The sequence below is a fragment of the Eptesicus fuscus genome, chromosome 1 (genome assembly GCF_027574615.1).
Source record: "Eptesicus fuscus isolate TK198812 chromosome 1, DD_ASM_mEF_20220401, whole genome shotgun sequence".
Classification (NCBI taxonomy): domain Eukaryota; kingdom Metazoa; phylum Chordata; class Mammalia; order Chiroptera; family Vespertilionidae; genus Eptesicus; species Eptesicus fuscus.
The window spans coordinates 97,874,574-97,946,662 of NC_072473.1; the positions used below are offsets into that span (position 1 = coordinate 97,874,574).

Here is a 72,089-nt window from a genome sequence, read left to right on the forward strand (position 1 = left end):
TAATTGCATCATTTCTCATAGCCTTTAAATTTCTAATTTTATTGACCAGGTAACCTATGTGCCAGACACTGATGCTAGATCTTCTTATATTATTCCTCTTAAAAATTATGTTATTATTATCTGTTTTAAAGACCACACAACTAGTAAGCAGTGAGGCCAGGTTTTAATGCCACCTCTTTCTCACTCCAAAATCCCTATTCTTTCCATATTTCCATCTTCAGACTGAGACATCATATCATTTCATTAAAGGTCATAATGTACTCATTAGCTACATGTTTTCTTCTCTTAATAAAAAAAATAACATCTTGATATTTGTAATAGAGAGGAAATTAAATTTGCTTTATTATGAAGCTGATACTGTAGAGGTTAATGGCATTCATCTTTGTATCAGACAACATGATCCAAATTGTGTCTCTACAAATTACTAGTTGTATGACCAAGAGTAAGTCCTTTAATCACTTAAAATCTATTTCCTAATTTGTTCAATAGGTAAAGTAGTTATTTCAGAGAGATCTTTGTGAGGATTAAATGTGATTATGTAGGTAAAGTTCTTGAAAAAATTTGATATATAATAAGTATTGAATTATAATATAGTTATTAATAAATAATGATAACATCATATCCCTAATACTCACTTGCCTGGGTCTTTTGATGGACAAAAAAGATTAACTACATTTTTTCCCTAAATCTCTGACACCAAACACTTACAGGAACCCATTTTGATTCCAGGTATAAAAATACTAGACATTACTGTGCATTCTCTGGAATGGTAAAAACTAAGGAATTTTGTAGATTGGAAGGGTCTTACTCAGTAAGTATTAATATAGTTTAACAGCAATGACCACATATAGACTTAGCTATACTCCTAGAAGATGAAGTAATTTTTCTTGCAAAATGAAATTAGTAATCGCAAAATAAATCTGTATTTTTATGTATCCACAAGATGAAAATGAATATAGTTTTATAACCCAGTTAATTATGTACTTCAGTATTACATTTGCAATGATAAATTTAAAACCACTGAAGGAAGTTTCATCAAATACATAATTGCATTATAGATAAAGAAAGCTCTATAATTAAAGTATAGTATTCTTAGTAATATTCATAGATTTAAAACAAAGTCTGTGTTTAATGTTACTTGCTCCTCAAAATAAGCCAGTCAGGGAAAGATAAGTATCACATGATCTCACTCATATGTGGAATCTAATGAACAAAATAAACTGATGAACAAAATAGATCAGAGACATAGAACCATGAAATAGACTGATGAATTTCAGAGGGAAGTTGGGGATAGGGGTTTTTGAGTGAGAGATTAACTGGGGATCTTATATGCATATATGCATAGCCCATGGACACAGACAATAATGTGGTGAAAGTTTAGAAGGAGTGGGTGCAGGAAGGAGGGGATCAATGGGGAAAAATACACAAAAAACAAAACATAGAGAATATCTGTAATACTTTCAACAATAAAGATAAATTTTATAAAGGTTAGTTGCTTGCTATTATAATTGATTTATACAGAAACTAGATATTTTGACCACTAGATAGAGCTTTGATATAATGTAGTAAATAAGATCCACTAAATCTACAGAAAACGTAATACTGTCTTCTATAAATGCATTGCCTTATCTCTAGACATCTGTTTCCAGGCCTAAGTAGGTTCTGAAAAGACATTTGATTTTCTCCTCTGTCAGGAAAGCATAAGTTATAAGTTCCCCTACCTCAAAGCATGATACTTAGTGTTTTGTCCATAGCTCATTGAGGAAATTAGATGAGAATCAATTGGTTATTCTCTGAGACCTCTAACACCAAAGAACTAACTTCCTGCTGGTTGAGATGAAACTGTTTTTATTAAAGCACAATCTTTAAAAAACTCAATTGGAACATTACTTGTCTTGACTTTAAGCATCTTCAGCAGCTTCCTGGAATAGTAGCACATGTATTTGAAAAGGCATAAATTACATTATGTGTTTATTGGTCACCTATGTAGAAAGTAGTGAAAAAGACCTAAATATCTCCTCTCATAGAAGAATTGACAAGCTATCTTGACTAAGGACCTCTAGGTCTGAAATTACTTCAGCACTGGGGCTGGAGAATCTCAGAAAGTACTCACACTTAGCATAATCATTCTCCCTGGCTAGGGAAATTTCCACATTTCCATTGGTCAAAATATAAAGATTTAAAAATATGGGGAAAACTTTATTTCCTACATTTTCAATACATTTATGATAAAGTGCAGATGTATAGTTCTTCCTCCAAAGTTATATTCCAACATTCACAAGAGCTATGATTGAATAATCGAAGTACCTGAAAATGATGGCAAGACAACAAATATAAGATTTATCACAAATATATTATAACATAAAGAAAAATCCTATATAATAAAAGGTTAATATGCAAAGTGACCGAATGGCAGAACAACTGGTCGCTATGACGTGCTCTGACCACCAGGAGGCAGACACTCAACACAGGAGCTGTCCCCTGGTGGTCAGTGCGCTCCCACAGGCTCATAGCTGGCGAGCAAAGCAGCGGTAGCAGGAGCCTCTCCCACCTCCATGCAGTGCTAAGGATGTCCGACTGATGGCTTAGGGCCCCTCCCCATGGAGAGTGAGTCTAAGCCATCAGTTGGACATCCCATGAGGGCTCCCGGACTGCAAGAGGGCACAGGCTGGACTGAGGGGACCCTGCCCCCGAGTGCACGACTTTCGTACACCAGGTCTTTAGTGTATATATAAAATTAATTGGGATGTCTTTGGGTAGTTAGAGCTATAGGTTTGTTTATTTTTCACTTTTTATTTTTCTGTCTTTAAAATATGAATTTATAATTTGAAATTGGGACAAACACACTTAAAAAAAGAAATGGGACAGAGGACATTTATACATGCAAAAATTAGCTACATTATTAGGCCAGTAGTAGTCCTTGCATTAAGGACAAATTGTATTGTTAAGCATTCCAAAATAAAACAATATAACATTTTTGTCCTTGGAGGTACTGTAATTTTAAAATAGGAAGAAAAGAGTTAGTGTCTCTTGGCTGGTGAGCTCCCTCATTGATTTTCATCTGGAAGCTAACAGATAAGTTCTTGTCCACTCTATTACTATTAGTACTTATATAGTTGGACACAGACTGAACACTTTCATGGGGCATAGAAAAAACATGTGTCTAATCCTATGGACAAACATGTATGTGCATGCATAAATCAAAGTACACACACACATGCACATGACATGCTAATGGCTCTGTCACTTGGGCCACCACACAGAAGCTAATGGCATGCTGATTCAAAGAACTAAGGCTAGCATTATTTCTGAGTTAAGATAGCAGTATGAGCATAAGCATAATCACAAAATTCCCTACTCCTAAAATGTTATTGATCAATTAAATAAATATACACATGCAAAAAACAATTTTCATCAGCAATATAAACAGAGAAGGTATTCCACACCAGAAAGTTCTGTTTGAGACCCATGGGGTATATTGAAGGAACCCAGAGAAGGGGCCCATTTTGACAGAAAATGGTGTTTACAGGAAATTAGTGGTAGTAGACCCATTCGAGAACTGACACAGGTACTCTAACTGAGTTATGGCTGACATTGTACATGATTGAATGTAAAGGCAGACCGAAGAACTGTTAGGAAATGTAACAACTGGGTTTCTCCTCATCTTGGGAGATGACTATCTTTGTGATTCCATCCTGATATAAGGCAGCACCTAGATATTTTCTGAAAGAAATGGACCAAATGGAGAACAAGACTTATTTGTGAAGGAATTAAGGAGGCTCTTGTCCTATATATCCTGACATGATTGGTGGCTCAGAGCAGAAGCTTTTAGATGACAATGTTTCTGATACAAGTTGTTAACTATCTGAACTAGTATCAACTGATTTTGTTTATTTTTATTTCATGAAGTCATAGATGCAAGCTGGAAGAGAGAAGGTGGTATACTCAGAGTAGGGACCATGGACATTTGGTTCACTTATTTATGTAACTTACTTATACTTCCATGTCCTACTCAAGCATGGTTATACAAATTCCACTTCTATTTGATGATGGAGTGATGCTGTGTATGCCAAACTTTACAACTTAGTGGATCATACAACATGCATTTCATGATGTGTGGCTCAATCTGCATGGTAAATTGGTGTCCTATAATCAAGTGTCTGGTCTCTATTTAAGCCCAGAAGTGAACCAAGAGCAGTCTCTCAAAAGAAGGGTAGTTACCTAAGGATGATGGTAGGACCTTCCTCCAAAATCCCAAAGTCCTGAAAGGTGATTAATCTATAGGAGCCTGCCAAAGGGATGACAAGCTTCATCCCTATCTACACTGACACTTTAAGCACCATTAGATCTGATGGATCATATGGCCCAAGTAACAGAGCAGCTTTCACAACAGCCTTCATGTGCTTTAGAGTCTTCTCTTGTTCTAGGTCCCATTCAAAACAGATTTTTTGGTCACTTAACAATAGGACAGAGTAATACACTGAGGAAGATATGTTTTCTCCAAACCCAAGGATGCCCATTATGTTTTGTGTTCCTTTTTTGTTTTTATGAGGTGCCAGATGCAACAATTTGTCCTTCATCGTAGAAGGGATTCTCCATATTCATCACATCACTGGATCCCTGAAAATTTACTGTGGTAGAAGCCCCTTAATTACAGTTGGACTTAGGTAACTCTCTGACACCCATATATCTTACCAATAAGTCTAGAGTACTTGCTTTTTCCTGCTCACTAGGTACAATAAGCATAATATCATCAATGTAATGGACCAGTGTGACATCTGGGGAAAAAAAAAAAGATTTCACGATCTCTGGGAATTAGGAAGTGACATCACAAAGATGGCAGAGTAGAAGACTCTAGACTCCATCATCCACCTACAAAGATAAACAATTAGATAGTATTCCATAGACAAAAATATATCTGGGAGAGACCAGAAGTCAACTTAAGAGGCTTCAGCAACAAAGTAGAACAGAAAACCTGAGAATAACTGCACAATAAAGGGTAGGAAGAGAAGCTTCCTTTTGCCTACATCTTTCTCCCCTATAAGCTGGCACTGTTCAGAATCAAGAGGGAACTCCCAGGCTCAACGGAGTTCCCTGAGTGACCAGCTTTCCTAGCCTTTCATGGTATTGCTCACAGAACTCACTTCAGTTTCACCTCACCCAGAGGCTAGCAAAGCTGAGCATTTTGAGAATAGGAACAAGGAAGAAGGGCCGGGTAACCAGCATTAGCCATGCATCATAAGTGTGGTTCCCAGTGCCCTGCTCTGTAGACAACTCCAGCAGATTTTGCTAGTAAAGACCTCAATAGTCCTTGTGGATGCTGCAGACTCCCTCAGGTTTCATCACTCATGACCCCATCACAGACCCCAGAAGGTTGTTCTGCAGAAGACTCCAGTACCTTTTGCTGAAGAAATAAAAGGCCAGCACAGTGCTACAGAACAACTACATATTTCACCTCTGAAATTTTCAACCTACCAGTTTTTGCATTTGCAGACACTAACCTGAGCCCCTCCACCCCCATGCTGCCTTTTTCCCCTCTCATTGGAGCCCAGGTTCCACACTAGCAGCTAGCTCTAGCCTCTGAAGCTGTGTGCATGCAAAATGTCAGCCTCAATCCTTGCAGATGAGCCCCACCACAGTACATGCTTTCATGACTAGCTCTTGTAGTTATGCATGCACCTGCATGCTGCCAGCCTGATTCCTGTCACTGGCCTCCACCACCATGCACATGCCTGGGGTGAGACTCTACAGCCTTTTGGGCGCATGCAGAGAGCCAAGGCCACATAGTTGCTTGTGGGCCTAGATCTTTCCCTATCTCCTCTCACTGGCTTGCCTCAATGGGTTCACTTAAAGCTAGCAAGCTGCAGCTATGCACTTGTACAGTGTAATCCCATATCCAGTCACCATCCTCCATTACCATGTGTGTGCCTTGAGAGCCTCTGACAGGGCCACTGAAGCTGCTAGTGTGCTTATAGTTGAACCCAGCCCTCACACTTCCAAAATGATGCCCCTATCATCTGAGAAGAGTTGACTATTACTGACTAACGTTAACCCAGCTAAATGGTGCTCACAAAAAGTATGAAAATCCCTTTACTCATCTTGCTTCACTCTAAGTTCTCACATTCAGGTACACTCAAAGTCCTGCTTCAGTATTCATAAGAGAAAAAAACATATTTCTAGAAATAACCAGTTCTCTGTAATACTGACTTTCATAATATCTTTGATTTGGGGGAGAGGGGTGTTGTGTGTGTGTGTGTATTTTGTTTTTTTACAGACAACTTTAGTTTTTATTTCATGATCATAAACTTAACTCTGCAATCCAGCTAGATTGGGAAGGGCTAAGGAAATTATGGAACCCAATGAACTGTGATGAGAGCACAAAGATTATACTAGTAGAACATTCCAAGCAGATGGGGGTGTAGGGTGCTCTCCTGAGCTACAGAAGGAATTGTCTGGTGGTTAAGGTAAACCACAAGTCAAATTTATTAGAGTTGTCCATAGTCAGCAATGGTGATCTTCTTGCTGGTCTTGCCATTCCTGGACCCAAAGCGCTCCATGGCTGTCACAATATCCATGCCTTCTTTCACCTCGCTGAAGACCACATACTTGCCATCAAACCACTCAGTTTTCGCAGTGCAAATGAAGAATGGAACCGTTTGTGTTAGGTCCAGCATTTGCCATGGAAAAGATGCCAGGACCTGTATGTTTCAGGATGAAATTCTCATCCTCAAATTTCTCCCCATAGATGGACCTGCCATCTGTGCCATTATGGTGTGTGAAGTCACCACCCTGGCACATCAATCCCAGAATAATTATATGAAAACAGGAACTTCTATAACCAAATTCTTTCTCCCCAGCATTCAGAGCATGAAAGTTTTCTGCTGTCTTTGGAACTTTGTCTGCAAACAGCTCGAAGAAGACACGGCCCAAGAGCTCACAGTTGAGGAAGATGTGAACGAATACAGTGGGATTCATTGTGGCTGGTCACGGGCAGGGCGATTCCTGGGCAGTGGCATCTGCATAGCTGGGAGTGTTTGTTTTAAGCCATTTTCTTACTTTCTAAAAACCATCAAAAATTATCTGGCAGAGATGCCCCTGCATTTACTAAACAGGGATAATGCTGTCAGACTCAGTGGCCTCAGACCTCTGACTTCTTCTGTTTTGCCATCAGGCCATCATACTTTTGATCTCCCTCCTCCCCAGGACTGGCAGAGTATAACTCACATTAGAATCCATTTGCTCTTGCATGCTCTTTTCCTTTTCTCCTTTACTGGATAAGATGCTACTCTTCCCATAATTTTTAAAATATATACCTGATACTTTATTTTCTTTTTCCCTAGAACCCTAAAAACATCTGCTTTGGCTCAAAATCACAACGGACTGGTTAGCACAGTATTCTAAAACAAACAGGCTTCAGTAGGTAAATATTCAATAGATAAACAGAATCTATTTTCCATGTTAATCCTGTTAAAATCCAACAAGAGAGCATTTTGCACAAGCATGCCAATCAATTAAAAAGGCAAATATCAGAGAACTACAAAATGTCAGAGCTGGAAAGGGCACTTGGAGGTCATCTAAAACAACCTCCATGTTTTTCCATATGTAAAACCAAGGTCCAATGAGGGTAGGTTGCCAAAAGATTCATTTAGTTAAAAACAGAGTTGCATGCAAACCAGGAAGTGTAATGTCTGTAACTTAGTTTGAAATTTATCCAAAAATAAGATGGATAGAGGGATAGATATGATAAATCAAGTGCAGTAAAATGTTAATGATAGGATCTAGTTGGCAAGTTCATGACTGTTCACTGTAAATACTTTCAACTCTTCTGTGTATGTTTGAGTACTTTCAACATAAAATGTTAGGCATTTGAGCATTGCAACTACCTTATGAATCTGGTAAGTCAACGATATTGAGGATAGATGCCTCACAGTAGGTTTGGTGGATGCATGAGTGAATGCTGGTGTCCACAGTCAACATAGATAAACTAATGTGGACTCCTACTAAAAGAATACACTTACACTTCTTTAAGATGCATTGCAGGATCCAAATAGATAAAATAGTTTTGATTTAGTCAGGATTCTTGCAATTACAAGTGAAAAATAAATTCACCCCAGATTTGCTTAAGCAAATTAAAGGACTGTATTGGTTTCCATAAATGAAGTTTCCAGGGGTGAACTTGGTTTGATCCTGGTTATCTGCACCCAGACTCTCCATCTCCTGGCTCTGCTCTCTTTCACATTGGTTCCATTCTTATTCAGGCTTGCTCTTCCCAGTTGCACGGCTCTCTATACCTCCTGTTTATATCCCCACAAGTCCAAACCCAGAAGAAATGAGAGCACGACTGTCTCAACGATAAAAGAAAAAGTATGTAGAGTGCATTTCATTTGTTCAGTCTGAATTGTGTGTCCATCCTTAAACCAAAAACCATTTGCAAAGAGACTGCAATATTCTAATTTGATGTCAAACCATTAAAATAAAAAGTCACACCACAGGTTTGCTATCTGAATATCTCTTAGATTGCTGAGGAAATTGTCTTAAGGTCCAAGATGGTAGCAAGGAGTAGAGGTCCTAGATGTGACCTATCTTCCAGTAAATTCCATAGCATATTTCTTTTTTTTTTTTTTAATATTTTTTATTGAGGTATTATATGTGTACATATCTTACCATTACCCCCCCACCCCACACCCACACATGCCCTCCCCCCCCAGAGTTTTGCGTCCATTGTTTATGCTTATATGCATGCATACAAGTCCTTCATTTGATTTCATAACTCCCCCACCTCTCCCTAACTTTCCCCCTGTAATTTGAAAGTCTGTTTGATGCTTTACTGTCTCTGTATCTATCTTTTTGTTCGTCACTTTATACTGATCTTTACTATCCCTAAATGAGTGGGATCATGTGGTATTTTTCTTTCATTGACTGGCTTATTTCACTTAGCATAATGTTCTCCAATTCCATCCAGGTTGCTGCAAATGATGAGAATTCCTTCTTTTTTATGGCAGCATAGTATTCCATTGTGTAGATGTACCACAGTTTTCTGATCCAGTCATCTGCTGACGGGCACCTAGGCTGTTTCCAAATCTTAGCTATGGTGAATTGTGCTGCTATGAACATAGGGGTGCATATATCCTTTCTGATTGGTGTTTCTAGTTTCTTCGGATATATTCCCAGGAGTGGGATTACTGGGTCAAATGGGAGTTCCATTTTCAGTTTTTTGAGGAAGCTCCATACTGTTCTCCACAGTGGCTGCACCAGTCTGCATTCCCACCAGCAGTGCACGAGGGTTCCTTTTTCTCCGCATCCTCGCCAACACTTGTCGTTTGTTGATTTGTTGATGATAGCCATTCTGACAGGTGTGAGATGGTACCGCATTGTTGTTTTGATTTGCATCTCTCGGATAATTAGTGACGTTGAGCATGTTTTCATGTGTCTCTTGGCCTTCCTTCTGTCTTCTTTTGAAAAGCTTCTATTTAGGTCTGTTGCCCATTTCTTTATTGGATCATTTATCTTCCTTTTATTAAGTTGTATAAGCTGCATGTAGATGTTGGAGATCAAACCTTTATCAGTGATGCCATTTGCAAATATGTTCTCCCATGCAGTAGGCCTTCTTGTTGTTTTGTTAATGGTTTCTTTTGCTGTGAAAAAGCTTTTTATTTTGATGTAGTCCCATTTGTTAATTTTCTCTTTAGCTTCCATTGCCCTAGGGGCAGTGTCAGTGAAGAATTTCTTTTGGCATATGTCTGAGATTTTGCTACCTGTGGATTCCTCTAGTATTTTTATGGTTTCCCGTCTTATGTTTAAGTCCTGTATCCATTTTGAGTTTATTTTTGTGTATGGCGTAAGTTGGTGATCAAGCTTCATTTTTTTGCATGTATCTGTCCAATTTTCCCAACACCATTTATTGAAGAGACTGTCTTGACTCCATTGTATGTTCATGCCTCCTTTGTCAAATATTAATTGAGCATAGTGGTTTGGGTCAATATCTGGATTCTCTATTCTGTTCCACTGATCTATATGTCTGTTCTTGTGCCAGTACCAGGCTGTTTTGAGAACAGTGGCTTTGTAATACAGCTTGAAATCTGGTATTGAGATCCCTCCTACTTTATTCTTCTTTCGCAGGATTGCTGTGGCTATTCGGGGTCTTTTTTTATTCCAGATGAATTTTTGGAGAGTTCTTTCAAGGTCGGTGAAATATGCCATTGGTATTTTAATGGGGAGTGCATTGAATCTATAGATTGCTTTGGGTAGTATGGACATTTTAATGATGTTGATTCTACCAATCCATGAACATGGTATGTTCTTCCATCTGTTTACGTCTTCCTCTATCTCTTTTTTCAGTGTCCTGTAGTTTTCCGTGTATAGGTCTTTTACCTCCTTAGTTAAGTTTATTCCTAGGTATCTTAATTTTTTTGGTGCAATGGTAAATGGAATTGCCTTTTTAGTCTCTCTGTCTGTAAGTTCACTATTGGTGTATAGAAAGGCCATAGATTTCTTGGCGTTAATTTTGTATCCTGCTACATTGCCAAATTCATTTATTAAGTCTATTAGTTTTTTGACGGAGTCTTTCGGATTTTTTATGTACAATATCATGTCGTCTGCAAATAAAGACAGCTTTACTTGTTCTTTTCCAATTTGGATGCCTTTTATTTCTTCTTCTTGTCTAATTGCAATGGCTAATACTTCCAGTACTATGTCAAACAGGAGTGGTGAGAGTGGGCATCCCTGTCTTGTTCCTGTTCTTAGGGGAAATGTTTTTAGTTTTTGTCCATTGAGTATGATGTTTGCTGTGGGTTTATCATATATAGCTTTTATTATGTTGAGGTATGAGCCTTCTATTCCCACCTTGTTGAGAGTTTTTATCAAGAAAGGGTGTTGGATTTTGTCAAATGCTTTTTCTGCATCAATTGATATGACTATGTGATTTTTATCTCTCAATTTGTTTATGTGATGTATCACGTTTATTGATTTGCGGATATTATACCATCCTTGCATTCCTGGGATAAATCCTACTTGGTCATGGTGTATGATCTTTCTGATGTACTGCTGGAGCCGATTTGCTAGAATTTTGTTGAGGATTTTGGCATCTATGTTCATGAGGGATATTGGCCTGTAATTCTCTTTCATTGTGTTGTCTTTATCTGGTTTTGGTATTAGGGTGATGCTGGCTTCATAGAAGGAGCTTGGAAGTGTTCCTTCCTCTTGAATTTTTTGAAATAGTCTGAGGAGGATAGGTTTTAGTTCTTCCTTGAATGTTTGGTAAAACTCTCCTGTGAAGCCATCAGGCCCCGGGCTTTTGTTTGCCGGAAGCTTCTTGATGACTGCTTCAATTTCATCCATAGTTATTGGCCTATTGAGCTCTTTAGATTCTTCTTGATTGATTTTAGGAAGGTTATATTTTTCTAGGAATATGTCCATTTCCTCCAGGTTGTCCAGTTTGTTGGAATAGAGTTGTTCGTAGTATTTTGTAACAATCCTTTGTATCTCAGCGGGGTCTGTTTTTATTTCACCTCTTTCATTTCTGATTTTGTTTATTTGGGTCCTCTCTCTTTGCTTCTTGGTGAGCCTGGCTAGAGGTCCATCAATCTTGTTTATCCTTTCAAAGAACCAGCTCTTGGTTTTGTTGATCTTTCGTATTGTTTCTTTGGTCTCTATGTCATTTATCTCCGCTCTGATCTTTGTTATTTCCTTCCTTCTGGTTACAGTGGGCTTTTCTTGCTGCTCTTTTTCTAGCTCTTTGAGTTGTAGGGTTAAGTAATTTATTACCATTGATTCTTGTTTTTTGCAATAGGCTTGTAGAGCTATGAACTTCCCTCTCAAGACTGCTTTCGCTGTATCCCAAAGATTTTGGATTGTTGTGTTTTCATTGTCATTTGTTGCCATGATGTTTTTTATTTCTTCCTTGATCTCTCTGGTGACCCAGTCATGGTTTAATAGCATGCTGTTTAGTCTCCAAGTGTTTGATTTCTTTGGATTGTATTTATTGTAGTTGATTTCCAGTTTAATGCCACTGTGATCTGAGAAGACGCTTGATACAATTTCTATCTTCTTGAATTTGAAGAGACTTTGCCTGTGACCCAGCATATGGTCTATCTTTGAAAATGACCCATGTGCACTTGAGAAGAATGTATATTCTGTGGCTTTGGGGTGAAATGTTCTAAAGATGTCAATTAATTCCATCTGGTCTAGTGATTCATTTAGGATTGCTGTTTCTTTGCTGATTTTTTGTTTAGAGGATTTGTCCAGTGGTGATAGTGGGGTATTAAAGTCTCCTACTATGATTGTATTGCTATTAATCTCTCCCTTGAAATCTTCCAGGAGTTTTTTTATGTATTTGGGTGCTCCTATATTGGGAGCATATATGTTTACCAGAATTATTTCTTCTTGTTGGATTTCTCCCTTTAGTATTATGAAGTGGCCTTCTTTATCTCTTGTTATGGCATTTACTTTGAGGTCTATTTTGTCAGATATAAGTATTGCTACCCCAGCTTTTTTTTCATTTCCATTTGCCTGAAAGATATTTTTCCATCCCTTCACTTTCAATCTGTGTGAGTCTCTTGTTCTGAGGTGGGTCTCTTGTAGACAGCATATATATGGGTCGTGTTTTTTAATCCATTCAGCTACTCGATATCTTTTGATTGGAGCATTTAGTCCATTTACATTTAAAGATATTACTGAAAGGTATTTGTTTGTGGTCATATCTATTTTTGTGTCTATATTCCTTCTTACCTGTTTATTTCTTCTTTTTACAGTATTCCCTTTAGCAATTCTTGCATTGCTGGTTTGGTGGTAATAAACTCCTTAAGCCTTTTTTTATCTGCAAAGCTCCTGATTTCCCCTTCAATTTTGATTGATAGTCTTGCTGGATATAGTATTCTTGGATTCAGTCCTTTGCTTTGCAACACTTTGTATACCTCCGTCCATTCACTTCTAGCTTGTTGTGTTTCTGTTGAGTAATCATTTGACAATCTGATGGGTGTTCCTTTGTAGGTAACTCTCTGTCTCTCTCTTGCCGCCTTTAAGATTCTCTCTTTATCATTTATATTTGCCATTGAAATTATGACATGTCTTGGTGTGTGTCTTTTGGGGTTGATCCTGCTTGGGACTCTCTGTACTTGCGTAACTTTTATCTTTCCCATATCCGGGAAGTTTTCTGTCATTATTTCTTCAAATAGATTTTCTAATCCCTGCTGCTCTTCTTGTCCTTCTGGCAGCCCTATTATACGCATGTTACTTCGTTTCATGTTGTCCCGAAGCTCCCTTAGGCTTTCCTCCTGCTTTTTAATTTTTTTCTCCAATTGCTGTTGAGATTGAGCTTGTTTCTGTACCTGATCTTCTAACTCACTAATTCGGTCCTCTGCTTCTTGTAGTCTACTGTTGAAACTTTCCATGGTGTTTTTGATTGTAGCTATATCACTTTTCATTTCTTCCTGATTCTTGCATAAGTTGTTGATTTTCTCATCCATCCGATGTATAAATTCCACGACCATTACTCTAAACTCCTTTTCGGTCATGTTGCAAGCTTCAGTTTCACTGATTTCCTTTCTTGGCGACTCCACATTTTCTTTCCTCTGTGAGTTATTTCGTTTCCCCATTCTGGCTATCACCAGAAAGCTCAAGCTTCCGTTTGCGTGGACCTGGGCCGTGTGCTGTGGGGACTTCACTCCACCCGAGTTTCACTGAAGTGCTCTGACACTAGGACGTGTGGCTGCCTTTGGTTGGTGGGAACCAGACTTGCCCAGGGTCAGTGTCCCCAGTGTTCCGTGTGGTCTCGTGTGCACACTTAGATTCAGGGACCCTGTCTGCACCACACTGTTGGTATGTGCCGAAAATGAGATCCTTAGCAAGTGCCAGGAGTCAGAGTTTCCCTTTGTCTGCACCAGGACTAGAGTGTCAGAGTCTCTGTTGCCTTGTGCGGTTTCTCGTTGAGACTCAGGGTCCCTATGTGTGCATGCACCAACAATTGGGGTCGCTGGCTCTTAGTGTGAATGCGCTGTGAGTCAGGGATCCCAGGCAGCTGTGTCCGGCGTGCCAAATTCCCTGAAGTGGAGCTGTGACCTGTGTGTGCTCTCTCTACTGAGCCAAACCGGCTAGGGCGCACACTCTTGATTTCCTGAAGGTGAGCTGGCTCCGTGCACTCTCCCGGAGTCCCGGAAGGGGGGCGGAGTCTGTCCTGCGCGCCAAATTCCCCCAAGGGAAAGCCCCTCTGTGCAAGCACTAAGATTCCCTGAAGGGAGAGCTGTGACCCGCAAGCCAAATTCCCCCAAATTCTCCGAAGGGGTGCCCTCTGTGCGCACTGACAGATTTCCCCAACAGGGAGCTGATTCTCTCCTGTGCGCTCTCGCGCGCGCCAAATTCCCTGAGGGGGAGCGAGTCCCTGTGCACAGCTCTGCGGCTTGGGAGAGAGGCGGATCTATCAGTTAAAATGGCGCTGTCTGCGTGCCTGCGGGGAGGGGGTAGGCTCTTTGACTCACGGAATTCTGCCGGGACGTCTGGATTCTTGTTGTTTGTTGGTCTGAAGCTGTGATAGCAGTTCTCTGTCCCCAGTGGCTGCAGGGTCCTGGTTTGTGTCAGAAGCCAGGATCCGAGTCTCAGGCAGCTCTGTTTCTCAAGATGGCGTGGTCTCCGCGTCCGCAACAGCCGCGGAGATGTCTCCATAGCATATTTCTGATCTCAGGAATCTCTCTCAAAGGGAGTCACAAATGCAGATGGTGAAAGTGGCCCATTTCAAGAAAGATGCACACAGCTGGATCTGGGACTATAAGTGTCCTTGGAGAACAATCTAACACTTGATGAAAAAAAAAAAAAGGAGCTTGAGCTCTTGTACACATGGATTCCAGGCACCTAGAAGTAATGATAATTTTGGGGTGTTAAATAGGGTCCTTGAAATCAAAGACCCTCTTGGAGCCATATTCAAAGAAATCTTAACTATTTTTGCAAGTCAGATTGGAAAGAAATTCACTGACAGTTCTTACTTCTAGATAATTGAAGTTAATTTCCAAATAAATTTAGGAGTAGGTGTGAACTATTTCATCAAATAATATTACATTAACTGGGCTACTTATTCAGATGTGATGATTATATAATCAAATGCACTATTCAAACAAGACCATTTTTATCTTTATAATCATGAATTAAATTAGGCAGAAATGTATGAATGCTGTAAATTACTAGAGTTCTCTACCTAGTCCCCTTCCCAGAGTAGAACTGCTGGACCCAGTAATGCTATTCAACAGGGTCAGGCTGCCAGGAGCAGTGCTGAGGTTGCCCACAGCTGTCATGTGTGGAGCCCGAGTGCAGCGACCAAACAGCCTCCAGAGAGGCTCCCAGAATACCACCAGAGGACTATGTTTCTTATGGTCATGAGAAGGAAGGCCAGAAACCAAACTCAGAACAAGTGTATGGAGACAAAGTTTTAGATAGTCCACAAATTTAGAGCAAGAGACAGTAAGTCATGAATGGCAAAAGAAGGTGCCCTTTACAAATCCTACAGATAAGGCTGCTGGCAGTAGATTGAGTACATTGGTTAAAGCAGCGAGGGTGAGGGAAAATGCTGACCAGTTCCCAACTATGTCTGGCAACATGCTCACAAATCTCATTTGATCCATATAAAAATTCCCTTCCATATCCAGCCTGATCTTAGCAGTTCTTTCTAATTGTGGAGTAGGTTGATACATAGAAAATGACTTGAAAAAATATTTAATGTGCAAAATTGGGATTTTGAAGGTGTCTTGATCCACATATTTGCATCTGATTTATGCCTGTGTGCAAACATTTTAATATGCTCTTTTCTACATTTTTCTCTGTCTTCAGAAAGGCCAGGCCCATCTTTCATTCCAACATGACCAACAGGTTGACAGACATGGTACATGCACAAATTGTAAAAAAAAAAAAAAAAAAAAAAGTGCTTTCATTCATTCAAGAACTATTTATAGAGCATTTGCTCTATGCCAAGCCTCATGATAAGCAGTAGGAATGCAATGGTGAGTAAAAGTAAACATAGCGATGGGAAGCATCTGGAGGTGGTGCTGACATATTAGCAGGGGCCAGAGCATCTAGAGGTCTGTCAGTTACAATGAAGAGTTTAGTCTTCATTCTAAGAGCATCTAATAGCAATCAAAGGCTTTAGAAAAATCTGAAATTGGGAAGGGAGTATGATGACATCATCAGATTTGTGTTTTCTAAAGATCAGTGTGGCTGCTGTGTACAGGATAGACTAAAGGAGATAAGGGGGGAGCAGGAAGATCAGCTAGGGAGGAGGTCACCATGGTAGTCCAGGGAAGATAAGATGGCTTAAACAAAGTAGTGATTGTGGAACATGAAATATGATTTTAGAGGTAACATTTGCAGTTTATTTGCAAATAAATTAGACATCAGGGGTCTTGGTGAGGAAGAATGAGGCATTAAGGATAGCATCCATGGAGTAACGTACAATTTGACTTAAAAAGCAAATTTACTCTCTTTGTAGGGACTCCTATAGCATACAAACAGAGCAGCCCAATATCAGTATCCTTCACATCTTAAAGACTAGTCACATATATGTGTTCACTTTACAGATCCATCAGCTTCAAGGAAAAAGCTCTTGCATTTAGCAAAGACAGAAGGACATTCTGTGCTGATCAAAGACAAATAATGAATGTGATATTAAATAAGGTGTAGTACTTTTTTCACTGGATGTCATGTTTAAAGATTCTAGTTGTAAATGTAGGAAGCCCTAGGTTCTCATTCATTAACTCTCATGGATTAATTATCCATAGCTAAGTCTCAATTTTTGTTAAACCTATTTCAGAAGCAACAAAGCAGTCTGTAAAAAACAGGCAGGATATTGAAACCCATGGAACATATTCCAAGAGAGAAGTATTTCATCTTAATTATCCGGGGATGGGGAAATCAGCATGATGTGGAGGAAAAGAGCAGCAATGTCAGAGTCAGGCAAAGCTAAGCTAGAATCTTGGTTCTCCATCCAGTGGGTATGTGACCTTGGAGCACATAATTCTGCAAGTATTTCCTTTTGTTTAAAATTCATTTAGAATGGGACTACATCAAAATAAAAAGCTTCTGTACAACAAAAGAAACCATCAACAAAACAACAAGAAAGCCCACTGCAGAGGGGAGAACATATTTGCCAATGTTATCACCGATAAGGGTTTAATCGCCAACATTTACAGGGAACTCATACAACTTAACAAAAGGAAGATAAACAACCCAATCAAAAAATGGGCAACGGACTAAATAGATACTTTTTGAAAGAGGGCATAAGGAAGGCCAAGAGACATATGAAAACATGCTCAAAGTCACTAATCATCCAAGAGATGCAAATCAAAATGACAATGCGGTACCATCTCACACCTGTCAGAATGGCTAACTTCAACAAATCAACAAATTACAAGTGCTGACGAGGATGCAGAGAAAAAGCAACCCTAGTGCACTGCTGGTGGGAATGCAGACTGGTGCAGCCACTGTGGAGAACAATATGGACTTTCCTCAAAAAACTAAAAATGGAACTCCCATTTGACCCTGTGATCCCACTTCTAGGAATATATCCCAAGAAACTAGAAACACCAATCAGAAAGTATATATGCACCCCTATGTTCATAGCATCACAATTCAGCATAGCTAAGATTTGGAAACAGGCTAAGTGCCCATCTGCAGATGAGTGGGTTAAAAAACTGTGATACATCTACACAATGGAATACCTCGCTGCTGTAAAAAAGAAGGAATTCTTACCATTTGCAACAGCATAGATGGAACTGGAGAACATTATGTTAAGTGAAATAAGCCAATCAAAGAAAGATAAATATCACATGATCTCACTCATTTGTGGAATATAATGAACAACATAAACTGATGAACAAAAACAGATCCAGAGACAGAGAAGCATTGATCAGACCATCAAACCTCAGAGGAAAGGTAGGGGAGGGTGGGGGTAAGCGGGAGATATCAAAGGACTTGTATGCATGCATATAAGCCTAACCAATGGACACAGACAACAGAGGTTGAGGGCATGAGTGGGGGGTGGGGGGCAAGGGGGGGATAAGGACACATATGTAATACTTTAATCAATAAAGAAAAAATATATAATTCATTTAGAAATACTTGAAATACAAATTGTTATAAGGACGCAATCAGATAATCAAACATAGTTTTCTTATACATCCATAATGAGTACAACAGTACCTACTGTTCAGGATCATTGTTGGATTGAAAGTAAAGACAGTAGTAATAAAATATTAAAATATATGGCACATAGAAGACAATACATCGGAGCTATTAAGACAGAGGGAATCCCTTGGGATTGTTCTACATAAACAAAGTAAAAATATTATTGATTGAAAAAATTCTCATTATTCAAATAAAGCTGAAATAAAACTAGTTCTTACCCCTTTGATAAAATTCTACTTTTTTCAAAACAATATTATGTGCAGTTTTTACAATAATATATTTTTAAAATAAAAGTTTTATTTATGATGTGATCATTTTTTAAAATAACTATTTTCAATACTTTGTATTATCTTTTTTTTAAATATGTTTCATTGACTTTTATATAGAGAGGAAGGGAGAAGGAGAGACAGATAGAAACATCTATGATAAAGATAGATCAATTGACTGCCTTCTGCATGCCTCCTACTGGGGATTTAGCCCACAACCTGGGCATGTGTCCTGATAGGGAATGGAACCCGGGACCTCTTGGTCCATGGGACGATGCTCAATCCACTGAGCCACAACAGCTGGTCTACTTTGTATTATCTTAATGGCATGATATAAAATTCTCAAATTTACCTGATTTCAAATGGTACCTTATCAGAGCTGTCTTCGCAGATTATCCTATCTATATAAACCAGTGCCTCTTCCTCCATCCAATGCACAGATAATAACTTCATCACCATGCCTCTCCTCACCACCTCTATCCTTTATTGTTCTCTATAGCAACTATCGCCAACACCTGGCATACTGGGTAATTACTTGTGGACTTGTGTGCTATCCCCATCAGAATGAAAAGTTCAAGGAGCATAGGACTGTTCTGTTGTTTTGTTAACTGACTTATCCTTGGCACCTACAACTGCATCTGGCATAGTGTGGGCACCAATAAATATGCAGTTTTAAAATGAATAATAATATTTGTGCATACTTACCAAATAAAAATGCTACTTTTCATGTGAATTAATATGACAACAAAGCTTTCATAGAATCTATTTGCATTTTACATTTAACTTTTTTCTTCAGCTCCCATTTCCTATAACAAGGCCAGAGAAGGCTTTAACTCTATTTTACAATCAAGTAAATTGAAGCTTAGACAAGTTATGTGTGCCATCTTTTATCACACAACTATTGAGTGATTTCCTCATCAAAGCCTGATTCTAAAAGAAGAAACTACAATTACAGTGTCAAAAATGCAGAAGTCACTTGGAATATGCAAAATAACAATGTTCGGTTTGTATCTGTCATAAGTGAATTGCTTGCTTTCTAGTTGAATTTCAAGTTTCTTATAGTAATGAAAGTATGCAAATAATGACTTTTTCCTCACCCTGCATTACAAAGGTTAAGGGCAAAGAATGAACACCTGCTGTGTGATACTGATTTTCACCAATAAAGCAAAAAGATCTGGAGCTCCACTTATAAATACCTGCATAATAATAATAATGCATGATAAATGAAAAAAGCCTGGCTTCCATCTGACAGAGAGTAGCAGCAGCATACTATGTTTGATTAATGTCTGTATTTTCCCTTTCACCACAGAAAACGTATTTTGCTAAAGCAATGATTTAAGTGTTGGTGGTCAAGTCTCATTAACCCCACCCTAGAAAAACTGGGGAGTAGGCAGACCTTGGTTTTTGTGTGCTGGCCACCTTCCCATGTTATACCTTCATCACTGTGATCACTCCCAGGCAATAAGAAGCTGCTTAAAACAAGAAGCTGCTTAGATCAAGCTGCTTAGATCCCTTGCATCTCCTCATGGCCTCCTCCCTTGCCAAATACCCAGTGTGGACCCATCCCTCCATGGAAAAAATAAAAATAAGTTGAAAAGCTGGTTTATGCTAAATTGTTAAGATCATAATAATTCCAGAATAATTTTGGATTCAGATCTTAGTGTAAAATCAGGCCCCGCCACTTATTCGCTGTCTGGCCTTGGGCAAGTTACATAATTTCATTTTGCTTCATTTTTCTCATTATGGAATGGAAATATTAATAGTACTTTTCTCATTATGGAATGGAAATATTAATAGTACTTGACAGGATTGAGTGAAGACTCGTGTGTGTGTGTGTGTGTGTGTGTTTCCGAGTGCCTAGAACTTAGTGTTAAGTATTTGCTATTAAAGACATAGGTCATAAAATCTAGTAAAAGAGGGGACTGATCTGATTTTGATTTATGTGACCTGGGCATGTTACATCATTTCTCTGAATAGGATTCCTTATTAAAATGGATATACTCCCTACTTTATAATGCCAGATTAAGGATTTACAATATTGTATGTAAAGCATGTAGAATATTATCTGATGAAGAGATGTTTCATATAGCATTAAATATTATTCTTTGCAACTTAAAAGGGGATTGTGAGGTGTAATAATGCTATTCTAAAGTAATCATTGGGACAATGGTCTTGAGCAGTGGTTCCATTGGAGACCTTCAAGGTATCCTACCTAATAAAACAGTAATATGCAAATTGACCGTACCTTCGCTATACCCATAAGCCACGCCCACCAGCCATGCCCACCAGCCACACCCACCAGCCAATCAGGAGCAAATATACACATTAAACCAGCAAAGATGGCGGGGGAGGGGGCAGCGCCCACTGCCGGTGGAATCCAAGCCATGATGGAAGACTGGGGCAGGCGGTTAGTGCCGGCAGCCGGCTGACAAGGTCCTGGATAGGGGCTTCGAATCAGCCACTGCCAGCTGCGGCTGACTCGAAGCCCCCATCAGGGATCACGGACCAGGGCAGGCAGCGTGGGTTAGCACCGGCAGCCGCCTGCCCAGGTCCGCCATCATGGATCACAGACCAGGGCAGGCAGCGTGATCACGGATCACGGACCAGGGCAGGCAGCGTGGGTTAGCACCGGCAGCCGCCTGCCCAGGTCCGCCATCATGGATCACAGACCAGGGCAGGCAGCGTGATCACGGATCATGGACCAGGGCAGGCAGCGTGGGTTAGCACCGGCAGCTGCCTGCCCAGGTCCGCCATCCTGGATCACGGACCTGGGAAGGCAGCATGGGTTAGCGCCGACAGCTGCCTGACCAGGTCCCCGATAGGGACTTGGAGTCTAGCATAACAAAAATAATATTCAGCAAAAGCATGACACAAGGTTTCATAAGATCTCCCCCAGGTCACCACTGTTCTCTTATACATTTTAATTATCCCAGACTTTGCCTGATGGGATTTGATTTGAATTATGCCTGATAGAGATTACATGGCATGAATTGTAGGGTCATTCTTTTTGTGGTTGCCTGACTGAGAAAGGCCTTGGAATGAGAGAAGGCACTTTTATTTTCCTTTTTCATTCTATAGAGACTGAGGAATTACAGTTATATGAAGAAGTTAGTGATAGAATGCAAGTCTCATGCTGTAGTTTTTCTGTAAGTTTTATCATGTGGACTATCAAAAACTTGGTGGGATCCTTTTCAAGAGGTGTTACAAAAATTATGTTGGAATTAACATTCAAGAATGAAAGGAGAGAAGTGAGTGATGGGTAAAGGAAAGAACTTTGTCCTAGAAACCAAATAGAAGACACATAAACCTTCAGATTCTTACTCATTGTGCTTTGGAGGTATTAAAAGATAATTTTTTAAAAAGGTAAAATCATGACTCATAATCTGTATAGATAAAAGGCTAAGTGACCAACATTTGTCCATCCGTCTGACCAACCAGTACATATGACACACACTGGAAATTTAAAAATAAACTTTGACTCGCACACGTGCCATACATATAAAGCTCTCGCTGGCGCTACTTTGAATGTTGCACTTGGTGGGAAAGTTCTTTTCAGAGGGGATTTTTGTGCCACCATGCTATACGATTGGCCATAGTACAAATAAGTTTAAAGTACTGTAGTGTTTGGGGATGTTTCAGATAGTTGTCTCTTAAAACAAATATGAGATCAGAGGATTCTGCTTATAGTGAATGGTTAGTAAAACTTGGAGATGGCAAACTTGATAGCAGTTTTCATTTAGGAATAGATATTATTGAAATTCCCCATGAAATGATTTTTAATGGATCTATTATTAAAGCCAACTTTGGAAATAGTATATCTATAGATAATATTAAAAATATATCTAAACGTGCAATTCTTTGTTCAAAACATGAGCACATTCAAAAATTAAATGAATAAATCTTGGATATACTTGATGGAGATTTTCACACCTATTTGAGTGATGATTCCATTGACTCAACAGATGATGCTAAAAAGGAAAATTTTCCTATTGAATTTCTTAATAGTATTACTCCTTCTGGAATGCCGTGTCATAAATTAAAATTGAAACTGGATGCAATCATCATGCTATTGAGAAATCTTAATATTAAATGGGGTCTTTGTAATGGTACCAGATTTATTATCAAAAGATTGCGACCTAACATTATCAAAGCTGAAATATTAACAGGATCTGCAGAGGGAGAGATTGTTCTGATTCCAATAATTGATTTGTCCCCATCTGACACTGGCCACCCATTTAAATTGATTCGATGACAGTTTCCCGTGATGCCAGCATTTGTGATGACTATTAATAAATCATAAGGACAAACTCTAGACAGAGTAGGAATATTCCTACCTGAACCTGTTTTTGGACATGGTCAGTTAATGTTGCTTTCTCTCTCTCTCTCTCTCTTTTTTTTAAGTATTTTTTAAAAATATATTTTATTGATTTGTTATAGAGAGGAAGGGAGAAGGATAGAGAGTTAGAAACGTCGATGAGAGAGAAACATCAATTCAGCTGCCTCCTGCACACTCCCTACTGGGAATGTGCCTGCAACCAAAGTACATGCCCTTGACCAGAATCGAACCTGGGACCCTTCAGTCCACAGGGCGACGCTTTATCCACTGAGCCAAACCAGTTATGGCTGTTGCTTTCTCTTGAGTTCAAAGAGCATGTTACGTTAAAGTTAAAGTTGTAAATACTTTATCTCAAGGGAAATTAGTCAAGCACTCTGAAAGTGTTTTTACTCTTAATGTGGTATACAGGGAGATATTAGAATAAGTTTAATCACTTTATCAGTCATTATTTGCATCAATGTTGTTCTTATATTATGAGTTTGTTATTGTTGTTATATCATTTTGTTATTGTTTAGTTATTAATAAAATTATGTATTATTTTCCTATACATTGTACTCATTTCCTTTTATCTCTCACACTTTTATTATAGAGAAAGAGCAAATAGCAATATTAAAATATTTCATCTAATTAATTCCCTTTCAATGTGCACGAATTTTGTGCACCGGGCTACTAGTATTAAAATATTTCATCTAATTAATTCCCTTTCAATGTGCATGAATTTCGTGCACCGGGCTACTAGTCTTTTAAATAAGACCAGCATTAATGTTAGAAAGTTTTGTTTTTGATGCTATTTGCAGCAGATCATATTTTCCAAGGATGATTACAGCAGTGCCTCCTATTCCACATGCTCTTTTTACTAAGTGACCTGGACCTCTTGAATGTCTCTTCCCCTTGAATTGGGGTTTTGTGATGGCCTTGATCACTGGAGAAGCTATCTGACTCCTAAAGTTAAGTCATAAAAATGCCATGCACTCTGCCTAATTTCTAGAGACACTCCTTCTGGGGAACTCCAGCCACCATGTAGAGTGGAACTGCCCTTAAGCCAAAATGCTGTGAGGAGGCTCTAACTAGCCCATGTGGAGCTGCCCTAAAATTCTGTGATGAACCCTAAACCAGAATGGCTCACTTAAGTCCTTCCTAAATTCTGTTTCTGGAAGCTCAGAAACAGTGAAAAATAGGAGAACCGTTGTTATGTTAAACCGGTGTGCTATGCAGTTTTAGGTAACAGATTCACAATTCTGTGTTTCAATTGTGTTTTACTATGTGAAAATATTGCTTATGATATCTTATTAATGTATCTCATTTGACAAATGTATTGCATAAAAGCAGATTATCTCTTTTATGGCTGAGGGGATGGAAGATCTGAGAAATTGAGTGACTTTCCAGAGGTGACACAGCCAAGTGCAGTGGCAGAGCAGGCAGGCAAACAGTGATTCTCCAATTTCAAGCCCCAAAGTTGGTCTGTTCATATCACCCACCTCAGAGTAAAGGACTTTGAGAAGAACAGCATGAAAATTGCTCTTGATACAGCTTTTCCTTGAGTTCCAAAAACCTTTTATAAATGAGATCATGTAAGCAGATGTGATTTACTTCAAGTTTTGCCTGGTGTTGGGCTGATAGATATCCATAGTTGGTACCATAAGGATGAGTTAGTATTGTTTTAACCACTTGAAATGAAAAACTGAAGCATGTTCAGTATTTACATTTCATTTTACTAGATCTTGGTCATTCATTTTATTGTCCAATTTCACATTGTAGTTTTATGATTTCTCATTTCCATGAATATTAATCAGAATTACAAATGTACTCAATGATTTAAAGGCACATTTTAAAAGTATTTGGTGGGAAATTTAATTAGGGTGATATGTCCTGAAAAACAATCTTTCTATAAAAGTGAAAAAGTTACTGCCATGTCAGTGTTTCTCTGAATATACACAGTGAGCAAAAATAGCCAATTAAAGAGCATGATAACTGCTCTCCTTGAAATTCCTACAGGTAATTTAAAATGTCATGCTTTTATTTCTCCCTGCATATTTTCAACAAATAAAATGCTTGTTTTTCCCTCCTGATAATCCTGACCACTGTTTGTTTCTGAGTGGTCATGGAGACTGAAGGTTGTCTACAGAGTGCTATAAAGTGAGCACCAAGAGTCATCTCTTCTGTACATTGTTACATGCCACAACCCTTCTCTTGGTTACATCCTGTAGAGCTTCAGGGTGAGCATGGATGGAGTATGGAACCAAGGACTTTGTAATATTTCTCCTCCTAAAAGTTCCCCAATTCAGAGTTCTATTAATTTGGTACTCTGGATTTCTTTCCCTTCAGTGATTGCTGAAAAAGAAACATTTTGAAGATAATCTCAGTTGAGATTTTAGTTTTATGGCTATTTTTAGAAATCATTGACATGTCACTTCCTGAAATTCAGAATGGCATTACCAGCCTAGGATTAGAGAATACCAGTGCCAATAGAGCCCCTTGAGTTCACTTAGTCTAGACTCTTTGACAAATAGGCCAACTGAGACTCCAAGAGAGGTAGGACCTTGTCCGCAGTCACATCATAAACTGAGGGCTGGCTTCCCCTATGTCCAGAGACTTCTTCTGCTAGATCTCCTTTGCTCATTGAGTCTCCTTTATCAGCTTTTGCCACTGGGAAAGGTTTACCCTGCATTCTTACCTGAACATATCAACATGACAAGGAACAAATATATAATTTTGTGTTTCTTTTCTATGCAGCCCATGGTCCCTCAAAACCTTTACTAGCCATAAAGCTGTAAGCAAACAGCGATAAGACTTTGTAGAATTCACAGATGGAACCCCAAGGTGACTGAACTCAAAGATGTCCTAGTCCTATCTTATGCAAACACTTATCTTTTCTGAAAACTCTTTCACCACATATGGGCAAGACTGTAGGTACTAGAAAAAGCTATTTTCTCCTAAGACTGGATACATAAGAATGTCCCTAGGCTCTGTCCCAGCCCAGATAACCACAAACCCAAGCACATTCCTTTCCTACTTGCCTCTCAGGTTGTTTTCAGTTGAAGAAGAGGAAGGAAACTTCTATTAAGGTACTACCGCTCCTTCTGGGTTAACATTTCTTTTGATCTTTCTTTTTGGTTCCTGACCCATCTCTTTTTGTTTCTGAATATCTAGTGGGAGAATTTTCTTGGCTCAACATGCACTGTTGTGAGTCAGGCCAGACCCAGTCAGGATTGAATGAGAGCCTCAGGATCCCATTTCCTACAAAAGGAAGTTGGGACATTTCTAAAGGAAAAAAAAAAAGTAATGTTTTAATTAAAACTCTTAGCTTACTTTTAAAAAAATTAACAAAAATAGAAATTAGCCATTTTTCTCACTAGTGAGCCTAGCCTTTGGTATGATCTATATGAGAAAAATAAACATTTGGAATAATAAGATTAACTGGGTTATTCAAGAAATAAAACTTTGATCTGAGGGGAAAAATGAGTTTTTGTGGAGGCTCAATTTGGCCATATTCCCCTCTGTATAAACCAAATGTAATAAATAGTGCCTCATTTCTTCAATGTATTTCAGAGCCATAGCTCAAGCCAAATGGAATTAACTCAATTCAGCAGTGGTATTAATGTGGCTCCAAGTGATGTGTCACATTTCCCACCATGAACTCCAGCACTGAGATAAACTGTCACAGCTGCAGGGATAAGCAATGGTCCCAGGCCGGTCATCATGTATAGACATGACTACAATGTGTGTAAAAAGTGCCCTTGTAAAATGGAAAACACTTAAGTAAGCAAACAATGAACCCAGAGCTGTTCACATACTACAGAGAAGTCCTCCAATGCAAAAACAACCCTATTATACATTTCTCCATGGAACCACCACACAATAGACACAATATATACATTGTGCTAAAAGCAAGGAGAAAAGAAGAAATAATTGTCTCAAATTTGTCATTTCATGTCTATCAGTTTTAAGATTTGCTGGACAATCCTATAATCAGAGCTTCTCAAACTTCAGGATACACAGGAATCAGCAGGGAAGCTTGTAACAATGCAGATTCTGATTTGGTGGGCCAGAGAGTCCGCTGTAGAAAACAAGTTCCCCGTTCATGCTGAAATTCTGGTCCACACACCATACTTTACATATCAAGGCTCTAAGCTTGACCTTCCCAACCTTGTGCTGCAGTATTGTAATGAGAATTGATATCCACATCCCTTGGTCACCTGGACAGGAATTGAACGGAGCCTCTGGCAGTGAAGTTTATCTTAGTGTATTATGCAAGTGTTATCCTTTTCTATGTGTGCACTATAGGGAAAGGGTTTGGAGGCACATCTCTAAGTAGTAGTGGAAGTTTAACATCATTCCCATTAGCAATAAATTATTCCTAGTAATAATCATAACGATAACAATAGCTATCATTTATTGCCACCTTACTATTTGCCAAAAATTGTGCCAAGTACTTTACATGACTCAGTCATAGAATCCTATAACAACTCTAAAATACACATGGTATTATTAGCCCCTAGGTGACTTACATCTGTTCCCATGGCTTTTCACTTTAGATATTATCTGTATAGTAATGATTCTCAAAGTTATATCTGCAACTCTGACTTCTTCCCGAACTCCGGTTGCATTATCCAACTGCCTACTTGATGTATCCACCTGGAGATGCTCAAAATTAATAGTATATCCTAAGCAGAAAATATGCTCCTCTTCCTAGCTGCTTCTATTTAATTCTTTTTTTTTAACTTCTTTTCCTCACCCTACATATACATGTACTCCATTAGGAAATACTGTCAGCCCAACTTTCAAACTGTAATCTGAGTCAGTCTGGTTCTCTCTATCTCCTCTGGCACCATTAGCTGTGGCTTGGATCACTGTAACAGGCTTCTGGCTGTTTTCTCTCTCTCTCTGCTCTGTTCTTTGAGCAGCTTTGGTTGTCTAGAGGTGGTTGGCATGTTTGCAAGTGGCAGCTGGTGAGGCCAGAGCAGTGGAGTTGAGCCAGATAATAATAGCAAATATTTGCGTGACACTCACTACGCTCTAGACAACTTTCTAAGGACCTTGCATAGAATAGCATATTTAATGCTTGCAATAACCTCCCAGTCATGTTCTATTGTTACCCCCATTTTACAGGAGAGTACACTTGCCCAATGTCTCCCAGCTAGGGAACAGTGAAAGCAGGATTCAAACCAAAGCTGAATGAGTCTAGAATAAGCAAATTGAACTTTTCTGCTCTGTTTCCTCTAGAAATGTTTATGTGTCACACTAAGGAGTGTGAACGAAAGGAACCACATGCTAACCTGACAAGCTCAGGGGAGGCCTGTGTGGCAGTCTTAAAAACTCAGAGACCTAAAATAACCACAAAAGATGGTCTGAAAATTAAATATTTAACTACAAACAGGTTATAGTGGGCAGTCATTCCTAGGCTGATATTTTCCCTGACAAAGGTCAACTTAGATCTTTGCTAGCACATTTGCTTTTTTTGCCTCTAAGATAACATATCTGTGAGATGTCTGGGTAACTGGTAACTTCCTTTTTTTTCTGGATCCCCTGGGGCACAACCAAATGTGGTGGGCTCCAGGACAAATGCCTCAAATTCCTTCATTATCATGTTAATTGTTCCTGTGCCCACCTAAGTATGTGTCCATCATTTTACTTTTTGTCCAATCCCAGGGGTTTCCCACCGTTTGACTTTATCCCACCTCCTTAATCCTAATCCATCACCAATGAATTTCACATAACCTACCTATGTCCCTCCTTTGATTGCAATGTATAAATACAGATGTAACCCGCCATTCTTTGGAGCATTATCTCAATTCATTGAGGTTCTGCTTCCCGGCATATGTCGACAGTTTGGCTCAAATAAACTCACTAAAATTCTTTACAGGTTTCAATGGTTTGGGGTTTTTTTCCGTTAACAGGAGCATGCACTGTGACTTGAAGGCTAGGGGAAGGGCCATTAAAATTAATAAATCCACCAAGTCAGTTAAGTGGTTGTTTTGTCTACAGACAAGAACACAAACTCAAGCAAATTATTTTTTAACCGAATTGGTAACTTCAGTGAACTAAATAAAAATAATCAAGTTGCTTAAGCAAATCGCTTCCCTTGGAAGTTGCGTATTTTGTGAATTCTGCTGGCCTGTTCCTATATCCTCCAGAAAGTGTCCTTATGGAAATCCATTGCTGTACATCAAGAACATCTGTCTGATGCTTCCATATATATCGACCAGTATATATTTACTAGAGGCCCAGTGCATGATTGAATCATGCACGTGTAGGGTCCCCTACACGCTTTCCTTTTCGATCACAGGGAGCTGGGTGCCTCCCCGCTGGTGCACCAGGCGCCGGAGGCTTCTGAAAGGCCTGGTGCCTGAGCAGACAGGCACCCAGTTCCCACGCTTTTGCTTTTGATCACGGGGAGCTGGGTCCCTGTCCGCTGGTTCACCAGGCCTTTCAGAAGCCTCTGGCGCCGTGGAGGCTTCTGAAAGGCCTGCTGCCTGAGTGGACAGGCACCCAGCTCCCCCACTTTTGATGGTCTGCACGGCGGACGTCAGCTCACTGCCGCAGAGGCCCCTTCTGTGCTGCAGCACAGTTATGGTGCAGACGCTGAGCTCATGCCGCTGCTGGCGACGCAGCTCAGCATCCCGCCAGTCAATCAGCTACCCCAGCCACCCCGAGTCCTGCCCCCCCCGCGCCTCCTGGCCAATCATGAGCATAGCGAAGGTACGGTCAATTTGCATATTTGTCTATTATTATGTAGGATACTTTTTCTCAATGTATATTCTAATTTGAATAAGAAGTAAAAGAGTATGAATACCAATTACTTTCATGACAATAACAATACCTTGCCTATTCTGAAAATATCTCCCAAGGGATTTGGCTTATACATAACTCATCTCTTAGGAAATAAAACCTGGAATATCATTCAGTACATCTCTGGCAGTGATCAGTCAATGCACTGTGCTAATAAAGAAGATCTATTCATGCCAATCACTTGCCTCTGAAGACTTAAGGGTAAAGTCACATAAAGAGAAGGTACATGTTCCCATGGTACCTTGTGCTTGCGACTCTTTAGCACGGACCACATTATATCACTATGGTCTGTTTACTTTTCAATCTCTTCCACAGGACTGTGAGCTTCTCCAGGGCAAGAACCATATATTGTTAGGTTTGGACCCCAAGCACTCAGCACAATACTTAGAGAAGAGTGAGCTTTCGGTTAACTATTATGGGATAAATAAAGTGGCATTTGACATAGCTGATCACACCTTCCTTCTTAGATACCATTTTTAGTAGGCATCTGAGATGTTCTTCTCTCCTGGCTTCTCTTCTACATTCACTGGCTATTTTTTTCAGTCTCCCAAAGTTCTACACTACCTCCTTTGTTGAATTTCCAGTCTCATGATTTTAAATGCCATCCCTAAGCTGACTACTCTAAAATCTAGTGGCTTCCAAGCACATATTTAGAATAAAATTCAATTTCCATACAATTACTTAGAGGCCCTCCACAGCCTGCCCTGCCTCCCCACATCTGACTTTCTCTCTAAATGACCACTCACTCTCTCCCCAGCTCACTGTTCCAACTACACTGGCATCCTTGCTGTTTGAGGGAATATACCGACCATGTTTTTATCCCTTGGAATGCTCTTACTTCATGTCTCATTCATTCAGATTTCTTATCAATACTTATTTTGAAGGAAGCTTTCCCTAACTATCCAATATCTTTCCTCCATCAAGTTCTATTCCTTTTTACTCTAAATTATTGTCTTTTCAAAGCACATATCACCATCTGATATGTACTAGTATAGTTGTGTGCTTTCTCTCCTTTCCTTCCTGTATGCTATAAGCACCATGAGGGCAGGGACTGCTGGTATTTCTGGTACCTAGAAGAGTTCCTGTACTAGAGTGGGTACCCAATGAGTATTTATTGAAAATAAATGAATGAGTAGAAATGGCAGATTTTAGAAAACAAATGACGAGTTGTAATTTATACTTATAGATGGCAAAACCAATTCCAAATCCCAAGAATCTGTGAGTTCAAACTTCTCTCCTCATCTAACATTGTAACCAGCTAGACCATTGACTCTGCCTTACACATCTTTGTAACTCTACTGCCTTGCATAGAACATGTGATACATAAGGTACTTAATAAATGTTGAATGAATATACTTTACTATTAGAAAAAAAGCCTATGTATTTCATTGTGTGCCCCCGGGTAAATGTGAGACAGACTTGTTAAAGGTGATTGTAAAACACTTTACAATTGTTGGGTACCAGGGCCATGCATGGAAGCAGTTGGATTTTCATTTGATTGGAGCAGCTATTAGCACTGTGGCTGTTTCAGTGATCTGATTTGTCCACAAGGGCTCCTTCATGTGGCTCTAACAGCCTTTCCTGATGAGGGAATTGACCTGCTTGACTTGGCAAAATAGGAAGATGGGGAATCTGATGAAATCACAGAACTGCCTAAGAGTTAAGTCCTGTAAAGCTTCACATTTGCACCAGACTAAAATCATTTGGGATGACCCAGAATCATAAAATCTGTTCTAAAGAATATACAAAAGTATAAATGAGTGTCAGGGAAATTCATTTAGCATACACAAATACATTTATTTATTTATTTTTATTTATTTATTTATTTATTTATTTAATCAATCTTTATTGTTCAGATTATTACAGGTGTTCCTCTTTTTTTCCCCCATAGCTCCCCATCCACCTGATTCCTCACCCCACCCAATGCCTTTATCCCCCACCACTGTCATCATCCATAGGTGTAAGATTTTTGTCCAATCTCTTCCCACACCCCTCACACCTCCTTCCCCCTGAGAATTGTCAGTCCACTCCCTTTCTATGTCCCTGATTCTATTATATTCACCAGTCCATTCTGTTCTTCAGATTTTTTATTGACTTGATTTGTAGATTCACTTGTTGGTAGGTATGTATTTGATGTCATTTTGTTGTTAATAATTTTTATCTTTACCTTTTTCTTCTTCTTCCTCTTCTTAAAGAATACCCTTCAGCATTTCATGTAATCCTGGTTTGGTGGTGATGAACTCTTTTAGCTTTTTCTTGTCTGTGAAGCTCTTTATCTGACCTTCTATTCTGAATGATAGCTTTGCTGGGTAGAGTAATCTTGGTTGTAGGTTCTTGCTATTCATCACTTTGAATATTTCTTGCCACTCCCTTCTAGCTTGCATAGTTTCTGTTGAGAAATCAGCTGACAGTCGCATGGGTACTCCCTTGTAGATAACTAACTGTTTTTCTCTTGCTGCTTTCAAGATTCTCTCTTTGTCTTTTGATCTTGACATTTTAATTATGATATGTCTTGGTGTGGTCCTCTTTGGATTCCTCTTGTTTGGGGTTCTGTGAGCTTCCTGAACTTGTAAGTCTATTTCTTTCACCAGGTAGGGAAAGTTTTCTGTCATTATTTCTTCTAATAGGTTTTCAATATTTTGCTCTCTCTCTTCTTCTTGCACCCCAAAAATGTGGATGTTGGTATGCTTAAAGTTGTCCCAGAGGCTCCTTACACTATCTTCATATTTTTGGATTCTTTTTTTTAAATTACTTTATTGATTAAGGTATCACATATTTGTCCTCAATCCCCCCCCCCCATTCCCATCCCAAACTCCTCCACACGCATGCCTCCATTCCCCTGTTGTCCGTGATCACTGTTTAGGCTCATATGAAAGCACACAAGTCCTCTGGTTGATCTATCTCACTTATCCCCACCCTCCCCTACCTTCCCTCTGAGGCCTGACAGTCAGATTTATGCTGTTCTTGTTCAGTCTATGTTGCTCATCTTTTCCCCTAGATAAGCTCATGTGATACTAGGAGTATACTTATAGGAACCGAAAATGAGACAAGCAATAATGGTTATGCTGAGAGGCAAATGAATCAGTCTATAGTGAGTTTCTTTCTGGGCCAACCATTCTTTTGAGTCCCGATTTCTATGTCCAACAGTTCTTTATGTATACATAACAGCAATGATATTTCAATTCTGGATGGTGGACAAATGGTGGTAATGCAGGTCCGACCCTCTCTGGTTTGGTCCTGGGCAATCTGCAGTGATGCACATCTGCTGACTGCTAGTATGGCAAGGCATAGTCAGCATCTTCCATCTCTGGACTTTTACTCTTCTGTCTCCCTGGCTGGAGCACTCCTGTCAATTCCTCTCTGTTGCAGGAATCCACATGGTCTCAGAATTGTTTTCTGAAAATATACAAACATATTCTCGACCAAAAGTTAATAAAGGAATCTTTTCTATAAATTTGACTTGTGATCCCATTTTATTTTTTTGCCCAAACTATTTTCCTTTGGCTTGTTTTGACACCATGTATGTTTTACCTGGGTGTATTGCTGTTAGCATTACAAATGAAAGTTAATTTTCTAAGGTAAAAATTTTCTAGATATAATTTATTTACAGGATATTTTTCCTTACATGATATTCTTCTACTATCCCCCCTTTTTTGGTTTAAATATTAGGAGGCTTTTGGAATTTTTATGCTGTAATCTTGATAGCTTTTAAATTTTACTTTTTTGCACTAAAATGTTAGGTTCATTATATGTTACACAATTTTACCATGAGATGAACTACCAATAAAAATTTTAATTAACACTTTAGGAACAGCTTTTTTGTCCAGTACAATTGATTTTCTACAATATTCGATTCTTTCAATTGGCTAATTTAAATTTTATGTGTCCTTATTCCCCCATTACCCCCATCCCCAATTCGTGCCCCACCCCCCTGTTGTCTGTGTCCATTGATTAGGCTTATTGCATGTTCAAAAGTCCCTTGGTTGAATGTGGAATCCCTTGTCACGTCCCGCATGTTTCAGAGATCCCATTCAGGTCCGGTTTCTGGAGAAGGCCGCAATCAAAATGAAAAGAGACTGGAAAAAAATTAATTTGTGAAAATGGGGGCCAGGTGGGAGTCTACCTCTAGGGGGAGGACTGCTCCTTGCTCTGGCCTTTGCCATCCCTTTTATTGGGGTTCTGAGATACACCCATGTCCTTTAGGCAGGAAATTACAATAATAGACAATTAGCAAAAATTTACATATGATTAACAGGTGAGAGTTGCTTTATCTACCAATGTCTCAACTAAACAATGAGTGATTAGCTCTGACCATTCAGAGTGATTAAGGTTGACCAAAGCATTACGGATTCCCTTTTCACATTTAACTTCCAATGTCTCAATGTTTGGTTTCCTGCAGTTGATCTCTCCCCCTTTCTCTCTGCAACCCCCTCCTTCCCTGAAGTTTGAGGTTCTGATCGATTTTTCTGAGTCTCTGGATCTGTTCTTGTTCATCAGTCTATGCTGTTCATTATATTCCACAAATGAGTGAGATCATGTGATATTTATCTTTCTCTGCCTGGCTTATTTCACTTAGCATAATGCTCTCCATCTCCATCCATGTTGTTGCAAATGGTAGGAGCTCCTTCTTTTTTACCACAGCATAGGATTACATTGTGTAGATGTACCACAGTTTTTAATCCACTCATCTGCTGATGGGCATTTGGGCTGTTTCCAAATCTTAGCTATGGTGAATTGTGCTGCTATGAACATAGGGGTACATATATCCTTTCTGGTTCGTGTTTCTAGTTTCTTAGAATATATTCCTAGGAGTGGGATCATTGGGTCAAATGGGAGTTCTATTTTTAGTTTTTGGAGGAAACTCCATACTGTTCTCCACAGTGGCTGTACCAGTCTGCATTCCCACCAGCAGTGCAAAAGAGTTCCTTTTTATCCGCATCCTCGCCAACACTTGTTCTTTGTTGATTTGTTGATGATAGCCATTCTGACAGGTGTGAGATGGTACCTCATTATTGCATCTCTCTGATGATTAGTGACTTTGAGCATGTTTTCATATGTCTCTTGGCCTTCCTTCTGTCTTCTTTTGAAAAGTGTCTATTTAGATCAGTTGCCCATTTTTTGAGTGGGTTGTTTATCTTCTTTTTGTTAAGTTGTATGAGTTTTCTGTAAATGTTGGAGATTAAACCCTTATCGTTGATATCATTGGCAAATATGTTCTCCCATGCAATGTGCTTTCTGGTTGTTTTATTGTTTCCTTTGCTGTGCAAAAGCTTTTTATTTTGATGTAGTCTCACTTGTTTATTTTCTCTTTATTTTCTATTGCCCTAGGAGCAGTATCAGTGAAGAAGTTCTTTCGGCATATGTCTGAGATTTTGCTGCCTGTGGATTCCTCTAGTATTTTTATGGTTTCCCATCTTATGTTTAAGTCCTTTATCCATTTTGAGTTTATTTTTGTCTATGGTGAAATTTGGTGATCTAGTTTCATTTTTTTTGCATGTATCTGTCCAATTGTCCCAACACCATTTGTTGAAAATACTGTCTTGACTCCATTGTATGTTTATGCCTCCTTTGTCAAATATTAATTGGGCATAGTGGTTTGAGTCAATTTCTGAGTTCTGTATTCTATTCCATTCATCTATGTGTCTGTTCTTGTGCCAGTACCAGGCTGTTTTAAGAACAGTGGCTTTGTAATACAGCTTGAAATCTGGTATTGAGATCCCACCTACTTTGTTCTTCTTTCTCAGGATTGCTGCAGCAATTTCGGGTCTTTTTTTATTCCAGATGAATTTTTGGAGAGTTTGTTCTAGGTCTGTGAAATATGCCCTTGTTATTTTAATGGGGATTGCGTTGAATCTATAGATTGCTTTGGGTAGTATGGAAATTTTGATTATGTTGATTCTACCAATCCATGAACATGGTATGTTCTTCCATCTGTTTACGTCTTCCTCTATCTCTTTTTTCAGTGTTGCATAGTTTTCCACATATAGGTCTTTTACCTCCTTAGTTAAGTTTATTCCTAGGTATCTTAATTTTTTTGGTGCGATGGTAAATGGGATTGCTTTTTTAGTCTCTCTTTCTGTAAGTTCACTATTAGTGTATAGAAATGCCATATATTTCTTGTCGTTAACTTTGTATCCTGCTACAGTGCCGAATTCATTTATTAAGTCTAATATTTTTAATATATATTTTATTGATTTTTTACAGAGAGAAATAGAGAGTTAGAAACAACAATGAGAGAGAAACATCGATCAGTTGCCTCCTGCATACCCCACACTGGGGATGTGCCCATAACCAAGGAACATGCCCTTGACCGGAATCGAACATGGGACCCCCTCAGTCCGCAGGCTGATGCTCTATCCACTGAGCCAAACTGGTTTTGGCAAGTCTAATAATTTTTTGATGGAGTCCTTAGGGTTTTCTATATACAGTATCATGTCATCTGCGAATAACGAGAGTTTTACTACTTCTTTTCCAATTTTGATGCCTTTTATTTCTTCTTCTTGTCTAATCACAATGGCTAGTACTTCCAGCACTATGTCGAACAGTAGTGGTGAGAGTGGGCATCCCTGTCTTGTTCCCGTTCTTAGGGGAAATGATTTTAGATTTTGCCCATTGAGTATGATGTTAGCTGTGGGTTTATCATATATAGCTTTTATTATGTTGAGGTATGAGCCTTCTATTCCCACCTTGCTGAGAGTTTTTATCAAGAAAGGGTGTTGGATTTTGTCAAATGCTTTTTCTGCATCAATTGATATGACTATATGATTTTTGTCTCTCAATTTGTTTATGTGATGTATCATGTTTATTGATTTGCGGATATTATACCATCCTTGCATCCCTGGGATAAATCCTACTTTGTCATGGTGTATGATTTTTCTGACGTACTGCTGGATCAGATTTGCTAGAATTTTGTTGAGGATTTTGGCATCTATGTACATAAGGGATATTGGCTTGTAATTCTCTTTCATTGTGTTGTCTTTATCTGGTTTTGGTATTAGGGTGATGCTGGCTACATAGAAGGAGCTTGTAAGTGTTCCTTTCTCTTGAATTTTTTGGAATAGTCTGAGGAGGATAGATTTTAGTTCTTCCTTGAATGTTTCATAAAATTCCCCTGTGAAGCCGTCTGGCCCCGGGCTTTTGTTTGCTGGAAGCTTTTTGATGACTGCTTCAATTTCTTCCATAGTTATCAGCCTATTGGGGTTTTTAGAATCTTCCTGAGTAAGTTTTGGAAGGTTGTGTTTTTCTAGGAATGTCTCCATTTCCTCCGTGTTGTCTAGTTTGTTAGAATAGAGTTGTTCATAGTATTTTTTTAACAATCTCTTGTCTTTCAGTGGGGTCTGTTGTTATTTCACCTCTTTCATTTCTGATTTTATTTATTTGGATTCTCTCTTTGTGCTTATTGGTGAGACTGGCTAGAGGTTTATAAATCTTGTTTATACTTTCAAAGAACCAGCTCTTGGTTTTGTTGATCTTTTGCATTGTTTTTCTGGTCTCTATGTCATTCATTTCTGCTCTGATCTTTATTATTTCCTTTCTTCTGCTCACTGTAGGCTTTTCTTGTTGCTCCCTTTCTAGTTCTTTGAGTTATTGAGATAGGTAATTTATTACCATTTTTTCTTGTTTTTTGAGGTAGTCCTGTAGAGCTATAAACTTCCCTCTCAAGACTGCTTTCATTGTGTCCCATAGGATTTGCAATGTTGTGTTATTATTGTCTTTAGTCTTCAGGATGTTTTTAATTTCTTCTTTGATCTCATTGATAACCCAATCATTGTTTAGTAGCATCCTATTCGGCCTCCAAGTGTTTTGTTTTTTTGGAATGTTTTTGTTGTAGTTTATTTCTAATATTATGCCATTGTGGTCTGAGAAAATGCTTGATAGGATTTCAATCTTTTTGAATTCGAGGAGACTTTCCTTGTGACCCAATATGTGGTCTATTTTGGAAAATGTCCCATGTGCACTTGAGAAGAACGTATATTCCGTGGCTTTGGGGTGAAATGCTCTGAAGATGTCAATTAGGTCCATCTGACCTAGTCTGTCATTTAGAATTGCTGTTTCTTTGCTGATTTTTTGTCTAGAGAATTTACCAGTGATGTCAGGGGTGTATTAAAGTCCTGTACTATGATTGTATTGTTGTTGAACTCTCCCTTGATATCTTCCAGGAGATTTTTTATGTATTTGGGTGCTCCTGCATTGGGTACATATATGCTTACCAGAGTTATATCTTCTTGTTGAATTGCTCCCTTTAGTATTATGTAGTGGCCTTCCTTATCTCTTACTATGGACTTTACTTTGAGGTCTATTTTATCAGCAATAAGTATCGCAACTCCAGCTTTTTTCTCATTTCCATTTGCCTGAAAAATATTTTTTCCCTCCCTTCACTCTCAGTCTGTGTGAATCCTTTGCTCTGAGGTGGGTCTCTTGTAGACAGCAAACATATGGGTCATGTTTTCTTATCCATTCAGCTACCCTATGTCTTTTGATTTGTGAATTTAATCCATTTACGTTTAGTGTTATTATTGACAAGTACATGTTTGTTGTCATATTTTACTTTCTTTAATTATTTGTATTATTTTTTTTAATTTCTTTATTGATTAAGGTGTCACATATTTGTCCTCATCCCCCCATTCCCATCCCCCTCACCTCCCCATGAATGCCCCCTCCCCCCTGTTGTCCTTAACCATTGGTTAGGCTCGTGTGCATGCACACAATTCCCTTGGTTGATCTTTCCCCCCTACCCCCACCCTCTCCTACCCTCCCTCTGAGGCCTGACAGTCCGATCGATGCCTCCTTGTTTCTGGTTCTGTTCTTGTTCATCAGTCTATGTTGTTCATCATTTCCCCTAGATGAGTGAGATCATGTGTTACTAAAAATATACTTGTAAGAACCGAATGTGAGAAGAGCAATAATAGTTATGCTGACAGGCAAATGAATCAGTCTGTAGTAAGTTTCTTTCTGGACCAACAGTTCTTTTGAGACCCAATTTCAATAGCCACCAGTTCCTTATGTGCACATGTCGGCACTGACTTTTAAGGTCTGGTGGACAAATGGTGGTAATGCAGGTCCGACTCCTACTGGTTTGTTCTCGCCCAGACGCAGGGGCACGGCTTCACCCAGACTCAGGGGCGCGCGGCCTCACCCTGACCTGGGACCCAGCCTCAACTGTACCCAGGGGCTCATGGCCTCACCCAGACCCAGGGGCGCAGCCTCACCCAGACCCGGGACCCAGCCTCACCCGGACCTAGGGGCACACGGCCTCACCCGGACCCGGGATCCAGCTTTACCCGTACCCAGGGAGGCGTGGCCTCGCCCGGACCCAGGGGCGCGTGGCCTCACCCGGACCCAGGGGCGCGGCCTCACCCGGATCTAGGGGCACACGGCCTCACCCGGACCCGGGATCCAGCTTCACCAGGACCCAGGGGTGCGTGGCCTCACCCAGACCCAGGGGCGCGGCCTCACCCGGACCCAGGACCCAGCCTCACCCAGATCCAGGGGCACACGGCCTCACCCGGAACCGGGATCCAGCTTCAGCCGGACCCAGGGGCGCGTGGCCTCACCCAGACCCAGGACCCAGCTTCACCCGGACCCAGGGGCACGTGGCCTCGCCTTGACCCAGGGACATGTGGCCTCACCCGGACCTGGGACCCAGCCTCACCCGTATCCAGGGGCGCACGGCCTCACCCGGATCCAGGATCCAGCCACACCCTGACCCAGGGGAGCGTGGCCTCATCCAGACCCGGGACCCAGCGGGGCTTCGTATTCTTGATCCCAATTCCTGTTGGTCAATTCCCTCTCAGTAATTCCCTCGGCCATTTTTTCAAAGCTCCGGGGCAGCTGCCGCTGAACTCGCTGGGTGGTGGGCTTGGCGAAGCTCCAGTGTGCCCGGTGCGCGGCGGCGGGCTGGTCTGAGGTCACAGCATCGGCACTCGGGTCTGCAGCAGCGACCAGTCGCCGGGCGAGTGCACCTGGATCCAGGACCCAGCGGGGCCTCGTCTTCCCGATCCCAACTCCCATCGGTCAATTCCTTCTCAGCAATTCCTCCGGCCATTGTTCTGGATGGTGTCTGCTCTGTTTTCCAGTTGTAGTTTCAAAATTGTTGTGGTAGGCAACAATCAGGCGTCTGCCCTATGCCACCATCTTGGTCCTCCAGAAGATTCTTAAGCAACCTTATAAATGTGGTTCTGAACACTGTGTTGTCCATCAGTTTACCTTCCTTCATCCCTTTTATTCGTGACCTGCTTCGGTGTCTTCACCTTTTGGCTGCCTCCCTATCGCTCAGCTTTCCCAATCTCCCTAGGTGGTTGCTCTTGATATCCCCCTTTGTGGACTGAGTGCAAAGTCTTGGTGTTGTTAAGCCTTGATTGCCATTGGTACACTGGGAGGACTTGACCTCCAGTCCAATTGGCTGCGAGGATCAGCTGTGTCTATGCTGAGAGACAGCCTTATTGAACTAGACTTGCAAAGTTGTAAAAGCCTCTGTGCTCAGCTTGGATGGGGCGGAGTTACAGGGTGGAGCCTACAGCCTTGGCTTCCCATCAGCCCCGCCCTATGAGGTTCCTGTGTCTCAGTGTCCCTCTGTACTCCCTGCAAACACCTCTGAGAGAAAAGCGCCCTGGAGTTTCACCCGCTGCCAAACAGTCTAGTCTCTCCCCCAATGAATCTGAATTCCCAGATTCTCACCCGGAACTGGGTTTCAGTGTAGTCGGAACTGGGGCTCAGCGCAGTCTGGCGCTTTTGTCTCCTTCCCACCAGGACAATCCAGCAGCACAGTCAACAGACCATCCTCTGCGCACATTCCCGTTCTTGCCTCCGGTGCTCTGCCTTTCGCCGCTTCTCTGCATTTCCGCCTTACAGCCCAGATTCCCCCAGTATTAGCCTGGCTTCCCAGGGTCTTGCCCGGTACTGGGGTTCAGTACAGTCGGAAATGGGGTTCAGCACGGTCCGGAGCTTTTGTCTCCTTCCCGCTAGGGCAATTCAACGGCACAGGCAACAGTTTGTCCTCTGTGCACATTCATGTGCGCACCTCCGGAGCTCTGCCTTTTGCCGCTCCTCTGTGCCTCCGCCCCACAGCCCAGATACCCCCAGCATGAGCCTGGCTTCCCAGGGTTTCGCCCGGAACTGGGGTTCAGTGCAGTCGGAGCTGGGGTTCAGCGCAATCTGGAGCTTTTATCTCCTTCCTGCTAGAGAACGCCGGCCAGGCCGTCAGCCGCCCCTTCCTCTCTGGCTCTGTCCTCCCCGCATGTGCGCGTGCTCGTGTCTCTGCCCATGTCTCCATACCTCAGGCTTTTACGGCTCCTCTGATTTTCCTTGTGGTTTTCTCTTTCCTTCTAGTTGTGGGCATTTCAGTCAGCCAGCTTTCCTGTGGTTCTAGATGATGTCCGTTTTGACTTTTAGTTGTATTTTTGAAATTGTTGTGCCAGGCTGTAGGTTAGGTATTTAACCTATGCCGCCATCTTGGGTTCTCTCTGTTGTCATATTTTTCATTAGTATCTGTGTTTCTTCTTGCCTTTCTCTTTCTTCTTTTTACAGCAGTCCCTTTAGCATTTCTTGCATTGCTGGCTTGGTAGTGATAAACTCTCTTAGCCCTTTTTTGTCTGTGAAGCTCCTGATTCCACCTTCAATTTTGCATGATAGCCTTGCTGGGTATAGTATTCTTGGATTCAGACCCTTGCTTTGCATCACTTTGTATATTTCATTCCATTGCCTTCTGGCCTGGTGTGTTTCTGTTGAGAAATCGGTTGATATTCTAATAGGAGATCCCTTGTAAGTAACTTTCTGTCTCTCTCTGGCAGCCTTTAAGATTCTTACTTTGTCGTTGGTGTTTTCCAATTTAATTATGATGTGTCTTGGTGTCGGTCTATTGGGGTTCAATTTGTTTGGGACTCTATGTACTTCTTGGACTTGCATGGTTTTTTTCTTGCCCAGTCATTATTTCTTCAAACAGGTTTTCTATTTCTTGCTTCTCTTCCTCTCCTCAGTATCCCAATTAAGTGAATATTGTTTCGTTTTGTGTTGTCCCAACGCTCCCTTAGGCTCTCCTCTTGCTTTTTAAGTCTTCTTTCCAGTTGCTGCTGTGTTTATGTGTTTGTGAGTTTTTTTCCTACTTTGTCTTCTCATTTGCTGATGCAGTCCTCAGCTTCTTCTATTCTACTTTTTAAGCCTTCCACTGTGTTCTTTATTGCAGCTATGTCGTTCTTCATCTCCTCTTGGTTCTTTTTCATGCTGGTGACATTCTCATTCAGCTCCTTATAGTTCTCATTGAGTTGTGTGTATTTGTCATTGAGTTGTGTATATTTGTCATCCATCCATTTAAACATCCTTATAACCATTACTCTGAATTCTTTCTCTGATAAGCTGCTGCCCTCAGTATCATTTAACTCCCTTTCTGGTGATTCCTCTTTTTCTTTCTTTTGGGGATTGCCTTTTTGTCTTCCCATGTTTTTCTATAATGTTGTAGTTGTAGATCCGCTTGCTTTGCTACCCAGTTTCTTTTGGGGATGGGGCTACTGGTGTAATCTCTCAGTTCTCCTGGGCTTGGTAATCTAGTGTAGCTCCCCACTTGAACTATTTGGGCTCTCTTGATGTAGGCCTGCCAGCTTGAGTGGCACAACTGTGGTGTCTAGAAGTCAGCATCTATGGAGTGGAGTGTCCCAGTTTTTGCTGTCTTGCACCCTTAGTTGAAATCGCGCTGTCCAATGGGGACTCACAGTGGCACCCACTGGCACCCTGTGTGTAGATAGGCTCAGGGTTCCTGCCTGTTGGAAATTCGCTTCTGTGGAGGTGTGTTTGCAGGCGCAGGGCTCTGATGCGCTCTGAGGGGTCCTGGCACTGAGGTTGAGCAGCTAGGGGGAATGTGGGCCGTTATTCAGGAAGAGGGGTTTCAGAATTTCTGCTGCAGGACAGCGTGACCTTGTCTGTACAGAATCACACCCAGCAGGGGCTCAAAGCAGCTCCCCAGAGGACCCTGTGGATATATGGGCTCAGGGTGCCTTCCCTTGTCTGTGGCCGTGAGTTTCCTGGCTCTGGAAGTGTGTGCGAACTGGTGGTGCGTTTGCCTGCGCAGAGCTCTGACACACTCTGAGGGGCCCTGGCACTGAAGTTAAACAGCTAGGGTGTATGTGGGAAGTTATTCAGGAGAAAGGAGATCAGAGTTTCTGCTGTGGTGTAGCGCATCCTTATCTATATGGAATCACACCCAGCAGGGGCCCAAAGCAGCTCCCCAGAGGACCCTGTGGATATATGGGCTCAGGGTGCCTTCCCTTGTCTGTGGCAATAAGTTTGCCGGCTCTGGCAGTGTGCGCGGACTGGTGGTGCATTTGCCTGGGCAGAGCTCTGACGCACTCTGAGGGGCCTTGGCACTGAAGTTGCACAGCGGGGGTGTCAGTAGGCAGTTATTTAGGAAGAGGCAGTTCAGAAATTCTAGTGCATGGCTGCACACCCTTAACTGTGGAGAATCAAACCCTCGGGGTACTCAGTGGTTCCCAAGCACTGCCTGGGTAGTGGAGTGCCTGGGTGCCTATAGGCTGGGAACACGGTGAATCCTGAGTTCAGGCACTGGGGAGGGGAAGGTTGTACTTACTGCTTTCAGCGGCGCACTTTTGGAGGTGAAGGTCTCAGGGTCTGTGCGTCTGCAGCTGGGGTGGCAGGTCTTCTACCAGAGGGGCTGTAGTGTCCTGGTTTGCTTCCTAGACCAGATTGGGTGGTGGTGAGGCTAGGATTCTAGTCTGAAGCAGTTCTGTTCTTCAAGATGGTGGGGTCTCTGTGCCGCTGGTGTCCTCCCTGGAGTGTTTGCAGCGGCCGAGGGGTTTTGACATCTAAGATTGCCTGGATTGGAAGCCCCTTGGAAGAACTATAGGGTATAACTGTCCCTATTTCACTCACACACACACCCACACACATACACACACACCTCTATCACTCCTTCACTCGATCACACACTCTCCCTCCCTACCTTCCTGCAGGTCACCATCTTCCTCCTCCTCTTTTTTCTTTTTGCTTTTCTAGTTGGGTGTTTTTTGTTTCCTCATATTTCAGATCTTTGGTTTGATTCTTGGGGTACGTTGATCTACAGTTGAGTTTCCTTATATTTTTTATTTTAGACAGTGTATGCTTAATTTCTGACTGGTCCTTTTCCATATTTTGGCATTCTCATTAAGATCCTTAAAGGTCTCATTAAGTTCCTCAGAGGTTTTTAGAAGATTCTTGAGTAACCTTATAAATGTGGTTTTGAACTCTATGTCATCCAGAAGTTTGCTTTCCTCCATTTCTTTCATTTGTGACATGTTTTTTTGTCTCCGCATTTTGGCTGCTTCCCTGTGTTGATGGAATGTCTTTGTGTGGTAGGTGACCTATGGGGGCCAGTGGCTCAGCCTCCCCAATCACCTGAGGTGGACGCTCATGGTGCACCCTTTGTGGGCTGAGTGCAAAGTCTTGGTGTAGTTAAGCCTTTATTGCTGTTGGTACATTGGGAGGAATTGACCTCCAGGCCAATTGGCTGTGAGGACCTGCTGTGTATATAATGGAAGAACTGCTGCACTGGAGACACGCTTATGGTGCAGGCATTTTTCCAGTGGGGCTTTGGTGCTCACTGAGTCTGCCTCTTGAATGTGTCACTTATGGATGTGAGGAGTTGAAATCTAGTGTCTCATACTGACGACTAGGTACACTGGCTCTGGATCTCCAATGGGGTGCAGGTCAGCTACTGTCTGAGGCCACCCAGCAGGAGCTACAGTTTTCTCCTCTTTGCTTGGGGTTTGGAGGTTTTGGAGTTGTCTGACCCAGGCTGCAAGTTTGCTAGGTTAAGCTGCGATAGGGCAAGCCATTCATATGCAAAAGTCACTGCTCAGAGCTTGGGTGGGTTTGTAGGTTGTGCAGGGCGGGGTCTCAGGGCATCACTAGGCTAGGGCATGGCAAACAGTGATGGCTGCCAGTCAGCTGTCTCTGTGTCTCCGACCCTTTCCCCGCATCCCACACCCCAGCACAGTAAACAATTATCCCTGCACGCAGCTCTGCAAACAAGCCACCCTCACTTTCTGACCCAATGGAAGACAGTCCAGCTTCTCCCTGTAGGAGTTTGGGTCCCCCGTGTCTCCCCAGAAACTGCATTTCAGAGTAATTGGGAGCTTGTCTCCCTTCGGGTTGAAAAAAGCAACGCCTGCCTCCAGCCCGGATCACGTACCTCCATACCTCAGCTTTTCAGCGCTTGTGCATGTCTCAATGCTCTTTCCTCTTTCCTTCTAGTTGTAGAACTTCCACTCAGCCAGCTTTCCCATGGTTCTGGGTGATAGACGTTTGTCTTTTAGTTGTAGTTTTTAAATTGTTGTGCAAGGCAACAGTTTAGGTGTTTACCTACACCTCCATCTTGGATCCTCCCTTCACAAATACTTATCCTACCTTATAATAGAGAAACATGCAAATTGACCGCACCTCCGCTATGCCCATGATTGGGCCTGCGAGAGGCTGGGGGCGGGACTCCGGGTGGCCTATCTGGCAGTTGAGAAAACCAAGATGGCGGCGCCAAATCCTCTTAGTTCTGGGGGTCCTGGGGAATGATGGCAACCTTAGAGGGGTGTGGCCGGGCGAGCCAGCGGCTCCTGGGAGTCCCGGGCTGAATCACGAGCAGGGGGGGCGAGGCCGGGCCCGGCCAGCAGCCTCCCGGGGGTCCCGGGCTGGATCGCGACCCGGGGAAGCGTGGCCGGGCACAGCCAGCAGCCTCCCGGGGGTCCCGGGACCCATCGCGACCCGGGGGAGCATGGCCGGGCACGGCCAGCAGCCTCCCAGGGCGATCACCACCCTTGCATAAATGGCTGGTGCTGAGAGGGATCAATGGGGCCAGTGGAAGGAGCAGGTGGTAGTTGACCACCGAGGCCATTTGCAGCAGCCGGATGCAGAGCTGGGGTCCACGTTCTCCAGGTTGGCCTCCGTGGGGCCCGTGTCGCACCCATAGTAGCCGAGTGGGCATGCTGGCATAGTAGCCCCAGCATGAGGCCAGCTTCCCAAGCCAGGCTGCGGAGGGAGGGAGGGCCTCTGGGCTGGGAGCACTCCCCAACCCCAGTGGACAGGGCACAGAGAGCGAGCAGCAGAGAGCTACTAGAGGTGGTGGGTGTGGTGGCCTGGCTTCCAAGAAGCTGGCTTCAGCTGCTGTGGCCTGCGCTGAGGTGGCTGGTGGTGGGGGCAACTGCGTGGGCACATCCGAGGCTGGGGCACTGGGAGACGTGGGACTGCAGCCCAGAAAGCGAGGCTCCGGAGGACCTGGTCACCGACCCCCAGCATTGAAGCCGCCTCCTACAAGATGTATCCTAGCCTAGGTGTGTGGGAAGCAGGTTCAGGAACCTCTCCCTTTGTGGCGCCAGAGCCCAGGCCTGCCAGCGCCCCAGAGGAGACCCCTGCCAGGATTGGGGTCATGGCCAGCCTTCAAACTGTGGCGGCCCCTAGCCCAAGGAGGCCTCCTGGCCGAGGACGCCTGAGTCTGTTCTTGACCTAGGGCCGGGCTCTCCCCGCAGGGGACTCAGAAGCTACCAGAGTCTAACTGCCAGTCTCTGGGAGTGCATCCACTGTCCACCAAAAAGTAGGGCCATCAAACCATTCAGTCTCAGTGCAGGCACAGGTCCGTGGCTGACGGGGTGGAGGCCAGACCAAAACAAAACAGCAAAAACACCCTGCCCACCTGGGCAGGTACTGCTGTAGTCCACGTGGCCTGGGCAGTGTAGAAAGCACTTCCTCCTCCCAGGTCCTGTGCTGGCACCTCCGCCTCACTCACCCTCAAGCCCCCCTGAGTCCTGACAGCAAAGTGTGTGGGGCATTCTGCAGGAGTTGTGCCGTTCTGGGTGCTTTTGCCCAAAGACACACTTTGGGATGAATTCAGAGCCACATCTCATTTCCCATGAGACTGGAAGAACCATGTAAAAGGATTTTGACAAAAGCTTTCCACATCTCTGTTTATTCTTTTGAATCCATAAAACGACCTTAAAAAAAGCATCCGGGAGAGGAAACCAAGATGGCGGCATAGGTTAAACACCTAACCTGCAGCCGGGCACAACAATTTCAAAACTACAACTAGAGGTCAGAACGGACATCGTCCAGAACCACAGGAGAGCTGGCGGACTGAAATGCCCACAGCTGGGGGGAAGGAGAAGGCCACGGGGACAGTCGGGGAAGCCGTAAAAGCCTGAGGTATGGAGAAACAGGCGGAGACACAAGCACACGCGCCTGCGGGGAGGATGGAACCGGAGAGGAGGGGGCGGCTGATGACCTGGCCGGAGTTCACTGGCAGGAAGGAGATAAAGGCTCCGGAGTGCGCTGAGCACCGGCTCCGATTGCACTGAACCCCATTCCGGGCGAAACCCTGGGAAACTCACTCACTTTCGCAACTCCGCCGCCCCCGCAGGCCGCCCGGCCCGGGACGCTGGGGACGCCGCCGCAGCGGCGGCGCCCGGAGCCCGGCGGCCTCCCAGCGCCCGTCCCCGCCGCGCAGCCCCCGCGCGCCTGGTCCCGCGGGCCGCGCGCCCCGCACACCGGACGGAGGCCCGGGCGCCCTCTCCGTGCACCTCCCGGCGGCGCTAGACTTCAGTAGAGTTGACTGAATTCAAGGGATTAAAAAGTATAAATTGGGGGGACGCCGCGGCGGCGACGTCCGGAACACGGTGATGGCGGTGCCTGGAGCTCGGCGGCCGCCTAGCGCCCGTCCCAGCCGCGCAGCCCTCGCGCGCCTGGTTCCGCGGGACGCGCGCACCGCGCACCGGACGGAGGCCCGGGCGCCCTTTCCCTGCACCTCCCGGCGGCGCTAGACTTCAGTAGAGTTGACTGAAATGAAGGGATTAAGAAGTACAAATTGAGAAGTTTGAAAAAGATGGCAGCGGAGGTTAAAGGCTGTTCTGTTGCCTCGCACCCAGCGAAATCGGAGGGGATGAGGTGTGGAGGTGCGTGGGTCTGGCTGGTGGCGGGGGAAAGGGGCTTTTGTTCCAAACCTAAGGGAGATTAGCTCTCCATCACCCTGAAACCCATCTTCTGGCGAACCCCGGGAGACCCAGATGCCTGCGGGGAGAGGCGGGACTCTTGCAGAGGTGCGCCCAGCAATCAGTGTTTGCTGCGCTGGAGTGCGGAACGAGGGGACTTAGATACATGGAAGGCAGAAGGACCAGACTCACAGCCATCAAGGCTCGCCGCACCATGGCCTGTTGGCGCCCTGAGACCCCGCCCCGCCCTGGGACCCGCCCCGCATGTTTTGAAGACCTGCCCCGCAAGTCTTGCAGGCACACCTGCGCCCCAAGCAACGGCTTATGCATGTGGGTGGCCTGCCCTCTGGCAGCAGACCAGATGATCTGCTGTACTAGTCGGACTGCTCCAGGGCCACTCAGACAGGAGGAAGAAACTACAGTTTTTGCTGTAATCCTTGCTGAGTGCCTAAGGCAGTAGCTGATCTACACCCCATTGGAGACCCAGAAACGAGGGCATCTAGTGGTCTGTGGGAGATGACACCAGATTTCAACCACGTGCATAAGGGACACATTCAACGGGAATATTCAGTGAGCGCCAAAGCTTTGCTGCACCAAGACCCGGCCCATAAACGTGTCTCCTGCACAGCAACTCTTCCTTTATAGACAAAGAGAGCCCCCCCAGTGACACCAACAACAATCAAGACTTAACTATACAAAGGAGGACCAAGATGGAGGCATAGGGCGGAAGCCTGATTGTTGCCTACCACAACAACTTTGAGACTACGACAAGAGAGCAGAGCAGACACCATCCAAGACCACCATAGGGCTGGCTGAGTAGATGCTCTACAACTAGAATAAAAGAGGGGTATGTGGGATGATGCTGATGCCGGTGACCCAAAGACCACACTTTAAGAACTACAGCTCAGGCGACACAAAAGAACTATGGCTCAGGCGATACAACAGCGGCCTGGAACGTGCTCGGCGCAGTTCCCCCGGCGGTCTCCGGCTGAGGGGACGGCTCCACTGGCAGCCAAGCACGGACAGACGAGCCCCTATGAGACATGGGGTGGGAGACTCCGCGCTTGCTGACCTCTGAGTCCGTCAAGAATCTCAACGCCCCGGAAGCGGCCAGGTGCGCATGCTCGGCGACCAGCCACCTATGCAGACCCAAGGGCCGACGCAGCGACGCCAGACTGGCCCACCGCCATGCACCGGGTGCACCGGAACTTCGCCGAGCCGCCGCCCGACGAGTTCTGCAGCAGCTATACTGGAGCTCTGGAAGGATGGCCAGGGGAATTGCTGAGGGGGAATTGACCGGCAGGAATTGGGATCGGGAAGACGGGGCCCCGCTGAGACCCGGGTGCGGGCGGGGTTGCGCGCCTCTGGACTCGGGTGTGGTCACACGCCTCTGGGTATAAGTGAGGCCTCACGTCCCTGGGTCTAGGTGAGGCCACATGCCCCTGGGTCCAGGTGAGGCCGGACTCCGGGTCCGGGTGAGGCCAAGTGCCCGTGGACCCAGATGACGCTGGACCCCATGCCCGGGCGAGGCCAAGCGCCCCTGGGTCTGGGAGAGCCCACACACCCCTGGGTCCAGGCGAGACCATGTGTCCCTGGATCCGGGTGAGGCTGCGTGCACCTAGGCCCGGGTGAGCCCAAGTGGCCCTGGGTCTGGGAGAGGCCAAGCGTCCCTGGGTGCGGGTGAGACCATGTGTCCCTGGATCCGGGTGAGGCCTCGTGCACCTAGGCCTGGGTGAGGCCACGTGCCCCTGGGTCTGGGAGAGGCCAAGCGTCCCTGGGTCCAGGCGAGACCATGCGTCCCTGGATCCGGATGAGGCCTCGTGCACCTAGGCCCGGGTGAGCCCAAGTGGCCCTGGGTCTGGGAGAGGCCAAGCGTCCCTGGGTCCGGGTGAGACCATGTGTCCCTGGATCCGGGTGATGCCTTGTGCACCTAGGCCCGGGTGAGCCCAAGTGGCCCTGGGTCTGGGAGAGGCCAAGCGTCCCTGGGTACGGGTGAGACCATGTGTCCCTGGATCCGGATGAGGCCTCGTGCACCTAGGCCCGGGTGAGCCCAAGTGGCCCTGGGTCTGGGAGAGGTCAAGCGTCCCTGGGTCCGGGTGAGACCATGCGTCCCTGGATCCGGATGAGGCCTAGTGCGCCTAGGCCCGGGTGAGCCCAAGTGGCCCTGGGTCGGGGAGAGGCCAAGCGTCCCTGGGTCCGGGTGAGACCATGTGTCCCTGGATCCAGGTGAGGCCTCGTGCACCTAGGCCCGGGTGAGCCCAAGTGGCCCTGGGTCGGGGAGAGACCAAGCGTCCCTGGGTCCGGGTGAGACCATGTGTCCCAGGATCCGGGTGAGGCCTCGTGCACCTAGGCCCGGGTGAGCCCAAGTGGCCCTGGGTCTGGGAGAGGCCAAGCGTCCCTGGGTCCGGGTGAGACCATGTGTCCCTGGATCCGGGTGAGGCCTCGTGCACCTAGGCCCGGGTGAGCCCAAGTGGCCCTGGGTCTGGGAGAGGCCAAGCGTCCCTGGGTCCGGGTGAGACCATGTGTCCCAGGATCCGGGTGAGGCCTCGTGCACCTAGGCCCGGGTGAGCCCAAGTGGCCCTGGGTCTGGGAGAGGCCAAGCGTCCCTGGGTCCGGGTGAGACCATGTGTCCCTGGATCCGGATGAGGCCTCGTGCACCTAGGCCCGGGTGAGCCCAAGTGGCCCTGGGTCTGGGAGAGGCCAAGCGTCCCTGGGTCCGGGTGAGACCATGCGTCCCTGGATCCGGATGAGGCCTCGTGCACCTAGGCCCGGGTGAGCCCAAGAGGCCCTGGGTCTGGGAGACGCCAGGCGTCCCTGGGTCCAGGCGAGACCATGTGTCCCTGGATCCGGATGAGGCCTCGTGCACCTAGGCCCGGGTGAGCCCAAGTGGCCCTGGGTCTGGGAGAGGCCAAGCGTCCCTGGGTCCGGGTGAGACCATGCGTCCCTGGATCCGGATGAGGCCTCGTGCACCTAGGCCCGGGTGAGCCCAAGAGGCCCTGGGTCTGGGAGACGCCAGGCGTCCCTGGGTCCAGGCGAGACCATGTGTCCCTGGATCCGGATGAGGCCTCGTGCACCTAGGCCCGGGTGAGCCCAAGTGGCCCTGGGTCTGGGAGAGGCCAAGCGTCCCTGGGTCCGGGTGAGACCATGTGTCCCTGGATCCGGGTGAGGCCTCGTGCACCTAGGCCCAGGTGAGCCCAAGTGGCCCTGGGTCTGGGAGAGGCCAAGCGTCCCTGGGTCCGGGTGAGACCATGTGTCCCTGGATCCGGGTGAGGCCTCGTGCACCTAGGCCCGGGTGAGCCCAAGAGGCCCTGGGTCTGGGAGAGGCCAAGCGTCCCTGGGTCCGGGTGAGACCATGTGTCCCTGGATCCGGATGAGGCCTCGTGCACCTAGGCCTGGGTGAGCCCAAGTGGCCCTGGGTCTGGGAGAGGCCAAGCGTCCCTGGGTCCGGGAGAGACCATGTGTCCCTGGATCCAGGTGAGGCCTTGTGCAACTAAGCCCGGGTGAGGCCACGTGCCCCTGGGTCTGGGAGAGGCCAAGTGTCCTTGGGTACGGGTGAAGCCAGATCCTGGGTCCGGGTGAGGCCGTGCGCCCCTGGATCCATCCGGGTGAGGCTGGGTCCCAGGCCCGGGTGAGACCACGCGCCCCTTGGATATGGGTGAGGCCACGTGCCCCTTAGTCCAGGTGACGCCATCCCCCTGGGATCGGCCGAGACCAAACCAGAGGGAGTCAGACCTCCATTACCACCATTTGTCCACCATCCAGAGCTGAGGGGTCAGTGCTGACATGTACACATAAGGAACTACTGGACATCGAAATTGGGTCTCAAAAGAACTGTTGGTCCAGGGGGAAGCTCGCTACAGATTGATTCATTTGCCTGTCAGCATAAATATTATTGCTCGTCTCACATTCAGTTCTTATTAGTATATATCTAGTGACATTTGATCTCGTTCATCTAGAGGAAATGATGAACAACATAGACTGAGGAACAAGAACAGAACCAGAAGCAAGGAGGCATCGATCGGACTATCGGGCCTCAGAGGGAGGATACGGGAGGGTAGGGGGAGGGTGGGGGGAGGGGGAGAGTTCAACCAAAGGACCTGTATGCATGAATATAAGCCTATCCAACGGTTAAGTTCAACAGGGGATTGGGGCATGCGTGGGGAGAGGGGTGGGATGGGAATGGGGGGATGAGGACAAATATGTGACACCTTAATCAATAAAGAAATTAAAAAAAAAAAAAAAGCATCCGGGCCACCTAAGAAGGAATGCACTTTCTGGCCAGAGCACGCAGGATTCTTTTGCCCAACAGGTTAAAGGGAACAGAGCTGGCACAGTGGGAATGGCCCTGGTGCCCTATGAGGAGACCGCGGGAATGGGGTTGCCGAAATTCCATAAGCCTCTTGCCACCTTCTCCTTTGCAAACCACACCATCCAGATCCACCAGGACTGGAGGCAACTGGGAATCACAGCCGTGATTTGGGACATGGTGAGCAAATCTTGAGGGGCCTCTGAAAACATCTGCAATTGATTATAAGACTGGTCTTTATTTAAAAAGAAATAAAAGAACAGCTTTGTTGAGATATAACCCATATACTGTACATGTCACCTAAAGTGTACAATGAACTGGTTTTTTAAAGTAAATTCAGAGTGGTACAACCATCACCATGCTCAATTTTTAAATATCTTCATGACCCATCCCCTCCAAAAAAACTTCTACCCATTGGAATCACTTTCCTGATCATCTTCCCCAAAATAGATTGCACTTTAAAGGTGGGTAAAGGAAAGTTGAGGGAAGTTAAAACACTGCACAAAGGATATTGTAAGATGACAAAGCCCAAAGTGAAGATCATGTGTTTTCTTTAAAAAATATATATTTTTAAAATTTCAGAAAGGGAGAGGGAGAGAGAGATAGAAACATCAATGATAAGAATCACTGATCAGCTGAAACCGGTTTGGCTCAGTGGATAGAGCGTCGGTCTGCGGACTGGAAGGTCCCAGGTTCGATTCCGGTTAAGGGCATGTACATTGGTTGCTGGCACATATCCCAGTGGGGGGTGTGCAGGAAGCAGCTGGTCGATGTTTCTCTCTCATCGATGTTTCTAGCTCTCTATCCCTCTCCTTTCCTCTCAGTGAAAAATCAATAAAATATATTAAAAAAAAAAAAAGAATCACTGATCAGCTGCCACCCACAGGCCCCCTACTGGGGATTGAGCCCGAATCCCAGGCATGTGTGCCCCTGATCAGAATCAAACCTGGACTCTTCAGTCCACAGGCCGATGCTCTCTCCATTAAGCCAAACTGACCAGGGCCATGTGTTTTCTTCAAGTTCTGCGTGGTTGTAATGGTCCCCAAATCTATACTAATAAAAGGGTAATATGCTAATTAGAGTGGTTGTCTTCCGGACATCTTTCCAGACAAAGCCGCAGTGGCTACAAAGGCCAAGGCTCAGGCAGCCATAACCAGCTGCAGTGGCAGCTGCATTGGGGTTATGGGGGTGGTGCCTCCAGAGGGAGGCCAGACTGGGGGCCAAGACACAGGCAGTTTGGGGTGATCAGGCTGATAGCGGAGGGCAAGGTAGGGGCAATCAGGCTGGCAGGAGATCAAGGTAGGGGCGAGCAGGCAGGCAGGCAGTGGGGTTAGGGACAATCAGGCAGGCAGGCAGGTGAGTGGTTAGGAGCCAGCGGTTCCAGATTGTGAGAGGGATGTCCGACTGCTGGAAGTTGGACATCCCCTGAGGGGTCCCAGATTGAAGAGGGTGCAGATTGGGCTGAGGGGCACACCCCCCACCCCACCCCCAGTGCACGAATTTCGTGCACCGGGCCTCTAGTTTTTAATAATTGTTTATCAACATGGAAAAGTTCATGCTCTTAACGATGACATATACTCATTTATTAGATTTCATTATTATAATTTGTTTTTAATTTCATGAATATAATTTTCTTTAACTTCCTATATAAATGGTAACTATTGTATAATAAAATGTGTTATTCAAACAAGAACTCTTTGAAAATGAAGAGGGGCTCTAATAATCATTTTGGCTGATCAAAGGAGCAAATTGAGACTGCTTCAGCCCATCTGGGACATGGGGACTCTATCTCCAAATGTACTTTGATAAGCTCTTATGTGGATAAATTTAGTTTTAGAAAACTCAGATTTCTGTTTGTCTAAGTCATGTTCAGGTTGTAAAAAATGAGATAGCCAATACAATTATTCCAATAACCTGTATCATATATATTAATGCTCTTTTTCCCACAAGGGTTAGAAATAATGTTATTTATGATTTAGAAACACTTTGAATATCATATTTGACAGAGCAGAAAACTGAGATTATGCAACCAGCCTAAGGCCCTGATGATCAGTCAAGAAAACTAGGATTCGAACTCAAGTGTGTTTTTGTTCTGATTGGGTGTTTCTTGCTTCCTCATATTCTAAATCACTGATTTGATTCTCAGTATAATTCACAATTATAAAAAGGCTGAATAAACTCAAACTGTCTGTCCTTGTTTAATTTTCTTGTCTGTTTCTCTATTCCCAGGAATTTTTCTAAGTTCCTAATATCGTGCCACATTTAGACATACTGAACTATGAAGGTAATAACATAAAGCCAAGATTTTACACAGTTTTGTCCTTTTATTAAAATTCTCTGTAAACATGCTCCCCTTTATTGCCCTGACCAGGAATCAAACTAGCAACCTTTTGGTGCACAAAATGATCCTCAACCAACTGAGCCACTCTGGCTGAGCCCCTTATGTCCTCTCTCATTCAGTCATCCCAGAAGGGTACCAGACCTAGTCGGCTCCTAAGAACAAAGTCCTTGGTTGAGTCTGGTGGGGCAGTCCAGAAACAGAGCATTTAGGCAGAGGTAAACCATAAGAACAAATACCACTGAGTCACTGAACAACCCTTGAAGACTCACATGTCTTGTGTTAAACACCATACTTAGCATGGGGATTTGTTAAACATGGTCCTTTTCATGCACTTTTTGAAAAAAATGTATCTGCCTAATGCCTATCCAAATGTATACTTCATATCTGCATAGTCAGACATTTTCTACAATGGTCAACGCTTGATGGATTTTTTTTTCTCTGAGATGCCAGAGGCTAAAGAGTGTGATCCTTCATTACTATGCCTGATAGGAAAGTGGCTTCAATGCCATGAGGTCAATGGGAATATTACTTTGCAATAATAAAGATCTTCAATTGTACATATAAAAGAGAATGAAAAAAAAAGTGTGTGATTTTTTATTTTATTTTTTACCCCATGGCCTAACAACTTGAAAGAATATCCTTCTATTCCAAAGAGACTATTGTGGGACTGTTTCTAGAAATCAATGCTAGGTATTTAGGTATTTTAAGAGAGAAAAGAAAATTGTATTATTGAAAGTGTTTTGTCTACTGATATTTAGAATATTTTATTTCTCCTATTTTATCTTATGTTATTAGTGACAATGGAGAACCTAGCATAATGCAATTATAATTAGAATTGTAAGTTGCCCTACATTTCTCTTTACCACCACACTTATCCTAAGAACTGCCTTTTTTATTCACATTTTAGGTTCGATTATTTTTTCAAGGTCTTTCAAACTGTAAATGAAAAGGCACTATCTGAAGGACAGTTCAAAGACAGAGAAACTGAGGCCGGCCATTCATACTTTGTCTCCAAGGTGAATGCCTGAGGTGACTTATCCGTCTAACCAGTATGTACTCAATAAGCAGGGTTTTTTTTTGGTTTTTACTATAAAGATTAAACATTGACATTTTAAAAATCACTTTATCAGTTCTTACAGCCTTAATTGAATTATACATTTCAAAAAATGATAGTACCAAGCAGAAATGTCATAAAGCCAATAACAGCTATGCTGGCATAAAAGATGATCCCCATACTCCATGCATGACCTGCATCACTTCACATTTCTCTGGAAAAAAATGCTCTTCACACTTCCTGTGCTTTACTTTCCTCTTCCCAAATAATGGCTATTTGGAGTATGTGCACTTTGCAGATATCAACATACTTATCAGATGTACTTCCCTTGATTAAAGACTCAGCTCACTATCCCAGAAACAAACATTTAAGATGCATTGACAATTTTGTTTTAGAATTGCCTTTCCAATCATTATTCAATAAGCAACTTTTCCCTGCAATTTACTTATATATCAATACAATATTTTATTTTCAACACTTTATATTTGCACTTTATCAGGCATATATTTCTAACACAGGCATAGCTAAGTAAAGGAAGAATGGAATGGCATTTTTTTTCACATTGACATTTCCAAGAACAGTGTGCTAAAATGTGCAGCTGGATGAACATACACAGACCTCCATTCCTAACAGAGCTGTTTTATCCCTTTCACAGGGGACACAGTCTGTCTTTCCCGTGTGACTCACACACGCCTCTGAAGCCTTTTCAGTTCAATCAGAATCAAGAGCTATCATTTGTAAAAGCAGCCAGGATGTCATATAGGGCAATATGGGGACCACATGCTCAACGTGGGGAACTCCAGGAGAAGGGTGAAAGTAAGGGCAGGGAGATTTCCAGATTTTCCAAAACTGGGTTTAAATCAGCAAAGTTCTCACCTGGCTAAGCGTGTCTCTGGGATGAAGAACAGTTAATTTTGTTTTGTCCTTACCTGAGAAGATTCTTGTATTTTGCCAGGAGCCATCTGATAATCAGAAAAACTGTAGGTGTGTTGCTGAACAATAACTAGGATAACAAATGACAACATTACCCCATCAAGTCATCACCAACAACAACTAATTAGAACCATGAAGAAATCTGGGTCGTACTAGTGGGTATTCAATTGCACTTAAAAAGAATATTGTGACAATATCAATTGATGCAGAAAGAGGATCAGACAATATCCAGAATCCATTCATAAGTCATATTCATAGTACACACCTTAATCCAAGTTAATTATAAATAAAGCATCAGACAAATACCAATTTCAGGATGTTCTATAAACAGTGATATCAAAACTACAAGGAAAATTGTAAAATCATCACTGCCTAAAGGAGCCTAAGGAGATATGACACGTCAATTGGGGAGGTGGGGGGCAGGAGATTTATAATATTTTCAATAAGAAAAATATTTTTAAGTAAAAATAAATAAATAAATAAATAATAGATGTAATGTAAGATCCTTAATGGGATCTTGAAAAAGAAAGAGGGCATTATGTGAAAAGTAAGAAAATTTAATAAAGTATAGACTTTAGTTAATAATAGTATATTAATATTGGTGGCTTATTTTTACCACATTTATGATCCTACCTTATAATAGAGAAATATGCAAATTGACCGCACCTCCGCTATGCCCATGATTGGGCCTGGGAGAGGCTGGGGGCGGGACTCCGGGTGGCCTATCCGGCCGTTGAGAAGAGCAAGATAGCGGCGCCCAATCCTCTTAGTTCCGGGGGTCAGGGGCGGCGATCGCCACTCTGGGGGGCATGTCCGGTCCAAGCCAGGCGCTGCCCGGGGCCCCTGGCGGCGATCGCCACCCTGGGGGGCGTGTCCGGTCCGAGCCAGGCGCTGCCGTGGATCTGGGGCTGCGATCGCCACCCTGGGGGGCGTGTCCGGTCCGAGCCAGGCGCTGCCGGGGGTCTGAGCCATGTGATCGCCACCCGGGGGGCGTGTCCGGTCCGAGCCAGGCGCTGCCGGGGGTCTGAGCCAGGCGATCGCCACCCGGGGGGGCGTGTCCAGTCCGAGCCAGGCGCTGCCGGGGGTCTGAGCCATGTGATCGCCACCCTGGGGGGCGTGTCCGGTCCGAGCCAGGCGCTGCCGGGGGTCCGAGCCAGGCGATCGCCACCCGGGGGGGCGTGTCCGGTCCGAGCCAGGCGCTGCCGGGGGTCTGGGGCAGTAGTTGCCACCCGGGGTGGCGTGTCCGGTCAGAGCCAGGCGCTGCCGGGGGTCCCGGGCGGCGATGGCCACCCGGGGAAGCCTGTCCGGTCCAAGCCAGGCGCTGCCGGGGGTCCGAGCCAGTTGATCGCCACCCTGGGAGGCGTGTCCGGTCCAAGCCAGGCGATGCCAGGGGTCTGGGGCTGCGATCCCCACCCTGGGGGGCGTGTCTGGTCCGAGCCAGGTGCTGCCCGGGGTCTGAGCCAGGCGATCGCCACCCGGGGGGGCGTGTCCGGTCCAAGCCAGGTGCTGCCGGGGGACCCGGGGGCCATCGCCACCCTGGGTGGGGCGTCGCAGGACTCGCCCAGCCCCTCCCAGGGTCCCTGGGAACATTGCAGGCATGTGGTTGCTGAGACCCAGACCAGGCCTCTGGCCACAGATTCATAGCTTTGCGGAGACCTAGGGCAGGGATCTGCTTCATCTGCAGAGAGACAGAGGTTCTGCAGTGCCCCCAAGATGTGGGTGGGCCCAGCCAGGGGTCAAGGGGCATGGAAGGACTCCTGGCAGAGGGGCAAGGACCCTCACCCCTGAGTCGGGGGTTGAGGGATGGAGCCACCTCAGTGAAGGGGTACTGCACTGCAGGGTACTGGACTGACTGACGTGATTCAGAGAAGCTCCCAGTGCTAATGGGCCTCGCTCAGGCGGCCTTCACACTTCAGAGGCAGTGACTACTGCTCCTGCCTTCACCCAAAAGCAAGCTCGCTACACCCTGCCCCATAGCAGAGCATGCCTAGGCAGTGAGTGGGAAGCCTTCCACCTGCTTCGGAGAAGGGGGGGCAGTAAAGAATGGGGGGAGAGGAAAGAATGTGGAGCATCTGCAATGAAGAGGTGCTTGAGAAAGAGGCTGGGAAACCTGACTGGAAGGTTTGTTCTGTTTGCTGGGCCGCTGCCCCTTAGGAAGTGCAAAGAGCATGGCTCTGAGGGCTTCCTGTGTGCTCTGAGTGCTTCCTGAGTCAAGTTCCACAGCCAACTGGAATTGGCCTCAGTTTCCTGGTCTGTAAAATGGATGAAGCGTGTCCCAGTGCCTTAACTGATCTTTGATGGCCAATTGAGATACTATATAAAGAAAATGAGGGAAGAAGTGAGAAAGAAAAGTAAGGACAAAAAAACACAAAGGAAAGATTGAAAGGAACCTGTAAACCCATTGTCACTTAAATAGGGAATATAGTCAGTAGTGTTGTAATGATGGTACGATGCCAGGTGGGTACTAGAAATATCGGGGAACACTTTGTAAAGCATATGATTGTCTAACCACTATTCTGTAACTAATATAAAACCTGAAACCAATACAAAATAATGTTGAATATAAATAAATGAAAATTGGAGTGAAATTTTTATAAATTTCAAAGTTTAAATAAAAGCTGTAAAGGAAGAAAGGAGAGAATAAAAAGTGTTTTTCATTTTGCCACTTCATTAAAAAGACAGTTGTCTTTATGTGATGCTTTTATACTTTTCTAAGTCATTATCTCATTTTAATTTCCGGGCAACTTAAAGACAAGTATTCCCTCCACTATTCAAAGAAAGGAAATCTTGGTGTCTGGTCCTAATGATTCAATCGTCAAGCCCTTATTGTAAAGCAGGGTTAGTAAAATTTTCTGTGCAGGTTCATATCTATACTAATAAAAGCCTTGGGGGTGATCAGGCCAGCAAGGGAGGATATCTGGGAGCAATCAGGCCCGCAGAGGAGCAGTTAGGGGTCAATCAGGCCAGCAAGGAAGCAGTTAGGGGGCAATCAGGCAGGTAGGTGAGCGGTCAGGAGCCAGCAGTCCCGGATTGTGAGAAGTGGCTACAAAGGCCAAGGCTCGGGAATCGGGCCTAATCCTGTGGAATCGGGCCTAATCCTGCAGTTGGACATCCCCCGAGGGGTCCCATATTAGAGAGGGTGCAAGCTGGGCTGAGGGACACCCTCCCCAGTGCACGAATTTCGTGCACCGGGCCTCTAGTACTTGTGTGCTTGCATATGAGCCAAACCAGTGATCACGGACAACAGGAGGATGGGGGCATGAGTGTGGGGTGGTTTGGGATGGGAATGGGGGGGGGGATTGATGACAAATATGTGATACCTTAATCACATATTATAATCATAATAAAATAATTTAAAAAAAAAGAACACTTAGCTAAATTCCTATAAGAAAACTTCCTTGAAAACTGATGGCTAGAAAAAATTCTTAATGGTGACACACAGAGTAATTTTTATTGAAATGTGGAATAACCTAAAAATGCCCACTACCACCACTTCAATTTAACATTTTACATTATTATAGCCAGCATAATAGTTACATTTATTAAAAAGAGAGGAAAAAGATTACTTTATCAATATTACATATTATGCACATAAAATACAAAATAATATAGAGATAAATTATTAGAATTAATAAACAAATTTAGCAAGCCCTGCCTAATAAAAGAGTAATATGCAAATTAACCATCACTCCGTTACACCCACAAGCCACACCCCCAGCCAATCAGAGCGAGTATGCAAATGAACCCCAACCAAGATGGCTGGGGTTCTATATACCATCAAATGGCATTTCTGTATGCCATCAACAGAGAGCAGGGGAGAGGCTTGGGTTTCTCTGGCAATAGAGGAAGCGAAGCTTCTGCAGCCATGGCCGGCCTAGGCCTCCTCTCAAGGCTATAAAATTTCAATTATAGAAGATAAACAAATCCAAACAGAAATGGTGGCAGCCAGCCACGGAGCGAGCAGGGGACTTGGCTCCGCTCCAGACTACAAAGTTTCAATTGTAGAAGGTAAATAATTTCCAGATACCAGGGTCTCTGCTTGGGTCACCGGGGGGCGTGGCTGGCCAGCAAACCACCACAGGCCCCTCGCCCAGGCCGCCCCACGTCCCAAGGGAACCCCCACCCTGATCCGGGACACCCTTCAGGGCAAACCAGCTGGCCCCCACCCATGCACCAGGCCTCTATCCTAAATAATAAAAGAGTAATATGCAGATTGACCATCACTCTAACACACAAGATGGCTGCCCCCATGTGGTCAAAGATCCCGGCCCCATGTGGACATAAGAGGGCCACCACAAGATGGACAGCAGGGTAGGCCAGTTGGGGGGGTGGACCAGGCCTGCAAGGGAGGGCAGTTGAGAGGGATCAGGTCTGCAAGGGAGGGGAGTTGGCGGCGATCAACCTGCAGGGGAGGGCAGTTAGGGGTGACCAGGCCGGCAGAGGAGGGAAGTTGGGGGCAAACAGGCTGGCAGGGGAGGAGTTAGACATCAATCAGGATGGCATGGGAGTGGTTAGGGGGTGATCAGGCTGGCAGGCAGAAGCGGTTAGGGGCAATCAGGAAGGCAGGCAGGCGAGCAGTTGGGAGCCAGCAGTCCTGGATTGTGAGAGGGATGTCCAACTGAACATCTCTCAAGGGGTCTCAGATTGGAGAGGGTGCAGGCTGGGCTGAGGGACTCCCCCCCAACCCTGTGCACGAATTTCGTGCACCAGGCCTCTAGTCTATATATATAAAACCCTAATAGGCAAATCAACTGAATGGCGGAACAACTGGCATAATGACTGGTTGCTATGATGTGCATTGACCACCAGGGGGAAAATGCTCAATGCAGGAGCCACCCACAGCCCACAGGCCTGGACCAGTGGTGGCAGCTGGGGGTGGGGCCAGTGATCAGGTAGCGCCAGGCCAGCCAAGGCGAGTTCAAGCAGCTACCCCCAATTGCACCACCAGTCACCCCGCAGATCGGCCCTGATTGCTGGCCAGGCCTAGGGACCCTACCCATGTAGGAATTTCATGCACCAGGCCTCTAGTAAAAACATAAAAGAGAATGGCATTTCTATATACCATATATATATTTCTATATACCATTTCTATATACTAGATGGAAAGTGACATTTTAAATAACATGTATAGGGCCATAAAATATCACCTATCTAAAATTAAACTAATAAAATATATAAAGACCTCTGTGCAGAATACTATAAAAATCATTGAGATAAAGAAGACCTGAATCAATTTTAAATATACCATTTGATACTAAAAACTTAATATTTTAAAAGTATAAATTATCCCCATGTTGACCTATGAATTCAATGCAAATCCATTCTATACTAGTACATTTGCAGGTATTTTTCTTGCAATTGACAAAATGATTCTAAAATTTTTATAAATGTGAAGTAGCAAAAATGTTTGCAGCACATTTAAAGATGTCCAATGTGTGAGCACTTGGACTACTGGATATCAAACATAATTATAAAATTACTAGAGGCCCAATGCATGAAATTCATGCAAGAGTAGGCCTTCCTTCTCCCGGCTGCTGGCACTGGCTTCCCTCCAGCACCCAGGACCCAGGCTTCCCTCTGGTCTAGTTAGCATGTTATGCTTTTATTATTATAGATAGTAATTAAGGTACCATAATATTCTTGTAAGGACAATGAAATGGACAGAAGAGAGAAAGCAGAAATAGTGTATAAGTATTCGGAAGTCACCAATTTTCAATGTGCTTGTGTTGGGAAGTGGGGTGCAGTTGCCACTCTAAAAAGCAATTATCAGGCCACCAGAAGGGTATCTAAGAATTCAACTCAATTCTGATACTATCTACCCAAAGCTAGCCTCATATCCCACAGGTTAAGGGTTCAGTCCTACAAAACTGAACAGCCCTCTTACTTCAGATGCCAGTTGCAAGCCCAGGTTATCACTTGTGCTTATAAGCAGCAGGTTATAAATCAAAATTTTCCATGACCCTTTCCTCAGGTTCAATTAATTTGCTAGAGTGGCTCACAGAACTAAGAGAAAAAATTTACTTACTAGATCATCAGTTGATTAAAAAGAATATAACTCAGGAACAGCCAGATGGAGATGATGTATAGGACATATCTTCTTGGAGTATGCTATTCTTCCCATATCTCCACATGTTCACTGAGCTCAAAGATCTCCCGACCCCATCCTTGGGATGAAAAACAAATATATATTTCTTATTATAAATCACAATATTACATAAAGCCTTGCATAAGTAAGTATTTGATTTATGACAAAAGTAGCACTCTCAAGGAGTGATGCTGAGACAATTGGGTATCCACAGGGGGAATAATGGGGGGGGAAAACAACACATGAAATTTAACCTGGCTTTCACCACATAACACATATATCAATATACACAGTCATTCCTTCTTATTTACAAATTCATATTTGCTAGTTCCTTTGCTCATTGAAATTTATTTGTAATCCCCAAATAATTACTTGTCATGCCTTTGTGGTCATTTGTGATCATGTGGAGAGTGTTGAATTTGAGTCATCCAACACATATGATACTGCCAGCTAAAATGGAATAAGGCAAAGCTCTGCCTTCTTATTTCAGCTCTAAACACAAATATTATTTTAGAGGTCTATTTAGTGCCACATTTTTTACTTCTTGGTCGTGATTTTGCTGTTTAAAATGGCTCCATTTAGTGTTGAAGTGCTGTCTAGTGTTCCTAAGAAGGCTGTGATGTGCCTTATAGAGAAAGAACGACTGCTAATAAGCTTTCTTCAGGCATGAGTTAATAGTGCTGTTGGCCATAAGTTTAATGTTAATGAACCAACAATAAGCTATATCTGGAAAAAGGAAGAGGAAATTTGTCAATCTTTACATGAATCAGTTCTGGAAAATGCTAAAGTAACAGCCATTTTGTGCATTGAAGCTTTGGAAAACTGGCTAAATTTATGGATTCATGAAATAATAACTAATTAATAAAAGCATGGTAGATGGAATTGTTGTGAGCCTGAAAGCCAAAGAAATTTTCAGACACATTACCCAGGGTCAACAAAATGTTAAACCCTTCTTAACTAATGCTGGCTGGCTCGTTTGCATGTTTCAAAAGGCAACATGGTGTGAAAACATTGAACTTGCAGGTTCTGCACAGGAGGATGCTGCAGTAGAATTTTAAAAGTATCCACCAAGTGTTCTACAGAAAAAAGGGAAAAGTTACAAGCAGATATTTAATGCTGATGAGATTGGCTTGTTTTATAATTACATTCATAAGCAAACCTATATACCATGAATGGCATTTCAGTTTATGAAAATGTGACCAGAAACTCAAAGGAACCTAATCCTGTTTTTTTTTTTTACCTAAGAGTATAGTTCAGCATTTGCTAGTTTAGTATTCATGGTGACTTCATAGAATATAACTACTATTGAATAATGAGAATCATATATATTACAAATCAATAAGATAGACAACACCTCTACAGAAAAATAGACAAAATATTTTTTTCAAATATATATTTTATTGATTTTTTTACAGAGAGGAAGGGAGAGGGATAGAAAGTTAGAAACATCAATCAGCTGCCTCCTGCACACCTCTCAGTGGGGATGTGCCTGCAACCAAGGTACATGCCCTTGACCGGAATTGAACCTGGGACCCTTGAGTCCGCAGGCCAACGCTCTATCCACTGAGCCAAACCGGTTAGGGCTAGACAAAATATTTTAACAGTTCCTGGAAAATAGAGGAATTCCTCATATCTAAACATCATATGAATTAGTGCTCAACCTTATTAGTAATCAGGAAAATGTAAATTAAAATGATAGTATGGGATCATTACCCACATTTCTGATTGGCAAAATTTTACAATCTGAGAATATCCAGTAGTGAGAGAATATAATTCTCTACTGTTGGCTGTGCACAATTAACACAACCACTTTGGAAAACAGTTGGGAATTATCTAGCAAAATTTAAGTGTACTTACTTTGTAGCCCGGCAATTACACTTGAGTAAATACCATAGAAAAGTGCATGTATATATACACCAGAAGACATTGAAAAGAATATGCATTGTAGCACTATTCTTAATAGCCAAAACTGGAAAAAAATCCTTAGACACATTATTAGTGAAGCTAGGAATAATGTATTTCTTCTCGTAGTGAGCCTAAGTATTCTAAGTAAGGGGGAATTCACCCATATTTTCTGAATGATTATCTAACTCAAGTATTTTTTTTAAAAAAATATGAAACCTCAGAGCAGGCTGCAGAGAATGGTACTGTGTTCTAGTCTAGGAGTAACTGAGATTTTTTTCCAGATTGGCTCTATTTTTAAAAACATAACAATTCTTTTTTTCTTAGCATAATTTAAGATTCTGTTTAAAATATTTTAAGTATATTAGCATAATAAAATTCACTCAGAGGTGCTGTTGTTATGTTTATGGGCACGACCTTTAACTCATTTAAGTTTCATTTTCCTCACCTGTTAACTCTTGAGGAATCAATTCCAGCAGCTAGGAATGTATTGACCATTAACAGAATACCTGCGTAATACTGGCTCAATCAAGTAGAAGTTACCTTTCTCTCACAATAACAAAAATAAACAGTTCTATACATTGTTTCAGGTGCTCAATATTGAATTAAAAGACTCAGGGTCTTTCTAACTTTGTTTCATTATCATTGCTACATAGTTGTAAGATGACTTCTGAACTTCCAGGTATCATTTCTATCTGTTCCAGGCAGAAGAGGAAAAGAGAGAAAAAGGATGCACTGATGACAACTATCTTGTTTTCATTAGTAATCAAAATTATTTCTCAGAATACTACTTAGCTTTTTCCTTCTTTCATCCTTTTGGATGGAACTATGTCATAAGACCAGCCTTGGTTTCAGGGGAAACTGGAAAGCCAAGAATTCATTTTTCTAGCCTCTGGAGTAGAAGAATGTAAAAGAGAAGGGGTTAAGGAATGAACACTTATGAGCCAATACAATGCTAGGTATACTCACCTTACCTATATTAAAGCGTTGTTATGACTATCAATTGTGCTATCAGACTTGAAAATCTTTACAACTTACAAAATGCTAAATAAATGTAATAAATCATTATGATCAACTTTTGGAACTAAGTATCATTTGGTACTTTACTGAACTCAAATTATGATTCAATGCTTAATTACTGAGACAAAGATCTCTATGCAAATATTATACCAGATGATTTAAATCTATTTTTATCTATTTTCAACATCAACTAGCAACTGCTAGCTTGGGACTTTGCTCAGGATAGAATATTTCAACTTAATGAACCAGTATGAAAAATCTCTTTATTTTATAGGAGATTAATCTGAAAAACTTGTCATATTATTTATCTCTTATGAAAGTTTCTACTGTGAATAGATGGAAGGCAGAGAGAAAATATTCCCTATAGAAATAGGCAAGGGAAAACTGATATTGATTTTTGCAAAATAAATTCAGAGTAACTCTCACAGGCTTTGGGTGTAACTAGGTCACTGGGAAAAATAAGAAAGAAATGTTTTGCTGACAGGAGAAATATGGTTATTTCTTACACATGATTATTAAATGGATTCAAAACCTTTTTATTATTATACCAAGATTATTTCAACCAAGTAGAAACTGCATACTTATATGAGCAGAATGCAAAAAAAAAAAAAATAATTTGGACAACACTATGCATTTAGATCAATTTCCCTAAGGAATAGTTAAATTAATTATTAAATCCCAAATAAAATCACTTATCAAAAATTCAAATCATTTAAAAGTGGCAGCTACTTCATACATAATTATGTAGCCCCAACAGAGTAGAGTGAATCAGTCACTGGTTATTTCTCTCTGTTTGAACTCCAAAATCATTCACAGTACCACAAGGACATTCTAGAAGCTATCAAAATTACTAGCCTTATGTATTGGCCAAAGTAGTAATTTAGCAATCTCAACATATGAAATTCAATGGATTAGAAAGGAAAATATCTTCATTAGCTTGGAGTAAAAAATAAAGATAGATATAACATCTTTGACTCCTTAATCCGTTAACAAAGTTATATTAAACACCTAATATGTGCCAGGCTCTATGCAAGGCAATAGGTATAAAATGGTAAATAAAAGATATGAACAATATCTACCATGGTTTTTTATAGTACATACAGTCTAGGCTAAAAGACAAATTTTAAGCATATTTTTAAATGAGATCATTCTTGAGTGCTTAACACAATACCCAGAATAATAATTCAATAAATGTCAGCTACTACTTCTATTGATGATACTACATACATATATACATATATATGTACATATATACATACATACATAAGTGCAACATGCCATGAAAACAAAGAAAGAGGACTATTTTGGAGAGGTCAGAAAATACTTCTTAAAAGACCTGATATTTAAACTAAGTTCTGAAGGATGGGTGGGTATAAACTCAGCAAAAGGAAGATATATGGTTATTAGTTTCTAAAATGAATACCACATGAAGATTGCTCTACTCACTGATTCCTAAAACTACCTTACAATTATATGCTAATTTTGTTCAAACTAATATCCCCTATCAAAGAGTGTCCTCTCTCCATTTTTCTACCAATTCTGATCTCACATCTTTGAGCCTAAATCTGTTGAAATACTCTGCAAAATTCTGCCTTCCTCCAACAGTGACATTTGGTCTTAATAATTAGTTATGTAGGAGCTAAGATATTTTGAATTTAATAATAGATGTAGTACAATAATAAATAAGTCTTACATATGTGTGATTGGGTTCCCAGAAGAAAGGCAGAAAAGGACAGAAAAAAAAATAAAAAAAAAACCCTAGTCCAAAATTTTCCAAAATTAGTGACAGCAAGCCAGAACTGCAAGAAGCTCACACAAAACTCCCAAATATAAGCATATCATATTTAAATGGCTGTAATACAAAGAAAACTTCCTATTGCTTAGAAATCCTAATTCACATATGTACCAGAAAAAAAAAAGAACAAACTGAAAAACAAAGACTTTTCTTAGAACCATCAGACAGGAGAGGTTTCAGGGTAAAACGCTAACCCAAATCTGGAGAGAAAGGTGAATCAGTTTACTAGGGTCAGAAGCCAGTAAAGACATAAGCTGGTAAGAACACTTAAACATTAACTGCAAAAAAATAAAATACTGGCAGCATTGTATAGACCAGAACCTCTTGGAGGCTGCAGCCTTAAGGAGGCCTCCACACTTGTGAGTTTTACCTCTAGGAATCCCACCAAGTTTTCATGTTAAAAAGCCAATAAAATTTATCTCATGCCTATGGCACTGCATGGGGGAAGTAAACAAGACCCAACTCTATGATGTGTACAAGAAATCCACTCTAAAGACATAGGTTAAAAGTAAATATATGGAGAAAAATATACAAGGCTAACATTAAGTAAAAGGAAGATGAAAGAGTTATATATTAATTTTAGTTGATGCTGACTTCACAACAAGAAAATATCAGGGATAAAAAGGAGTCCATAAATAACCATAAAAGGTCAATTCTCCAGGAAGACAAAAATACTCTATGTGTGTGCATCTTAACAGAGCATCAAACTACGAGGGAGACAAAAACTGATTGAATTACAAGAAGGAATAGGCACATCAACTATTATATTTCAACATCCATCTTTCAGAAAGAATGCAGATGCCTGAACAGCACTATCAATCAAACTGCTCTAATTGACATTTATATAATACTCTACCCAACAGATGCAGAATACATGTTCTTCCCAAGCTCACACAGAATATTCAGCAAGACAGACACCATACTGGGACATAAAACACATCTTACCAATCTTTTACAGAAACTTCTTGTTTGTGTATATTTATTTAATATAAATTATGTAAATTATGTTCTCAGAAAACCCACACCCCAACCCCGTATTCAGAAGGCAAGGAGAGACTGAAGAAAGAGGCCACACTATATTGGTAGATGGCAGATTGAATAAGCAAGTCAACTTAGTTGAAGCTTCTCTTGGCCAACCACAAGGTGAATAGATCTCTGCACCATCTGCCTGAATGCTAAAAGTTTATGTAGAGGTAACTCCATACTACTTTCCATAGTGACTGCACCAATCTGAATTCCCACCAACAGTGAAGGAGGGTTCCCTTTTCCCCACATCCTCACCAGCACTTGTCATTTGTTGATTTATTGATGATAGCCATTCTAACAGGTGTAAGGTGGTATCTCATTGTGGTTTTAATTTGCATTTCTCTGATGATTAGTGACATTGAGTATCTTTTCATATGTTATTGGCCAGTTGTATGTCTTCTTTGGAGAAATGTCTATTCAGGTCATTTGCCCATTTTTAATTGGATTGTTTGTTTTTTGGGGTATTGAGTAGTATTAGTGCTTTATGAATTTTGGATATTAAACCCTTAACATATGTATCTTTGGCAAATACGTTCTCCCATTTAGTGTGTTGTCTTTTCATTCTGTTGATGGTTTCCTTTGCTGTTCAAAAACTTTTTAGTTTGATGTAGTCTCACTTGTTTATTTTTTTCTTTTGCTTCCCTTGCTGGAAGAGATATATCAGAAAAAAATATATTGCTACAAGAAATGTCAAAGAATATACTGCCTATGTTTTCTTCTAGGATTTTGGCTTGGAGTCTAACATTTAAGTCTTTAATCCATTTTGAGTTTATTCTTGTGTGTGGTGTAAGAAGGTCTAGTTTCCCCCCCCCCCCATATCTGTCCAATTTTCCCAACACCATTTATTGAATAGACTATCTTTACCCCATTGTATGTTCTTGCCTCCTTTGTCAAATATTGATTGAACATATAGGCATGGGTTTATATCTGGGCTCTCTATTCTTTTCCATTCATTTATATCTCTGTTTTTGTGTCACTACCATGTTGATTTAATTACTAGAGCCATGTAGTATAGTTTGTTATCAGGTAGCATGATACCTCCAACTTTGTTCTTCTTTTGCAAGATTTTTGTGGCTATTTGGGGTCTTTTGTGGTTCCATATAAATTTTTGGAATATTTATTCTAGTTCTGTTGTTCCTGTCAAGATACACCATTGGTATCTTGATAAGAATTTCAGTGAATCTATAGATTGCTTTGGGTAGTATGGACATTTTAATAATGTTAATTCTTCCTATCCATGGACATGATATATGTTTCCATTTATTTGTATCTTCTTCAATTTCTTTCTTCAGTGTCATAATTTTTAGAGTACAGGTCATTTAAAACCTTGGTTAAGTTTCTTTCTAGTTTTTTTTTTATGCAATTGTAAATGGGGTTGTTTTCTTAGTTTCCCTTTCTGATAGTTCATTATTGGTGTATAAAAATGCAACTGATTCCGGGATGTTTATTTTGTATCCTTCTACTTTCCTAATCATTTGTGATAGTATTAATAGATGAATAATCTCATATGTTCCTCACAACAATCCTATGATTTAGAAAATATGATTAATTCTATATCACAGGATTGTCATGAGGTGCCAATGAGGAAGTTCTTCTGGAAGCTTAAAAGCAACATACAAATATAAGCCATTATATTATCACAACATATCTCAGGTTTTTGTACACATGTCCTATAAAAGTACATGCACACACATATTTACACATTTACAAATTTAAAAACAATATAAATACTCTTAGTATATACAATAAAATCTCTGATTCCTTTGAATTCTCTTTTATGCCTTTATAAAATAAGATAACTCAAGTCCTTTGATGTCAAAACTCACAAGTAGCTTACAACATATATTTTAAAAAACACAAATCTAGAATAATGTCCACACTGCATATCTAAGATACAAAATTATTTGCAGAAAAAAAATATGTGTAACATTGTTCTGTATTTTACTAATTAAAAATAAGTAGTAATATGTATCTATGTTAGTTATATAGTTTTGAAATTGTATTATACTTATACAAGATTGGTGGATACTGGGAAAAGAGTGCCTGGGACCTACCTGTATATTTTTGCAATTTCTTATTTATGTATAATTATTTCAAAATAAAAAGTTTAAAAAGTTAAAAATCTATAAAGGAAAATACACATTCTTTACACACATTAGTATATTTTTAATTTAAAAAATGAAAAATTTGTTCCAAGAATGTAAAATATGTTAATTAAAATCAGTATAGTATAGATTGAAGTGAAAATAAACTTACACTACTTAATCTCCATAGATATAACATTTCCTATTATTATGATAAGATGATAATGTATGCACTTACATTACTAAAAAGTGGAAAAATAATTACCTTTTATTTAATTTTTACTTCCTTGATAGGTAAAGTTCTTCAAAATTTTATGTAGATTATCTCATGGAAACCCCAAAAAACTTTATTGTTAATTCTATAAAATAAATTTGTTGTGAGCATTGAATGAGATAATATGAGAAAATATTTTTATAAACTATCAAGCAACATGAAAATAGAAGCAATCATATTACTCCAACATTTGATTCCCTAACAGAAAGTTTTCCTAATACACACTTATTTTCTATTTAGAACTGAATCTACATGAGAAACATATTTTGATAATTAAATTTAGTAATTCCATTAATTAGCTATTATTAAAACACTATTTTATTTTTAATAAAATGATGTGAGTTACTTGTTTTCAGGAGATTGCCAGAATAAACCTGGATAAGTCGGCAACCAAATCACTTCAAACTTGATCCCAAAATAGAGGTAAACATCTAGCACCTAAAATATACATGTTAAGAATGATGTGAACTGTTAAACTACTGAATATAATTATATTAAAATTATGTCTCCATTTTGGAACAAACAAAACACAGTAGGAAAGACAATAGAATTAAAAATTTAAACAATCACAATAGAACAAAGTGACCCAAATTCCAAGGAATAGACTTAGATTTTGTTATACTATTGATAAGGAAGAGAAGAAAATCTAATTGAAGAGAAAGTTTGATAAAAATGGCTAATAGCACATATCAGAAAAGGAGAAAACTCTCTATTGAAAATATCTTGCATTTTTGCATTTTCTTTAGTGAATTTAATCATTTTAGAATAAAAGGTTATTATGAATTTGTCAAATAAACACTTGTTCAGTGGAGTACAGGGTGCCAGCCCACAAGAGAAATTGAAATAAAAAAGTTTATTACTCACAGGTCCTGGAGGAAGTACCTGGCAAACCTCAAGAGGCCACAGGTAGAGGTCCAGACAGAATGTAGCCAAAGCAAGAGAACCTGGATGGGGAACATGTCTTTATTAAGGTCCATCGGTTGAGTGAATTGGGGTTCCCATGATTAAGATGGATTGGTCAATTCAAACCAAAAGAATCCAGTTTAGGTAAGCCTCATGGGGGTCTTATGTAAGGGGCATATAAGGGAAAGGACCCTGGGAGGGAGAGGAGACCGTTGATCACAGGTTTGTTGGGGAAGTCATATTAGGTGTACTTATATTTACATGTGACTCTGAAGGCTGCTATCTAGGGCATGCAATTGCATGAGGGGCTTAGTGTCAGTTAAAGGTCACTGCAGGCCACTTTGCCAAACAAAAAGATGCCAAGGCAACATTACCATGGAGTAGCTTAGCTAAACTCTAAACAAAAACCCAAAGTGTCATTTTCATTAATAAGGAAAGCAGATGTTTATCTTAATATCTAAAAGTAAGTGGGTGGAATATTTCATGAAATCCTTAAATAAAGAGGGTATAGCAGGCCTTTGAAACCAGATCCTCAATGTTATTGTAATGCTACAGTAATGAAACCTTGTGCTATTGGCTCAATTATCAACAAACATCAATAAACTGAATTGAGAGTTATGTTCTTGCCTAAAGTGGGTATTTAACAGAAATAAACATCCACAGATATATCGTCAATTTATAACATACCCAAACTCAGTCTGCATATATTACATTTTGAATTTTAAAAAGGTTATTAACAATAAAGAATTTAAATTAAAAAACATGAAAAAATATTATTAATTACTTTCACCTATATGGAGGTTCATGATGGCTATTTAATGAAAAAGATGTATCAGGTGATAGTAAAATGCTATTTTGTTTCAAA

General features: G+C 42.4%; 1 pseudogene; it reads right to left on the reverse strand.

Moving 5' to 3' along the window:
* Positions 1-6,485: 6,485 nt before the first annotated feature.
* Positions 6,486-56,227, reverse strand: LOC103304396 (peptidyl-prolyl cis-trans isomerase A-like; annotated as a pseudogene).
* Between the last annotated feature and the right edge of the window lie 15,862 nt (positions 56,228-72,089).